The sequence below is a fragment of the Tachypleus tridentatus genome, chromosome 12 (genome assembly GCF_004210375.1).
Source record: "Tachypleus tridentatus isolate NWPU-2018 chromosome 12, ASM421037v1, whole genome shotgun sequence".
Lineage (NCBI taxonomy): Eukaryota > Metazoa > Arthropoda > Merostomata > Xiphosura > Limulidae > Tachypleus > Tachypleus tridentatus.
The window spans coordinates 114260500-114313979 of NC_134836.1; the positions used below are offsets into that span (position 1 = coordinate 114260500).

At 35.8% G+C, this 53480-nt stretch overlaps 1 protein-coding gene across 4 annotated transcripts; it reads left to right on the forward strand.

Moving 5' to 3' along the window:
• Window positions 1-1139: 1139 nt before the first annotated feature.
• LOC143234398 (uncharacterized) lies at window positions 1140-52863 on the forward strand. Of its 4 annotated transcripts, none has more exons than XM_076471749.1 (14): window positions 1140-1440; window positions 9410-9912; window positions 12713-12854; window positions 13638-13907; window positions 17733-17923; window positions 22615-22693; window positions 24144-24272; window positions 28581-28691; window positions 34417-34592; window positions 37294-37425; window positions 42061-42277; window positions 42937-43025; window positions 49489-49702; window positions 49874-52863. In XM_076471749.1, exons 2-14 carry the CDS (start codon window positions 9418-9420, stop codon window positions 50032-50034), a joined length of 2406 nt encoding a protein of 801 aa, XP_076327864.1. In that variant the 5' UTR covers window positions 1140-1440; window positions 9410-9417; the 3' UTR covers window positions 50035-52863. The 4 variants fall into 4 exon arrangements, with proteins under 4 accessions (XP_076327864.1, XP_076327862.1, XP_076327865.1 ...); XM_076471747.1 differs by having other exon boundaries at window positions 1142-1440; window positions 42928-43025; window positions 49874-50193; XM_076471750.1 differs by having other exon boundaries at window positions 1142-1440; window positions 42928-43025; window positions 49489-49706; window positions 49874-50057.
• Window positions 52864-53480: the final 617 nt, after the last annotated feature.

The window sequence follows — 53480 nt, forward strand, 5'->3', positions numbered from 1 at the left end:
CCGGGCTTATAACATTGAACCACCAAAGTGGTTCAATAAGAATCCATTTACTTCATAGTTCTCGAGTGAGTACTTCGTTTTATTTTATGTATGATTCATTAAGTTGTACTTACACACATACATATATAATCTCGACATTTATTTGTTCGACAATTGTACTGACAATATTTTGGATTTTCATAACGTCATTAAGCTCCGTTTACGTCTTCACGTAGTCATGTATCTTAATGACACCCCTCTGGTGCAGTTTCCATAACAAAAAAGCTACGTCATAAGTCTTTCGCGTCGAAACCAAAGACCTTCCTTTCTGTTTCTCCATGGACTTTGCATCCGAGATTTGACCAAAATGTCATCCTATGGAATATCATGCATAGAAGTTTCGTTTACCTTCTGCTTGAGGTATGCGACAGTAGAAAATTATATCGCGGTATCAATCTGTGTGCACGAGTCTTATGTCGATTTTCCAAAGGGAGATTCTTCTTGTTTATATTGCATACTGTAACCTGGGGCACGTGGAGGGCTTTCGTCTCTTGCCTTTGTGTTCGTGAATTTTTACCTATTACAAGATGTTGCATTTTGTTTATCACAACTGGAAACGACTTACTGCAAGTCTTTCATTAGATTATCCCGGTACCCCCAATCGATCCATATTTCTTTGTTTTCCAAAGTCATTAAATATAAGAAAAATCGCCGTGCTGGAAGTTCTAAATCACCGATCTCAATATATATTTTTGATTTTAACATCTTGGTGAAAGTGGATGGTAAAAAAGGATTACGTACTAGAACAAGTTGTGAAAAGAAGATACGATTTTGAATTAAGTGTTAATCAATATATAATTATATATATAGTGATAAAAACCAAAAACATAATATTTTATATAATGTGAGTGTGGAATCACTGGAAAAATATTGTGTGTTAACAGTCACAAGAAACAGATAAATTTATACTAAACATTGAGTTAAGGTTTGTATTTAAATAAGGCTTCACGAATTTCATATTTTCACCGAACGCAAAACAATAGAATTTTGTTTGTTGGCTTATTTTAAAGCGTCATTTCCTTTAAGAATCTACTCGTACTTTGGTCGGAAGTGGTCTCACCTTCAAAACTTTTCTATACAGCACGCCTCTGAACCAGGACGTAGCAGTATGAAGACTGTTAAAGCGAGGAAGACATGCTAAGAACACGTAATGCGGCAGCCATATTTGGTTAATAGTTTTTGTGACACATAATATTTCACTTGTCAGTTTGTTTAATTTCCTCCCACCTTCGACTGTTTTAGTGTGGAAACTCTTCGCTATATAACCTGAAATTATTATCGATATTAGTAGTGCACTGTTGTTACCATTAGAAACGTAGTACAACGAAATATAAAATACAAAAAGTGTAAACTGACCAGAGAAACGCTAACATAACGTTGTGTCTTTGAGTCGACATCAAGGTGAGTGTTGTTTGTTTACGAAAACAAAGTGTACATTTCTTTCATTTTTGTGTTAGTTTACTAATGCTCCATTATTTTATTGTATTTCTCTTCAAATACGAAGCTACACTGTGGGCTGTGCCCACTATGATTATTAAACCTTTTTTTTTTGCGTTATAAGTTTTCAGATTTAGTATTGAGCGACTGGGGAGGATATTTGAGTTAGAGGTCTGAACAGATACACTATACACGCGGTATATATTATTATGTCCACCGCTGGTAGAGCGGTATGTCCATGGACTTACAACACTAAACACAGGGAGTCGGCTTCCCTCTGTGGACTCAGCAGATAGCCCGATGTGACTTTGCTATAAGAATACACACACGCATATATAAATGTATTTTACCTTATTTCATGTTTTTATTTGTTTGAAAACTAAAAATAACCTTATGATTGTTCAATTAATGAACATTTACATGTATTCTAATGTTTCATACTACGGGCCGACGTAGGAAAATGAACTAGGCTTAACACTCCACTTTTCCTCTGTGGCTGAGGAAGGAGCTACACTTGCCTTTCTTATTTTCTTAATCAGTAAAATACATGCATCGTGCTAACTAAGCCTAACAATTCGCTTTCGTGATTAGATGTTTGTTTGTGAGATATCGTCGTTTCCTTGAACAAGACGTTTTGCTCCAGTTGATTTCATTTACTCAGATGCTGTATAATGGGTACCAGTGGGTATTTAGAGGTTAACCTCTGATGGCATGGCATCTTCTCAACCAGCAAGATGTGTCAGCCTTTTTTATCTTGGGTTGAACCTTGGATTTATGTCTTTCATGTGCGAAAAGGATTAACTTACTTTTTTAGAATTTTTAGAATAATGATATAAAATGATATTCTGGCAACCAGCCACTTCCTTGATAGGTTTGTAAGAAATAGTAATCACACTAAAAATTAAACAGGATAAACAATGAATGAGACATGTGTTATTCTTTTAATACTTCACGGTGTATTTTGAGAGGAAACTCGTTGTAACTTGTTTTACTATACAATAAAAGTGTCAACTGTCACTTATTTTAAACTGATAGACTATAGGGAAGGCAGCTAGTCAAAAACACCCTTTACCAATTCTTGGGACATTCCTATCTGAATGAATAGCGGGATTTGACTGTCGCTCTTATAATTCACGCTCTCACACGAAAAAGCGGAGGGTGATTTTGTTTGGGAGGGAGTAACGAAATACAAGTACTCAAACATGGAACCATCAAATTGCCTATAGTCTGACGTTAATCTCTGGGCTATGCTCGGCCCGGTCGACATAAAAATCACAGATGATAATGGAAATAATAAAAGTAACATAAATCTTAATCATAAACGCAAGGCTACACAGATCATCTAACTTGATAATTTATCAGGTTAATTGTTCTGCGGATATTATTATATTTCTATAATTAATTACAAATAAATTTTGTGTTTAATTAATAAAATTTATAACAGTACTTGGATACCGTCATGCAGTGATTTCCTCCCAATAGTTACAACAACAGCCAAAACAATCTCTTTGTAACAATCAAAACATAGTCATGCTCAGTGCTAATGAGGAAACAGAGCTTATTAATAATAAAAAACAACAAAAAACATAATAAATGAGCTAGGCCTAACACTCCACTTTTTATTATACAACAAATCAGACTCGTGCTAAGCGGCTGGTGAAACGACTAGGCTTACCACTCCTGTTTTTATTATATCAATAAAACACACAAATATTACTTACGAATTGATAATTGAGCTAATCCTAACATTCCGCTTTTATCAATTAACAAAATTCACATATAATTTCCAGTAGCTGATAAAAGAACTAGGCCTAACTGTTCAGATATTCTTAATCTGAGTGATGTTAAGTATCTCAGGGAAGATTCTTTAATGAATTAAACAACGGTCGAGCGCGGATCTTGTTAAGGCCTTGTTATAAATATATATATATATATAAATATTACCTGGTGAACATCAAGGTGCACATTAACATGAATCATTTTTAACAACACATAGTTGCTCTAAATGCTGCTAAGAAGAAATAACTAAATCAAAAGGTTGAAACGGGATTTGGATCATAGCCAGTTGAATGGTCTGAACTAGAAATGTGTGCTTTTTCCAGATAAATTCAAAATGTATTCAAAATTCTCAGCAACAATTAATGAAAGTTAGTGCGATGTTCAGGGGGTTAACGATATTGTCAACGTACACCATCTACAGTGAAGCACGATGGGAAATCGATACGAGTTTGTGGCTGCATCTCAGATAATCAGCATGACTAAGGATATAGTGAAACAATATCTTGAGGGTACAGAGGCCGTAGAACGCTTACAGCCAAGATGAAAATCCCGATATGAACGCTGTTGAGGTTGTAAGTGCTTATGCATAAAAATGGCTAAAATGAGACCAAACAACTTGGCTGAATTGTGGAAAGTAATGAAGAACAATATTCCAGTATCGTACATTGGTTGATAAACTCGTCTGGTTTGTTTTCAATTTCGCACAAAACTACACGAGGGTTACCTGCGCTAGCCATCCATAATTTTGCAACGTAAGACTAGAGGGAAGGCAGCTAGTCATCGCCACCCACCGTCAACTCTTGGGCTACCCTTTTACCAACGAATAGTGTGATTGACCGTCACATTATATCACCCCCACGCTAGCCTGTAGTAGTAGTAACATTTTTTGATACTAATAGCTCATCCCAGTATTTTAAAATAATGATATTTCTTTAAATACTACAGCTATAGACTGAAGCGATATTTTCACAGAAGTTTTAAATATAACACAAAGGGAAGGTCTTCTTCCTGCTAGTGTTAATTTTTCTTCTCTCGTCTCTTTATTTTCGAATGAATATTTAGCTAATACGTGACGTAAGTTAAGAGATGCCAGCCAATCAAAACCACGCAGAGCAGGAAGTAAGCTCGATTGTCTTGAATTCAAGGGAACTCCACCGACACAGTTCCTTCATGGCTTATATCGGAAATCTTAAACACAAACTTTTCAAAATCCCTAATTATTTTTGGTTGCATAGGAATTTAATGTTTTTCTCCCGCCGTTATCAGACGAGATTGTACTTGGTTTGGTGAAGCAAAAAGCTACGCAGTGAGCTATCTGTGTTCCTCTCACCATAAGTATTGAAGCCCCAGTTTTAGCGTCATAAGCCTGCAGACTTACCAGTGAGCGACAGGGAAGGGGCGACAAGCTCGAGGGAGTAGGGGGTAAAAAAATTTTAAGTTTGTCATTTGGTGTTAGGCTAGCGAAGTTTAAAGAAGGGTTATTGTTTCGTATTAGGGTGTTAATACTCATGTAAATGTTATTGTTTCAGATCAGGATATTATTTTTAAGAAAGATTATTATTGAGAGATATTTTAGTAGTGTCTAAGCAGAAGCCATAGTTACTGGTTAGGATAGGTATCTCTGAAGAAACACGACAGTGGAGGAAATTTTTAATATTTTACAAGAGTTTAGTGTTAAGAACGTGGAAAGTTTCAGTTGTTGGTGTGTGAAATTTATTTAGTTTAGTGTTTAGAACGTGGAAAGCTTCAGTTGTTGGTGTGTGATATTTATTTAGTTTAGTGTTTAGAACGTGGAAAGCTTCAGTTGTTGGTGTGTGAAATTTATTTAGTTTAGTGTTAAGAACGTGGAAAGTTTCAGTTTTATTTAGTTTAGTGTTAAGAGCGTGGAAAGTTTCAGTTGTTGATTTAGTTTAGTGTTTAGAACGTGGAAAGTGGTTGTTGGTGTGTGAATTTATTTAGTTTAGTGTTAAGAACGTGGAAAGTTTAGTGTTAGTTGTTGTTGGTGTGTGAAATTTATTTAGTTTAGTGTTTAGAACGTGGAAAGCTTCAGTTGTTGGTGTGTGAAATTTATTTAGTTTAGTGTTAAGAACGTGGAAAGTTTCAGTTGTTGGTGTGTGAAATTTATTTAGTTTAGTGTTTAGAGCGTGGAAAGTTTCAGTTGTCGGTGTGTGAAATTTATTTAGTTTATATTTAGAACGTGGAAAGCTTCAGTTGTTGGTGTGACAGCTAGTTTGGTGTTTAGAAAGTGGAAAGTTTCAGTTGTCGGTGTGACAGCTAGTTTGGTGTTTAGAACGTGGAACGTTTCAGTTGTCGGTGTATGACATTTAGTAGGTTTAATGTTGTGAGAAACGGATGTGCACATGATCATAGATAAATATAGAAACACACAACAGATATACATTCAAGAGACAATGAGTAATAACTAGTGTATGCTGGATATAGTTATAGTAGAAAATATTATCAAATAGAAATAAGAGCAAGTGAGTTGTACAATGTACTAATGTTCTATATGTGAGCTGTTCGCCTTACACGGATCATTTTGTTTTCATGTTGCCTTATAGTTTAACAATATGTGATTGTAAGATATTGTTTCAAGCACACACCCCACAATGTGGTCAAGATGTTTGGACACCACTTGCCCTCGAGTTTATACTCTGTGCCAAACCATGGTGGCAAGTATTCCATCAGCCTATTTAATGCCAAAATATCGTTTCATCAGTTTTGCTGTATGCTTGGGACATTGTTCTTTTGCTGAAAGACGAGTCACTGCGTGATGATTCGTGTTCCAGAGGGAATAGCATGATGGATCATATTCTTGATGTACCTGTTATCAGTCAAGGTGCCATCAGTTTTGTACAGATTAACGATACCACTGATGCAGACGAGGCCTCAAAGTTGCACTGATTTCCCATCATGCTTTACTGTAAACAATCAGATTGAGTATGACCCTGTTCTCCATTTTGAAATTTCACTTTTCTGTAAACACCTGGCTACGTGGTTAGGACGCTTTACTCGTAATTTGAGGGTTCGAATCCTTCCGTTAAGAACCACTAGAATGTGTTTGTGTATATTTAGGCTTTCTGTTGTGTCCGCAGTGGCAAATTGAGCCCCATATTTTAGGGTTATAAGTGTTAGGATTATAGGGCTCTGAGTGTTACGGGTTTAAATACTCCCATCAAACATACTCGTCCCTTTCTGCCATGGGGGCATTATATGTGACGGCCAATCCTACTATTCGTTGACAAAAGAATTGGCGGTGGGTGATGACAATTAACTGCCTTCCCTCTAGTCTTACACTATTAAATTAGGGACGGTTAGCTCAAATAGCTCTCGTATAGCCTTTACTTAAAGGACGAGCATGTTTCTTGTGAATGAGATTCGAACTCGCGACCTTCATATTGTGAGTCGAGTGCCCTAACCACCTGGCCATGCTGGACCCATTTGCTTTTGTAAGTTCGTGGATAATTTCTTTAACTTTTATCTTAGTTTTTGTCAGCGGAGTCATTGGTGAGAAGTTCAATTCATTTTCGTCTCGTAGGTGTTCAAATATTTTTTGTTCATAAATGTTTCTGCTAATAACTACAAAACTTTTATATTGTACCATTAAATGAATACGACACCCTTACATTGTACCATTAAATTGTTACAACACCTTTACGTTGTACCATTAAATAATGACAACATCTTTATACTGTGCCATTATATGAAATATTTATGAACGTTTTCTTTTACAACTGGAGTTTCGCTAACTACTGACGAATTCAAATACTAGTTGTATAACACGAAACATCTAACATGAACACTGCACTTGAAGCCACGTGCAATGAATAATAAATACAACCACGTGAAGAAGAAAAACGACCAGAATTCACAGAAAGCCACTGCAGGTGTCTAAAGTATTGAGTGACCAACGTTCACATATCATGAGAAAATGACACGTTGTTTTGAAACAGATGAAATCCTCACCGAAACTCGTGTAGGTACTTACGAACTGCTCATTAAAGACTTCCGCATGTGTTGTGGTTTGTTTAATAATATGATTCTATTTTTTTCTCTGTTATTGTCATTTTCATATATCAACCAAAAAATATATCTTTCTGAACGATTATGATTCTTATTAATTGTTGTTTCTTTCTCTCTTGCAAAGGCCAGTAAGTATTATATTTCTATTTATACTTCCATTAGGTTGTTTGAGCTCTTCTCCATGGTAACTGTTTCTCTTCATAAGATTCAGAGCTTTTAGCTATTCCGTTTGTTTAACAGATTTACAGAGGTTGATACGTTATACTAAAATAATTTTGAGTCCTCTCCACGTCATTATAGTCCATATTGTCATGTGTGGTCTATGTGACGATCTTGCATGTTGACATTAATCTAGAAGTGTTGGTTCCTTTGCAAAATAACCAAAGTAAGGTTATCATGTCCATACCATGTCATTCCTTCCTGCTAGTTTTAGTAATCCGTCCAGTGTACAAGTGAAACAGTTTTATAGTGCCCGCTTTAACAGTCCTGTTGCACAGAAATTCAGAGGTGCTGCATCCGCTACCTTGCCAGTGCATCATCATACTGAATAGCATGAATACCCGTTTCACTCTTCAGGTGTTTGAGATATGCGACTGTTGAACAGATACGTCGTAAAACCAGCTTCTGTACATGTGATTTGTGTTGTTTGTCCACCTGGAGATCGTTCATGATTAATTTGTCTAAGACATTTGTGTTACAAGATGTCGCAGTTTGCTTACAATAGCTGGAACACAACTTGTTGCAGGGTTCTTTCTGGATGGTCATGATTTCTCAAGTTGATACTGATTCCTGTATTTTTGTAATGCCAGTAAGTACAAGTGACATCACTGTCGTTGAAATTCTAAATGTCTGAACTCATATTATGATCTTACTATATAGATATTTTGAGTCAGTAAGAACTCTTATATATCTTTTTCAAAAGTGATATAATTTTTACTTATTATTTTTACGACACGTCAACAATGTTAAATTGTTGTTCTGATACATTCCGTTGCACCATGACTTTAAATCGTCTGTGGCTGTAACGTGACTTAACATTTTTTTACCTTGTTGTTAAATAGCCCACTAAATCCTCTATTTTGTTTATTACTTTTCTTCCTACTAATGAAACCTAAAGTTTAATACAGGTTTGAAATCTTCCACTTTTATCCTACTTCTCTAACCGTATTTGTGTTTTGCACCAATGGGAAGCCAGCTAAAGCTAGCTTCTGACGTCTCTCATTTTGAACTATTGACCAATGGGAAGGCAGCCACTCAGCAGCACTCTACCTCTTAGATTTGACTGTCACTTTTATAACGTATGAAAATCTTGAAGTGCAGAAATATTTTATGTATTGCGCGGATTCAAATTCAGTTCAACAGCTCCGGAATTCAGACCTCTAACAGGGAATCGACCCACGCCCTTTGTTTAAGAAACATATTTAATTGTCGGTAACTTTATGGTTGTTTAAGAAGTATCTTTGTAATCTGCTCTTTAGAGAAGGCTTTTTGTTAATATTATATACCTAACAAAATAGGCTTAGTAATGTTCTATATCAGTATAGTATTTATATATATAGAAAACTTTGTGGTTTTTCTAAGCACCAAAAAGAGTCCAACACTTTCTTCATCCCTCAGGCCGAGTGCTTCTAAATGGATCGCGCGACTGATTGTGGATCTGCAGGTTCAATGTTCGTGTCTCGATACTTTAATTTTTTTCTCCTTAATTTAGAAACGTAGGTACGTTATGAAAGAGACGATGAAGATTCTTTTTGTGGTCATAGAAAATAAGAAGAAACGTTGAAAGTGACTGTTGTTGAACAGTTGTACTTTTAGCAACAAACAATCTCACCCTTCAGCCTTGTTTGATGGACGATATTAAAAATATGTGTGTTCTTAGCGATAAGTTTTTTGTTTATTTAATTCAAAACATTGCAATGTTCATGTTGTCACAGTATGGAGATCCTCCATCTAGTATGATAAACGTTTAACATCTTTCCGAATTTAACAACGTACGTTGAATGGTGTTACGCGTTTACTTAAGAAAATCCGTTTAGAAATCACGTATCCCTCAAGCAAAACTACAAGGAATGTCAAGTATCACGAATATTAATAAGTATAATAATTTGAATTCATTTTTGGCTTTGTTTAGCTGTTGTCATGGAGCCTTCCGACGTAACCATCGTCTTCTGCAACGAAGTCCAAGAATGGGATGAATATTTATCGGAATGTTTTCTCCATATCTTGGGTCCGTCCCTTAAAATATCCCATTTGTGTATCGAGTCCCTGTTATTTCCGCTTCCCGAGTGTAGAGCGCAGAATGTAACATTGGCTGAGGTGGTATTAGTTATAATATCTCCCGCTTTCCTGGATTTCTTGGAAAGTAATTCCAGGTCATCCCAGTTGACGAACCTGCTACAACCTTCCAAGACTATTGCTTTGTTTTGCGGGATCAACGAATACGACATAACTTCTCAGCACCAGGTGGCGCTTGTGTCCTTTGATTCATGGATGCGAGTAGTGGTAAGAGAAGAAGACGAAAGATTCGTTCACGAACTTCTCGAAATCATTACTTGTACTTTGCAGCAACGAACAGAAGACAATGAACAATCACAACAGCTACATTTTGAGTTATGGCCTAATGTTGTTCACCAGGTAAGTGCAAGTTTTTTTGGTGAAATTACTTACATTTATACGTTGGTTTAAAACAGTATTTGTGGAACATTTAAGATTATTTTTTTATTTTTTCTTATACAAATACTTAAAATCCAGTAAATCTGTAAACGTTTTTAGTATTTGTATACGTTTTTACTCTGTTTAAATAAGTTTGATATTTTTTTCCCTTTCTTCAATAATATTCGTTTCCTCTGGAATAACACTCCAACTTTTCCAATATTATCCTCACTCTTACGATATCTGCTGCAGCAGCCAATTCATTACGGTGTTGTTGATGTGCTACTTTCAACAAATCGTTTATTTTTCAAGTGCTGTAACGATACCCTTTTGTCACTTTCCTTTCAAGAAAAGTTAAATATCGATTACATTAAAAAACAGTTTTATTTATTCATTTTTGAGTTTAGATTCATTAATAATTCACTTCTATAGTTCTTACACAAGAGAAAAACCAAATGAAGTTCGAATAATTCCATAAAAAATTACCTGAACACTGGACCAGTGAACTGTGTTTTGTTGTCGTTCCTGGTACATGATAAACTCTGTAACTCTTGAGATTTTCATACCCCTTTCTTTTGACTTTTAAGGAGAAGATTTTCTACAACCAGTTTTATCCTACTTCTTTAACTTTGTCGGCGTCTCTGTCTTTTAATGTTCCTTTTGTTAACTCTTTGTTTGGCTTGAATTTCGCCCAAAACTCACGAGGGCTATCTGTGCTAGCCGTCCCTAATTTAGCAGTGTAAGACTAGAGGGAAGGCAGCCAGTCATCACCACCCACCGCCAACTCTTGGATTACTCTTCTACCAACGAATAGTGAGATTGACCGTCACATTATAATGTTACCACAGCTGAAAGGGCGAGCATGTTTGGTGTAACGGGGATTCGAGCCCGCGACCCTCGGATTACGATTTTATATTTGAAGTGTTTGGATAGACTTTTAATTAAGCTATAATGGAACTTCATCTTTTAAATATGACCTGTACCAACTGGCTTAAATAAACTGACAAAATGCTATACACAATATTATTAGATCATCTCAGATTTCACTCACTCCTTTTTACGGATCCTATCTGCAAAACAACCATCAAAAGTGAAGTGCAGATGTTATTACAAAAAAATTCCTTTATTCGACATTACTAAGGGGTGATGTTCGAATTTCAGTGACATATGTGTGTAAAAAATTATAAAAATTAAAACAAGCTTTTTATCAGCAAAATTTCGAGTCATATAACATGCTATAATAGAATTATTTCAGTGAACTGTATGCAAAAAACACATTTTGACGGACAGGTAGCGCTGAAGGCTAACAAGACTTGATTTTCTGGTAACGCTGTTTCTCGCGTAGCATTAGATTGAGAAAAAGGGTGTTACGAACAGATAAAAATCACAATAAAAATATTTTGCGTATTTTCATAGTTCACGGAAGTTGGGTTTATTTAGATTATTAACACAATAAAAATACGAAAATCAATGCCATTTTCAATTTGATATTTGATATTTAAGGCGATGCAGTTGCACGTGCGAGCAGCATTAATGACATGTTTAATAACAGGTAATGTAAATGAAGACTTTACAAAATATAGATAGCATTGTGTTTGAGATATGTATTCTATTTACTGAAAGTTGTAATCTTTATCAGTTTAGAACAATAGTTTCTTGAGTGTAAAAGATATTTCATAATTAACAATTCTACAGGTCTGGAGATATTGTCCAATTAACATATATATGAGTCGAGACATATTTTTTTAATTAACAGTTTTATGGACCTATATGTATTGTTTAATTAACAGTTTTACGGGTATATATGTATTGTTTAATTAACAGTTTTACGGGTATATATGTATTGTTTAATTAACTGTTTTACGGATACATATGTATTGTTTAATTAACAGTTTTACGGGTATATATGTATTGTTTAATTAACAGTTTTACGGGTATATATGTATTGTTTAATTAACAGTTTTACGGGTATATATGTATTGTTTAATTAACAGTTTTATGGACCTATATGTATTGTTTAATTAACAGTTTTACGGGTATATATGTATTGTTTAATTAACAGTTTTATGGACCTATATGTATTGTTTAATTAACAGTTTTACGGGTATATATGTATTGTTTAATTAACAGTTTTACGGGTATATATGTATTGTTTACTTAACAGTTTTACGGGTATATATGTATTGTTTAATTAACAGTTTTACGGGTATACATGTATTGTTTAATTAACAGTTTTACGGGTATACATGTATTGTTTAATTAACTGTTTTACGGGTATATATGTATTGTTTAATTAACAGTTTTATGGACCTATATGTATTGTTTAATTAACAGTTTTACGGGTATATATGTATTGTTTAATGAACAGTTTTATGGACCTATATGTATTGTTTAATTAACAGTTTTACGGGTATATATGTATTGTTTAATTAACAGTTTTACGGGTATATATGTATTGTTTACTTAACAGTTTTACGGGTATATATGTATTGTTTAATTAACAGTTTTACGGGTATATATGTATTGTTTAATTAACAGTTTTACGGGTATATATGTATTGTTTAATGAACAGTTTTATGGACCTATATGTATTGTTTAATTAACTGTTTTACGGGTATACATGTATTGTTTAATTAACAGTTTTACAGGTCTATGTGTATTGTTTAATTAACAGTTTTACAGGTCTATGTGTATTGTTTAATTAACAATTCTAAGTTCTGTGGGTTTTAAGGTATTGTTGAACAGATTGAAAACATTGTTTAATTGACGAGTTTTTTTGTAGTGGTCTAGAAGAGTCCTGGTAATTTTAGACATTCCCACAGAAGATCATCAGAAGCTCCGAATTATTTTGGAGAAAGAAGAAGAACAAACAGAAGTGGAAACAACTCGTCAAAATCCTTTCACATTTCATTTTCTTGTTCCAGGTCAGAAACTGTAGTGAAAAGTATCATTATTGTAACCCTATAGTGTGATACAATTATAAATTTCATACGTAGTTAGCGTTACTTCCAATTCCTCCAATAATAAAATAAATTTTAATGGGTTACCTCTTTCCAATCATATTAGGGTTAACTTTAAAGTAAAACGATGGATATAGAAAAAACTAAAACCAAAATCTGAAAAACAAAATAAGTATGGTTATATTATTGCGTTTTTTAGTTTTTTCTACTTTATCACACATGTTTTCACAATCACTTGAATTACACAATTACAAAATCTGAGGACAAAATTCCATTCTATAATTTAAAAAAAATCTAACTTTAGAGCTTTCCGAATGTACATTTCAGTTTTCAGTGCTCACAGTTTCTATAGCATCGATTGTCTGAGTGAAAACTACTACAATTTGTGTGTCCTTAGGTAAGACGTACTCAATTCTTTCTTTAATGTTACATTTGTTAATAGCATTCGTTAGAATATCTGTTTGCTATAATTTTTAAATATTATATGTTTATTAGAGAGCTTATTTTGCAGTGTTAGCTTAGAATATAGGTTTAAGATTACCTTCAATATCCTAATCTGGCAGAATCTTGTGAGATGTCATTAGGATTACGGCCGAAAATGTTGCTAGTAGCGAACTTACTCACCTGAGGCATTCTAGTATTAGTAGGTAAGAAGAGTATATTTAAAAATTACTATGTAGAATTTTAAGTTATGATACAGGAAGGTAGAGGGCTCTGATCAGAGGTTAATTTTCAGTATCATTTCAGATTCATTCCTCGTCACGTCCGCAGAGATAACGGTGAGCATTTATTGCAGAGATTGCTATCTTAGTGAGAAAACTTTACAGTGCAAACCGCCTATGACTCAACTGCACGAGCTCTTACACAATGTAGTTTCACCCTATGAACTATTACGTCAAAGTCTTAGCGCCACTACGTCCGAAGAGGTTGACCACAGTTTGGCCCAAAGTTTCAAAGTGAACTTACCTTCAGAAAGATTTGACCTACTGAAACCCGCTATAGAGTCCAAGCTTAAAAGTAAGTCCTCACTTCAGTATTAAATGGGCCCGGCATGACCAAGTGGTTAGGGGCGCTCGACTCGTAACCTCAAGGTTGCGGATTCGAATCTCCATCATACCAAACATGCTCGCCCTTTCAATTATGGGAGCGTTTATAATATTACGCTCAGTCCCACTACTAGTTGGTAAAGGAGTAGTCCAAGAGTTGATGGTAAGTTGTTACGACTGGTTACTTTTCCTCTAGTCTTACGCTGCTAAATTAGGAACGGCTAGCGCGGATAACTTTGCGCGAAATTTAAAACCACCAAACAAACACTCTTAAATTTATCTTGTCGGCTGTTGGTTCCGGTTTAAACAAACTTCATTTTTGTGTAATGTTGATATTATATTTTCGCTTTATTACAAAAATAAAATAGTAATATTCAGATCAAGAAGTGAGTCTCATCATTTCTGAGATATTTTAAACTATTAATCAGCCACTCAGTATAGGAATGCAACATATCATGAGGGTGGGGATCCTCAAGCTATTATAATAATACTCAATTTTGTCTGCCCTAAAAGTGGGTGCACCCTCTACTATCTAAATACGCACATGCGTATACTTCAGTAGACATTTTGTATAACAACTTATTTTGTTAAGAGTTTATGAAAGTTTTTTAATAGGTTTAAAATTAGATTGTAGAATAACATCATAAATTTATTTATTGATAGTATTAATTACGGAAAAAATATCCATAATTAAACGAAAGCAAAAAACCTACACATGTTACAATGTCAATTTATCTCCTTATCAAACATAGGCCGTACTTAATAAAGGCTTACATAATCTTAGGCCTAAGACTAATGGACTTAAGAGATTTCAGGGTCTGCAATTACAATTCATTTGTGTTATTCTAAAAATACGGTATTTAGTACTAATTAAACTAAAACATGTACATATTACAATGTGAATTTATTTCCTTATCGAATATAGGCCGTATTTAATAAAGGATTAACTAATCTTAGGCCTATGACAAGTGATCTTATAGATTTCGGTGCCTGCGACTAGAATCCATTTGTATTATTCTAGAAATCTTGTATTTAAAAAGAAAGTGGTGTTGCAATAAGGATAGTAATTTTATTGCTTGTAATTTGGCCCTCTTGTGGCAGAGCGGTATGTCGTTTAAAACTGGGCTTCAATAGCCGTGGTGGGCAAAACACAGATAGCCCATTGTGTAGCTTTTGCTTAATTCAAAACAACAATTGCAGTATATGTTTTGCGGATCTCTGCTGGTTTTTAATACCATCGATGCTAATTACTATACGATAAGTTGCTTTTTACTTCGTAAAAACATTTACAATGTTCAAACCCAGTTGTGTGGTTATTGCATGTTGTTTGGTTTGTTCTGAATTTCGCGTAAGGCTATAGGCGGGCTATCTTCGCTAGCCGTCCCTAATTTAGCAGTTTAAGGCTAAAGAGAAGGCAGCTAGCCATCACTATCCATTACGAACTCTTGGGCTACTCTTTTACCAACAAATAGTGAAATTGAGCGTATCATTATTATGCCCCCACGACTGAATGGGCGAGCATGTTTGGTATGACGGGGATTCTAACCCAAGACTCTAAGATTACGAGTCGCGTGCCTTAGCCACTTGGCCATGCTAGGCCTACATGTTGTCGTAGTACGAAATATGGTGGCATTCTACGCTGTTCACGTTTTTACTAAAAAAAAAGATGCTTGAAATAAACGTATAAGAATGTTATTTCGTTGTAGATGGTTTTTAATAGCATTGTGTATTATCCATGTTTTTATCTGAAAATAATTTGTAAAACCTTACCTGCCAAACTGAGATAAAAACCTATCTGTCATTTGTTTCTGTTTAGACAGAAGGTTACTCGATATTTGTGCACCGACCAAATATTTTCATAAATGTTTTCAAAATGATAACAAAATCCACATTTTAACGGAAAATAGTTTTGGAAATTTCATTATTATTTCATTAATAATTCCAGTAATTTCAAAAAAATTCTGCAAATATTCCAAGTTTTATTTGTTTGTTGAATTTCTTACAAAGCTACTTGACGGTTACCCTTATGCTAGATCTCTCTAATTTAGAAGCAATAGATCGGAGGGATGACAGCTAGCCAACATCACCAATCATCAACGAATATTGGGATTAACCATCACGTTGTAATGTCCCCATGGCTGAAAGAGCGCGAATTCCCGGTGATAGGAATTGGAATCCACGCCTCATGTATAAGTTTCCTTAAACTACAGGGTGTTCGGAAAGTCACTGCGCACTTATATATTTATTAACAGACAAAACTGCACAGTGACTTTCCGAAGATCCTGTATTTCCCGTTAAAAGATGGTAATTTGTAAAATGTCCTTTAAAATGGACTGCTGGTACTTTCTTATATTTCTGCTTATGTTTCTTTTTTTTTAGCACTAGAAGGTTGTTGCTATTCTGTTATTAAGCATAAACGCAAACGCAAACTAACGTGGCAGGGGTTTAGTTTAGAGAGAGAGAAATCGTAAGAATTTTCTCTCCAACTGGGGTGTTCAGGAACGTTGTGGTTCTTCTTCGTCCCCTTTCGTGAAAGGTTATTAGGTTTAGTTTTTTTTATTAAATAATTTTTGACTGTTTTTTTGTGTGTGTGAAGGAGGTCACCCTTAATGTTATCCTAGACCGAGGCAAAGGCAGCATGGGAGAGAATGGCCAGGTCCCGTCCCGAAAGGCAGAAGTCAAAGTAAATATGAACATGAACTCAAACGACCCGAATCAGGGTCTGGCAATAAAATTGCTTGGGCTGGGATCTAAAAATCCAATGCCTAAGTTTTTGCTGGGGGGGGGGGGAAACGGGAGTGCCCCGAGAAAACCCACTTTCACAGGACAGGCGCCGAAAGTTTTGCCTGTCGTGTGCCCGATATCTGAAAAAGAGAATACATATTATTAACATGAGTTTAATTCTTTAGATACTTTGTTGTGTAATTTTGATTCTTGAAATATGTTGTAAGGTGAAATGTATTTTGTTGGTGCACTAGTTAATTTGTATAGTGATGCCGTTAGTTTGTTTCTGTTTTCTGCTTTTAGATAATATTTGTGTGATATTTCCGTTAGTCTATTTCTTAGTGTTGGTAAGTTACTGATTTGATGTACATAATTTACTGACGTGAATGATGGTAGACTGAATGCAGATCTTAGTTTTCTGTTCTGTTGAACTTGGATTTTCTGGAGTGTGTTGTTTGACATATTGTATGTTACTTGACATCCATACTCTATTAGTGGACGGATGTAAGCCTTGTATATTTGGATAATGGTGTTTGGTGAACATTTCGATTGTCTACTGGTTAGAGTCATTAGATGTGAAATCCGTTTTCTAATTGATGAGTGTATATTGTTAACATATTTTTTTCCATGTTAGTTTTGTGTCGAAAGTGATGCCAAGGAATGTGATGTTTATTATGCATAAAACTAAACAAAGGGCTATTTATGTTCTGCCCACAACAGGTATGGAAACCAGGTTTTCAGTAATACATGTCCGCAGATAATATCAGTATTTCACTGGAGGCCAGTAGACGATCCTATATATGCTCTGCCTACCATGTGTATCAAAACCCGGTTTCTGGGAGTTTAAGTTTCTAGACAATACCACTAGTTGAGCTTTGTCATGTACGTAGCATACATTTAACAAAAACCCTATAATCGTATTTCGATATATTTTGAAAATATATAATGTTTAGCTGATGAATGGCTGCCTTTGGTTCTAAATTTAAGGTGTGTGTGTGTTGTTTGTTTTTTAACAATTCATATTTAGATACACGTAAGTGAGATCCGCCATATTGTTTCTTTCCACTGAAAGGTGATGACGAACTTCCAACTTTGCTTCACTTTGCTGCTCGTTATGGATTGAAAGAGTTAACTTCGGTCCTTGTGGAATCTCCTGGAGCCGAGAAAGCTTGTTGCTTGTTTAACGGCCGAGGACTTCTTCCTGACCACATGGCTCGCCTGGAGGGACACAATGAGATCGCTGATATTTTGGAGTCGTTTAAAGTAAGTATTTCACGATACGTCCCACGTGTTTATGTGGAAATATTGTAGTTTAGAGGTATTTACTATTTAATTCTAAGCCACATTCAAAGAGTATTGGCGCAAGAAACAATACGTTTTATTGTGGGTTTTTATCAGTAACTTGTAGTGAAAATTAATTCCTGTTATCACTAATGGTAAGGCAGTCTCTATTATCGCTCTGCAATGATAATACCCCGTTATACGTCTACCCAAATATTGATTCATACTTTCGGGTCCAAATATTTCAGCCATTGAGATTGTGAGCAACCATTTGAGTCATTTAGCAAAAAATAAACAGTAACGAACTAAAATGTTATATTGATGATTAGTTATGAAAAATAATTAAGTATTTGGACAAAATCATGACAAACCTAAATACGAAGAATATCCCAATTGTTTCACATGTACGTATACATTTATTTTGTTGTTTTCCTCTGTGTTTTTATTTATTTATTCTAACGATTATCAGGTACAGTGTGTAGAAGATAATTCGTGGTAAATGGTCTAAAAGATCCAAACCATTTCAGTCATCTATTTCGATCTGTGAGACTTTGACAGATAATGTATTGTTACCATTAAGTTAATCCTATAAGATTTTTTACGAATTGAAGGATTTGATAGAGAATGTATCCTTGTGACTGAACCAATCGTATGTGATATTTACGAATTGAAGGACCTTGATAAACTGTGTACTGTTATCACTAAACTAATCCTATAAGATTTTTTACGAATTGAAGAACTTTGCACCAATCTTATATGATACTTACGAATTAAAAGACTGTGATGCACAGTGTATCTTTGTCTCTGAACCAGTCTTATGTGCTTTACAAACTGAAGGACTTTGATAGATAGTGTACTGTCATCACTAAACTAATCCTACGATTTAAAGGATTTTGATAGATAATGTATTCTTGTTTCTGAACTAATCCTAGGGCTCCCCAATGACTCAGCAGTAAGTTTGCAGGCTCATGATGCTAAAAACCTATTTAGTAAACTGCTATAACATTTATTAAGGTTGAACTTATTCGGTAAGATACTGTAACATTTATTAAGGTTGAACTTATTCAGTAAACTGCTGTAACATTTATTAAGGTTGAACTTATTCGGTAAGATACTGTAACATTTATTAAGGTTGAACTTATTCGAAGATAAACATTTATTAAGATACTGTAACATTTATTAAGGTTGAACTTATTCGATAAGATACTGTAACATTTATTAAGGTTGAACTTATTCAGTAAACTACTGTAACATTTATTAAGATTGAACTTATTCAGTAAACTGCTGTAACATTTATTAAGGTTGAACTTATTCGGTAAGATACTGTAACATTTATTAAGGTTGAACTTATTCGATAAGATACTGTAACATTTATTAAGGTTGAACTTATTCAGTAAACTACTGTAACATTTATTAAGATTGAACTTATTCAGTAAGCTACTGTAACATTTATTGAGGTTGAACTTATTTAGCAAACTACTGTAACGTTTATTAAGCCTGGACGTATTCAGAACGTACCACTTTATCCTACAAACCCTCGTTCTGTAAGCTACGTGAGGGTAATCTGTGCTTAACCTGTTCTCACTTTCGAATTAATGGAATAAACAGAAGGCAGCTCTGGCCAGTATTATCTCCAGCCAACTCTTGATCTATGTTTTACACCGAATAGTGTAGTTTGGCCATTGATTTTATGGTGCATGCATGGTTCCAAAGTATGGAGTGTTTTGTTTTTTCGGGCAATGGAAGGTAAACCATAAACCCACAGGCTTCATGGTCCGAAAAAGTTAATCACTAGACCACGATTGACCAATATTCTGATATGAACTTGTGAAACAGATACACACACATATATTAATTAGATGCGCTTTCCTGAGTCTTCGTGAGTGATCTATTTCAAGAGTTAATAAAGCCATAATCAAGGGTAATAAATATCTTTCCTTTTTGTTTTTCAAGTTCACGTGTCATGCTGTGTTGTAGCTTACAGAGAACAGAATTCTTCTCGTGATTCATGGCGTGCACGCCTTTGCTGACGTCACGAAAGCACAAATTACAACATTAAGCATCGCTTTTGTGATGTCATTTTATTGCTTACCGACTAACGTACAGATAACACACTACTGTATGTTAGTACAAGTGGTTGAAACAGATGTCCCCGAAAAGAAAAATAACACATAATACGACTTGAAATATAGGATACTGTAAATATAGATTATTATAAATATAGAATTTTGCAAATATTTCTTCGTTTTAATGCATGAACCTTTAGCACTTTTAACTATCATTACTTTATCAATTTCCCATTTTTATTGTATGAGCTTAAAAGTAAGTTTCCATGCTCAATGTATCAAGGCGCTGCTGTAAGAATTAGCAACGTCAAGGATAACGGAACTGGAACAATCCCTTTACTATTTAGATCAGTGTGAATTCAGATAAAAAAAGTATATTTTAATCTGTTCTAAAATAACTCGGTATGATAATAAAGTTAGAGAGAAACGGCGTTTTAACTTCAGGTAATTATAAGACAGCTTTTATTAAAACCGTCGTTTCGGTTTTGATGCTTCTTCGGGTCAAGTACTTGAAACAGTTTGCTTGATTTGTTTTGAATTTTGCGCAAAACTACACGAGGACTATCTGTGCTAGCCGTCCCTAATTTAGCAGTGTAGGACTAGAAGGAAGGCAGCTAGTCATTACCACCCACTGCCAACTCTTGGGCTACTCTTTTACCAATGAATAGTGGGATTGACTGTCACATTATAACACCCCCACAGCTGAAAGGGAGAGCATGTTTGTTGTGACGGGAATTCGAACCCGCGACCCTCAGGTTACGAGTCGAGTGCCTTGACCACGAGGCTATGCCAGGTCTAAAACAGTTTGTAGTTGAGCGCCAAGGTTCACAATAAGCTATCTGTTCTCTGCCCCTCTTGTGTTTCGAAACCCAATTTTTAACGTTATAAGCAAAGTGAATGAAGCGTGAGTGTGTATTTTCTTATAGCAAAACCACATTGGGCTATCTGCTGTATCCACCAAGGGGAATCGAACCGTTGATTCTAGTATTGTAAATCTAAAGAGTTCCCGCTGTCCCACCGAGGGAGGGGGAGATTGAAAAACAGACGTTTAATTTTACAAAAATAAAAACAACAAATACCCCCCCCCTACACCATTAAATTACAGTTTAGGCTTTCGAAACCTGCTATAAAAGTTTCTAGATTTAAAGTATATTCGTATAACATTGCTTTTAGGCACTTTCTATTTTGTACTTTCCGTAACGCCCTATGATATGTATCATGTGACTCGTGTATGATGTAAGGTCCCCTGTGTGTTATTTGGTTATTTTTCGCGTCATGCAATGTTTTCCACATTCGATCGCCTTCAAGTGGCGTTGGTTATATCTTTTGAAGACATTTATTTAGTAGAAACAGTTTTTGTTTGGTTAACATAAGAAAGTTTTTGATCTTAAACAGTTTTAATTTTTGTCTTTATACAGACTTTCTCTCCTTTTTTGTTCGTTCGTAAGGCTTATCTATACAGTGGGTTATCTAAATGCGTCTGGCGCTATTGAAGCACTACTTCTCAAGTTTATCACTGAACTGGGGGGAACTAGCCCTCCTAGAATTAATACTTCTGTGTGGTCTATGGTGAAACTACGAAGCTGACCATTTAAGTTCATCGTCCATATTAAAATATGTAAATAACTTCATCATCCGTACTATAATATGTAAATTCATAGACTATCATTTCTTAAACCAAATTTTTTCGAGTGTGAAATGGAAATTGTCACACTTACAGTTTTCACTACAACGTTTTCATCAAAATTTTGATACAATTTAGTCACAATCTATTACTATAATTCATGCTAATTTTTTTAGTGTTTTTAATGTCTTCAAAACGTGGCACATTTAGAATATAAATAACACTAATAGTATTTGTTTTTAGTGCGTGAAAGTTTCGTTGCATGATATAAACATGTGTTTTTGTTACTATTATCATAGCTAATGTTATTTCCATATCCTTAGTGTCTCATCCACCTATTACTAAAAAATCACCCAGAATAGCTAGTCAAGAAATGGGATTGTCCAAAAACTTGGCGATCTTTTAATCTTTCGTTTGTTTGTTGTTAAGCAAACAACAACACCATGGGCTATCTATGTTGTGCCCACTATGGGTATCGAAACATTGTTTTTGCGCTATAAGCCTTTAAACTTACCGCTAAGTCACTGAGGAGGGGAATTTTTAATCTCGGTAAAGTATGCGTTCGTATTACTATCGTATCCAAACACACCTGTTAAAATGTTGAATTTTAGGTATGCGCACATTACGACACACGTGTTAAATTGTTGGTTTTGAGGTATGTCGACATTTCAACACACATCGTATTGTTGCATTTGGGGTATTGTTGCATGCCAACACACGTCTCAAGTTGTTGGTTTTGAGGTACGGCTGCATTTCAACAAACGTCATATAGTTGGTTCTAAGATGTGATTGCATTTCAACACACATGTGAAATTGTTAGTTTTGAGGTATGACCGTATTTTTCTACACACATGTCACATTGTTGGTTTTAGGGTATGAATGTATTTCAACAGAGATGTCAGGTTGTTGATAATCATCAGATACATTTGTTTTAAAGTGAACTACTTAACCTTAGATCAAACCTGTTTTATTAAACTTTCTAGGAGAGTCTTGAACAAAAAGACCCAATGTCACCTGGTTGCAGTCGTGAGAAGGCACCGACCAAGAAACGGAATACTTATAGTAAGCGAAATCTTAATTGTATTCGTTTAACAGATAACAACATGCTTAGTAATGAGCTCACTGCTAAGTAATTATTATTATTAATGGTATTAATATACAATATTCTTATTGACGATTTGATACGTATCTTGTTCACTGTGTGAAATGAAACACCACCTGGTTTGTACTTTTTAAAATGGAGGTGTTATTATTGAACACTTGAGCAGTTTATGGAAGAGAAACTTCTCAATATGTTAAACTGTTCAGAAAGTCAGCTTTTAAGCAGTATTTATATTAAAGGACAGAGTATTTTAAAAAGGGAAGACTTCAGTATTTTCAGTGAAAGATGAAAACACTTTCTTAGCAAATCATTTCGGACAGTAGTTCGGGGTCACACCTCTTGGCGACTACTTTGTGCATGTCATGGTTACAGTAAGGAACAATTAATTGCACTAAAACTGCATATATCTAGCACTATCATTAACAAGGCAATAAAGAAATATTTATGTTTGACGAGTGCTTGCAAATAAAAGATTCACAAGACCATAGTTACCATAGTTACACGTTTGAAACCAACGTTTCTGTTCACCAAGAGCTCCTGATGCAGAACGTGGATGACCTAATGGTTAACTTGCTGGTCTTTACAATGCCAGCTGTGGGCGTATTATAATACTAACAGCTCATCCCACTATTCAACAGTCGATCCCTCTATTTGATAGCGGTAAGTTTACGTACTTACAACGCTGTGGAGGGCATTAAAGATGGCCGGCATGTCCAGGTGGTTAAGGCACTCAACTCGCAATATGAGGGTCGTGAGTTTGAAGCCCTGTCACACCAAACGTGCCCTTTCAGCCGTGGGGGCTTTATAATATGACGGTCAATATTAGTTGGTGAAAGAGTAGTCTAAGAGTTGGCAGTGGGTGACGATGACTATACTGCTAAATTAGGGACAACTAACGCAGATAGCCCTTATGTAGCTTTGGGCGAGTCACCCGCTAGTACAGCGGTACGTCTAGGTGTTTACAACGCTAAAATTAGGGGTTCGATTCCCCTCGGTGGGCTCAGCAGATAGCCTCATGTGACTTTGCTATAAGAAAACAGGCCCGGCATGGCCAAGCGTGTTAAGGCGTGCGACTCGTAATCCGAGAGTCGTAGGTTCGAATCCCGGTCTCATCAAACATAATCGCTTTTTCGCCCTATTATAATGTGACGGTCAATCCCACTATTCGTTGGTAAAAGAGTAGCCAAGTAGGCGGTGGGTGGTGATGACTAGCTGCTTTCCCTCTAGTGTTACACTGCTAAATTAGGGACGGCTAGCGCAGATAGCCCTCTAGTAGCTTTGTGCGAAATTCAAAAACAAACAAACAAAAGCTTTGGACGAAATTCAAAAACAAACAAATCATTTTTTAATCAATCATATCTTTCTTTTGCAGTTTCCTTAATTTTTTAAACAACTTTTTATTTTTTGCAGTGTCCATGCATAACTTTCCAGCTCACCTTAACAAACTTGACGTCACATCTTTACCAACAGCATCTGTCGTGGAAGAAAGCGACATCTATCTGGATATGTCAGGAGTTCGAAAGATTAGCGACGAATCAGGTATGCGTGTTTTAGGCCAGTATTGTTTGCAGAAATAACCAGTAAAGAAAAAGAATGAGCGAAATAAAAGAAATATATAACATTTATAGTTTAAAATATATGTAATTCCTTTAGAATAAAGGGTCATGCTTTAAACACACCATCTTTTAAATTTTATTTTAGACTTTGCTTACAAGTCTGTGCATAACAGCTTAGATTCTGTAGAAGTCTTTTAGGCTTACTCTTAGTGGCTCGAAAACTTTTAAATAAATACTTAGCCGGTTTGTTTTGAGTAGTATTGGGTTATTATAAATCGCTTTACAAACCTTTCAATTAGTTCTTATGGATATCGTAACAAATACTGTGGTTATGATGGATGGTTGCATTGTGCTATGTATATCATCCCTGTATCCGGTATGTTCACAGTCATATCAACATTGTGTTAGAGATTCATTTTTAGGCCTATAATCACGTACTCAAAATGCGTTTAGGACACTTGTCAGCCCCACAAAATTTATCATTAAATTTTTTTTATGAATATTCTTACGAATTATTGTTTCGAATTAAATCTGAATTAATTCCTGGTTGGATAATAAATAATTCCTGTTGTTTATTTTACGACATTGCTTTCAACCTACTGTTAAGGAGATACAAATGAAAAACGAACAGGAACATTTTGATCGGCTGGAGGTATATAGTACTGAAAGACCAGTAGAAAAGAATTACGTTTATTAGAGAAGTAATAAACTTCTATAAACTTAGTGGAACTGACACATGTTAGAGGGTTAGGCCTAGTTAGAAGCCGCATAAAAATCCGTCCTAGAAATGTTTACCGTTTGATTATACATCTGTTTGGTGAAGAGCCTAGTGTCGGAAAATAGAAAAAGATTAAAAAAAAAAAGGTTGGTTTAAAACTCGTATTCAAGTTTTGTAGCTATTTTAAGCACATATCATTCTACAAATGTAAACAAAGTCTACAGTCACTTGCTTTCTAGGTTACTTTAACAAACTTGAAATGTCATATTAAAGGTAATAAATAAATAATTACTGCAGTTGTTTAGACTTAAAGCGAACTTTACAGTTTGTTTGTTTTTTATATGTAGAGGAGATGTTATCTCTCTCTTAATATAATTATTTTAGGAAGCACCAATAAAGAAATAAGAAAACAGGATACTTTAAAATAAGAAGTTCACCTAATTTGTTGGTAATGATATTCTGCTTCGACGATACCTTCGTTGTAAATGACTTTAGACATTCCACCACATGAGTGACTGCTTTAAGTGAGTCACGATAAAACAACTTTAATCAATGTTTGTGACTGTAGACATTCCAACACATGAGCGACTGCTTTAAGTGAGTCACGATAAAACAACTTTAATCAATGTTTGTGACTGTAGACATTCCACCACATGAGCGACTGCTTTAAGTGAGTCACGATAAAACAACTTTAATCAATGTTTGTGACTGTAGACATTCCACCACATGAGCGACTGCTTTAAGTGAGTCACGATAAAACAACTTTAATCAATGTTTGTGACTGTAGACATTCCACCACATGAGCGACTGCTTTAAGTGAGTCACGATAAAACAACTTTAATCAATGTTTGTGACTGTAAACATTCCACCACATGAGCGACTGACTGCTTTAAGTGAGTCACGATAAAACAACTTTAATCAATGTTTGTGACTGTAGACATTCCACCGCATGAGCGACTACTTTAAGTGAGTCACGATAAAACAACTTTAATCAATGTTTTTGACTGTAGACATTCCACCACATGAGCGACTGCTTTAAGTGAGTCACGATAAAACAACTTTAATCAATGTTTGTGAGTGTAGACATTCCACCACATGAGCGACTGCTTTAAGTGAGTCACGATAAAACAACTTTAATCAATGTTTGTGACTGTAGACATTCCACCACATGAGCGACTGCTTTAAGTGAGTCACGATAAAACAACTTTAATCAATGTTTGTGACTGTAGACATTCCACCACATGAGCGACTGCTTTAAGTGAGTCACGATAAAACAACTTTAATCAATGTTTGTGACTGTAGACATTCCACCACATGAGCGACTGCTTTAAGTGAGTCACGATAAAACAACTTTAATCAATGTTTGTGACTGTAGACATTCCACCACATGAGCGACTGACTGCTTTAAGTGAGTCACGATAAAACAACTTTAATCAATGTTTGTGACTGTAGACATTCCACCGCATGAGCGACTACTTTAAGTGAGTCACGATAAAACAACTTTAATCAATGTTTGTGACTGTAGACATTCCACCACATGAGCGACTGCTTTAAGTGAGTCACGATAAAACAACTTTAATCAATGTTTGTGAGTGTAGACATTCCACCACATGAACGACTGCTTTAAGTGAGTCACGATAAAACAACTTTAATCAATGTTTGTGACTGTAGACATTCCAACACATGAACGACTGCTTTAAGTGAGTTACGATAAAACAACTTTAATCAATGTTTGTGACTGTAGACATTCCACCACATGAGCGACTGCTTTAAGTGAGTCACGATAAAACAACTTTAATCAATGTTTGTGACTGTAGACATTCCACCACATGAGCGACTGCTTTAAGTGAGTCACGATAAAACAACTTTAATCAATGTTTGTGACTGTAGACATTCCACCACATGAGCGACTGCTTTAAGTGAGTCACGATAAAACAACTTTAATCAATGTTTGTGACTGTAGACATTCCACCACATGAGCGACTGCTTTAAGTGAGTCACGATAAAACAACTTTAATCAATGTTTGTGACTGTAGACATTCCACCACATGAACGACTGCTTTAAGTGAGTCACGATAAAACAACTTTAATCAATGTTTGTGACTGTATACATTCCAACACAAGAACGACTGCTTTAAGTGAGTTACGATAAAACAACTTTAATCAATGTTTGTGACCGTAGACATTCCACCACATGAGCGACTGCTTTAAGTGAGTCACGATAAAACAACTTTAATCAATGTTTGTGACTGTAGACATTCCACCACATGAGCGACTGCTTTAAGTGAGTCACGATAAAACAACTTTAATCAATGTTTGTGACTGTAGACATTCCACCACATGAGCGACTGCTTTAAGTGAGTCACGATAAAACAACTTTAATCAATGTTTGTGACTGTAGACATTCCACCACATGAGCGACTGCTTTAAGTGAGTCACGATAAAACAACTTTAATCAATGTTTGTGACTGTAGACATTCCACCACATGAGCGACTGCTTTAAGTGAGTCACGATAAAACAACTTTAATCAATGTTTGTGACTGTAGACATTCCAACACATGAACGACTGCTTTAAGTGAGTCACGATAAAACAACTTTAATCAATGTTTGTGACCGTAGACATTCCACCACATGAGCGACTGCTTTAAGTGAGTCACGATAAAACAACTTTAATCAATGTTTGTGACTGTAGACATTCCACCACATGAGCGACTGCTTTAAGTGAGTCACGATAAAACAACTTTAATCAATGTTTGTGACTGTAGACATTCCACCACATGAGCGACTGCTTTAAGTGAGTCACGATAAAACAACTTTAATCAATGTTTGTGACTGTAGACATTCCACCACATGAACGACTGCTTTAAGTGAGTCACGATAAAACAACTTTAATCAATGTTTGTGACTGTAGACATTCCAACACATGAACGACTGCTTTAAGTGAGTTACGATAAAACAACTTTAATCAATGTTTGTGACCGTAGACATTCCACCACATGAGCGACTGCTTTAAGTGAGTCACGATAAAACAACTTTAATCAATGTTTGTGACTGTAGACATTCCAACACATGAGCGACTGCTTTAAGTGAGTCACGATAAAACAACTTTAATCAATGTTTGTGACTGTAGACATTCCACCACATGAGCGACTGACTGCTTTAAGTGAGTCACGATAAAACAACTTTAATCAATGTTTGTGACTGTAGACATTCCACCGCATGAGCGACTACTTTAAGTGAGTCACGATAAAACAACTTTAATCAATGTTTGTGACTGTAGACATTCCAACACATGAACGACTGCTTTAAGTGAGTTACGATAAAACAACTTTAATCAATGTTTGTGACCGTAGACATTCCACCACATGAGCGACTGCTTTAAGTGAGTCACGATAAAACAACTTTAATCAATGTTTGTGACTGTAGACATTCCAACACATGAGCGACTGCTTTAAGTGAGTCACGATAAAACAACTTTAATCAATGTTTGTGACTATAGACATTCCACCACATGAGTGACTGCTTTAAGTGAGTCACGATAAAACAACTTTAATCAATGTTTGTGACTGTAGACATTCCACCACATGAGCGACTGCTTTATGAAGGCCATGATAAAGCAGAAAACGAGGAGCCGAAAGAGACAGAAGAAAACCTCATCCAGAGTTCGTTAGACGACATTACAGGTAAGTCTTCCAAGGAGCTGTCTGAATGTTTACTCATACTCTGATTAATAATTCATTATTACAAATTAGAAATAATCTGTTTATGAAAATATGCGTATATGTAAAAGAGGAAGCTCACCTAAGTTCCACCCAAGGTAATACATAATAATAAAGATTACCAAGATTAGTTTAGATTGAATATTTAATATACCATTAAGAGTAAAGTTACACAGGGAGCGGCAGTACAGCGCATGAGTTTCAGTGTATTCAGTACGTTGCTATGGGACGCATGACACATACTTCCGTCTTAATGAGACGTTGAGTTCTACAAATTTATGTCTCTTTTATGTTAATTGTTAAGCAACAACGACGATTGTGTTTTCTATATTTTATGAATATATGTAGGAAAAAATATTGGGGGGAGCTGAGGAGGGCTTGGCTCATTTTTGAGGGGCTCAAGCTACCCCAAGCCCCCCCTTGGCGCCGCCATTGGCGTTATAGCCCTTTAGACCTATTGTTCTTCCCCTTCCCCCTCCTCCAGTGTGCCAGGATGTTTCAATGGGAGTTTGCATATTTACTGACAAATGTTTACCACATTCCAGAAATCAGATTTTTTCTTCTTTCTCACGAAAGGTGCTATTCCTCTGTCTAGTAACCGATACTGACTGTAAAGTTAAAATAACAATATAAAAGAACTTAAACAGATCATTGGTAGTGAGAGAAAAGTGCAGTAAAAAAAGAAAGTTGTCAAAACAAGCCTGATACTTAACATTCATAAGTAATAAATCAGTGTGACTGTATTTTACTGACATTCATTAAAATGTTATGGATAAACTAATGCTATTGTGAATCGTTTACATTGATGGATATCCGTTTATTAGATACCAGTATCCTGTTCTTGTTTTTTTGTGTGGTACTTAACCCTCTTACACACACAGGGTAAAAAGGTTACATGTGTTACTATAATGAAGTATAAAATAAAGAGAATGTACCGAAGGTACAAACCTTTACCTGGATAATCTCCCACTACTAATTTGATCCACTTTTCTCGAGACACGACCTCTGCAATTCTGGCCAGAATAATCATAATACTTAGATTTATTGGTCAGATTTAAAGTCATCTTAACTTTTTTTTTTGTAAAATGTATGTTAACCTTGACCATTGAACAGATATCCACGTTGATAAGGGTTATTTAAGAATAAAGTTAGTTTCCAGTAACTGACCAAACTAATAGGGTCAGTTAAAAGCTTTATAATCTGTTTTTCTTATTGGTTAGTTCTCAAATCAATTTATAAAAGCTTGTTACGTGGTTTTCGACATTCAATTATTTTCAAAGTACAGGTTGATAGGGACTCGGTATAGTTTCTGTTTAGTGACCTGGTCAAAAACTACGTCATTAATAAGTTTTATTATGAGACTGGGAGCAGTTGCTGACAACCGATCTCACCGAGAGTCAAGTTGCTAAAAACTGTAAAGAAATTACTGGTGGTCATTTTTAGATAATGAACTCTAAAGAAAAGCGTAATGTTTGTTGAAACACACGATATAATTTCCACGATGTTACTTATGACCTATAAATGTTTAATTTAGTTAAACGTATCTCAAGATTAAGGATAATTTATGGACAACAATTAGGACTAAAGTCAGGCTTGTAAAATTTTCTGAGGATGAAGAGCCTGTGTGGACATTGTATTGATTTAAAGGAAGTTTGGTATGATGTAAAGCTCGAGCTGATCATTTATGACCAATGATTTTTAGCAAAGGGAAAGGTGTGTGATTTGTTCAAATATTGTTACTAAACATTAACTTCATCCAAGACCAAGTTGATACAGGCTTAAATGGCCTACGTTCTAAATGATAAGGTTTATTATAACATTGAGGGTTATTTCAGCTAATTAGTCTAGTCTGAAGAAGATGAATAAGGTTTATTGTAAGATCTGGTCTAATTCCTAAATGATATTGTTCATTATAAGATTTAGGATTCTTTGTAATAACTGATCTAATACAAACAAGGCTGATAAGCTTCATTATAACGAGGGATAAACTCCACTATAAGTTTGTGGATCATTTCTTTCCTATATCTTAACACACGTGTATGTGAAAGGTAAATTTTGAGATGTCACCACAGGAAAAAAAAAAGATACTTTCACTCCACACCTGAGCCTCATTTTTAAAATATTTACATATTAAGAAAATGACTATGTAATTTGTTTGTTCGGTTGATTTGATTTTGAATTTCGCGCAAAACTACACGAGGGTTAGCTGCGCTAACCGCCTCTAATTTAGCAGTGTAAGACTAGAGGGAAATCAGCTAGTCATCACTACCCACTGCCAACTCTTTGACTACTCTCTTACCAACGAAAAGTGGGATTGACCGTCATATTATAATGCCCCCACGGCTGAAAGGGCGAGCATGTGTGATGCGACAGGGATTCGAACCTGTGACCCTCGTATTACGAGTCGAGACTATGTAGTGAAATTGTTAGTCAACTGTAATACAAAGATTTCAAAATTTTACCACAGAATAAAATTAAACATTTAAAAATTGTTTTACTTTTATATTAAAGGAGATAAATATAATTTTTAGAAACAACAATAACAATAAATTAAATTCATTCTAAATAACGAACTACGTCATTCTGACGGGTTTATTTTTTTTGTTGTTGTTGGGGGATGGGATTTTTTCAAAATTCAACTCTTCTCTAAAGCCATGTTTAAAACTTTAGCTTAGAAGTTCTAATTACTGATTTAGTTTCTTCCATTTGACACCGTTGTCGCTTAACCCATTTCGGATTCAAGAAGACTCTTTTCAGTTTGCCAGTTCTTCTAATAATGATAATTGATGTACTCGTTCAACGGGCAGTGAAGACATAGAGTAGCCAGAATCTATTTGCATATCTCGTAACACCAGTTTATCTTCTTTCCTTTATTTCTTCAGAATTATCACTTGACCATGTTAATTATATTGTTGCTGCTTCAGTTAGTCTAATTTTTGCTAGGATTTTTTTTTGTCTGTTATCCATCTACTTTTTTTTGTTGCGTAACGATATTTCCTCTCTTAAACTTAGTTTTATTAAAATGTCTAGTGCATATTTCACTTCATAGATGGTGCTAAAATGCTCCGTTAATTTTAAAAGTTGAGGCGGCTTTATGGTGTAAGTAGACTAAATTTTAATTCGAATGTTAACCAACATTACAAATCCCTATACTTGTGTTGAAGAAATTTACTGTAAACATGACATTTTATTAAAACATAAAATAACGTAAACTTCTGACTTAACTTGTATTTGAAGGCAAACTTTCCATACGACAGCTGAAGTCTATAACTACTGAATCTTTTAGCGTCAGTGTTAGAAGTCAGTGTTAACAAATATCACGCTATTCGTGATTTATTTGGACATTGAAAAACTTGCATTAAACATGATCAGTGACCAATAAAATAAATAAATAAAAATCCAAACTGTACTGCTATTTGAACACAACACTTCCCTTCCCCCTTGATATTTAGCCAATGAAACAACTTGTTTGTTTGTCTTTGAATTTCACGTAAAGCTATACGAGGACTATCTGCACTGGCTGTCCCTAATTTAGCAGTGTAAGACCAGAGGGACGGCATCTAGTCAACTCTTGGGCTACTCTTTTACCAACGAATAGTGAGATTGACCGTCCGTCACATTATAAAGACCCCACAGCTGAAAGGGCGAGCATGTTTGGTGTGACGGGGATTCGAACCCACGACCCTCAGATTATGAGTCGAGCACCCTAATGACCTGGCCATACATGCCGAGACAATGACAGCGGTAAATACTTAGTGTTAAAATCCTAAGTTTCATTCCTCGTGACGGTTTGTTTGTTTTTGAATTTCGCACAAAGCTACTTGAGGGCTATCTGTACTAGCCGTCCCTAATTTAGTAGTGTAAGACAAGAGGGGAGGCATATATATTATTAAGAGGGAAGGCAGCTAGTCATCACCACCCACCGCCAACTCTTGGGCTACTCTTTTACCAACGAATAGTGGGATTGACTGTCACATTATAACGCCCCCACGGCTGAAAGGGCGAGCATGTTTGGTGCGACCGGGATTCGAACCTGCGAACCTCGGATTACGAGTCGAACGCCTTAACACACTTGGCCATGCTGGGCCCTCCTCGTAACAGACCCAGCAAATAGCCTAATAGGCTTTGCTTTGAACCAGAGAGGTGAATCTAATAATAAGGAAACTAATTCAAGAAAGTAATAGTTACTAATATATGATGTTAAGATAATTAAAAAACATATTGTTAAAACGTCCTTACTCTAATTATAATCTATGCTGATTTAACTAAATAAAAATACTTGATTTCACCAACTTATTCTGTTCACACCAATTCGGTTTGTTGTTAAGCGCATAGCTACACGAGGGGCTATAAGTGTTCTGTCCACTGTGGATGTCGAAACTAGGTTGTAAGCTCCAAAATTCACCACTGAGTCATCAGGAGTAATTCATATATATCGAAACAATTGATGCTTGTCGAGTTTGTTAATATGTGTAGCTTTTAAACCACTCCCTTTTATCAATCAGCGTTAAGTTTATGAACTTATAAGGTTAAAATCAGTCGTTCGATTCCCTGCAATGAAGAGAATGTAGGTGGCAAATTGGTACCTTGCTGGTAAAACAACAATAACAGCAACATTGTTGTCAACCATTACTGTGTTTGTATATCCCAGCCAACCCGAAGAGACCTAATATTGGATATAACAGATATATTGTGGTTAACATACTATAACGAATCTTCGCTATAATCTCTCGCGATTTCTTGGTTATGGTTAGATAACTTCAAGATAAACATTAGTTGTTTATTTTCTGAATGTAAATAACAACTGTAACATTATTTGCTTACTTGTAACTTAGTGGTGCAGTTTCGTAAGTTCTATTTAAAAGTGAGTATTCAAAGTTTTAGTTAGTTTGTTTGTTTTTTGAATTTCGCACAAAGCTACACGAGGGCTATCTGCGCTAGCCATCCCTACTTTAGCAGTGTAAGACTAAAGGGAAGGCAGCTAGTAATCATCACCCATTGCCAACTGTTGGGCTACTCTTTTACCAACGAATAGTGGAATTGATCGTAACATTATAACGCCCCTACGGCTGAAAGGGCGAGCATGTTTGGTGCGACGGGGATTCGAACCCGTGACCCTCAGATTACGAGTCGAAGGTCTTAACCATCTGGTCATGTCGGGCCTAAATGGGGGGGGAGTCAAACAAAGTTGACAAAGTTTTAGTTTTAGCCTTGTTTGAAGACTGTTGAAGCTTTTGCGCTTTCAATAAACATTATATTATTAAACTACGAGGAAGATTTCTTTGATACTGAAACCAGAACGTTCCATTTAGATGTTATTTTGAAACTGTTAGTTTCGTCGCAGTTTGCTAAGTGTACAAAACGCCTTGCTATTTTCTATTCATACAGATTATTAATTTTTACTTTATATTTAGCGAACAAGTCCCCCCTAGTGGGAGAGCGATAAGTTTACGGATTTACAATATTAAAATCCAGGATTTCCTTCCACGCGGCGGGCACAGTAGAGAGCCCATTGTGACTTTGCCATAAGACAAACAAACAAAATCTAGAGACAAATATAAATGTATACTATAGCAGTAAGGCAGCATATAACCATGTGTTCCTGTATTAGAATTTTGTATATGTATCTATGTGTTTGAAGCACCTTATCATAAATGTGTGTTTCTTTATGTGGCGCTTTCTGTGGTAGAAGGATGGACGAAAACCCACACGACACCTTCTTCGCAGTTAACGGACATGCGACTGAGCGTCTCCCAGCAACAGTTGATATCGATATTAGAAACTTATAAACAGGGTTCGAGTATCATAGAAGTGGAGAAGAGATTCAGAGACTGGCAATCTCAATACAACATGTCAGTAGGCAAGGTAACTTAAGTTGTATAACGTCAGTAGATCACCATAACCACAACGTATTAGCAGGAACTAGTTATTTGTTACATATTTAGTAGACTTGCATACTCATCATTGGACGATATATTGTTTTTTGTAATTTTTATGGGATATTTATATGGGGTGTTGAAATATTAAAATAAATATAACCTTTAAAAGAGACGCATGAGATAAACGTATTTTTGAAACATTTGTTGACAAAACTGACATTTACAAGGTGTTGGATTCAGTGGATGTTATTAAAATCTAGGATTTTAAGTACGTTGAAAATCACGGTCTTAGCAATTTGTAAACCGCAATGCTCATAGAAGTGAATTGCAAATTGGCTATTTATTTCCTTGAGGTTGATATAGATGTCGCTAGTGCTGATACATAAGAGGGTATCTACATACAATGTTTGCAGGTTTGCCCTAAAATCACACACTTATTTAAGTTATCCCTTCATCGAATTGTTTGTAGACAGATTAATTTGTTACTTATAAGTATGTTAGCAACACATAATAATACAATAAATAAGTAAAAATACCATCAATATCGCAATTAATCGGAAAAAGTGAAGTCTGCCTTAAAGAATAGGACACGAACTATGGTTCTGTTGTTTGAAAATGATTATTAGGGATGGGAAAAAGTGAAGTCTGCTTGAAGAAATAGTATCATTAGTGTTATTTTGAAAGAAGCTAATAGTCTTATTAACGTAGAATCGATTCAAAAGGTAACTTGTTATATGACAAATCAATCAAATTTCCTAAGAACTCAGTAGGAAGGAAAAGAAAGCTCGGGGCAGCTTTGTCACAGTGGTTCGAGGCTTCATGGGCCGAAACTTATGTGGAACTGGTTGAGGCTCTGGTGAAGAACTACGGCAAAATGGGCTGCAAGATGTCCCTGAAAGTCCATATCCTTGACGCTCATCTTGATAAATTCAAAGAGAACATGGGAGCATACTCAGAGGAGCAAAGCGAGCGCTTCAACTGAGATATACTGGGCTTTGAACGCCGCTACCAAGGAGCGTATAACATGATGTTAGACTATATTTAGGGGCTGATACGTGAAAGTGATTTACATTACACTCGCAAATCTCGAAAAAAACTACTCCTAAACATTTCTGTATAATTTTGGTATAAATACATGTAAATCTTGATTCATATGTTGTTTTATTCAAACCTTATGTAAATGAAAATGTGCAAATTTGCCCGTTTTTACACAGAAAATAGGTTAATTTCAAATTTCAATATCCAGGTCACAAAAGCAAAGTTTGAAAGGAATAATGGCCATTTTCTGAATTTTACAACATAAGCAATTAAGAAATAACACATACTATCTAGGAACGAAATTTTTGTTACATAGTGTTATTTTATCAGTATGTTTATTTACACACGTAGTAATGTTTACTATTAATTAGGTAATGCAATATGCATATATATTAAACCGTATATCGTTCCAACATTATTGCTCAGTTTCTCACACATTTTGTAAACAATTGTAATTGTTATTATGTTTGAAAGAAATAACCATATATATAATTCAGATTCAAGATAGCCACATATATTTATTGAAATTTGATCGCTTTTTTAATGTTATGCCTTTGTAGTTTTGTAAAAAATAAATAAATAAATAAACGCTTAGCATTGTCATTACTAATTTCCGATCAAAGTAAGTTACCTGCGTTAGTAAACCCTGAAACTTAAAACATTAATAAATACAGTTAATTCAATGTAACCTTCTTACGTGTAAGAATTAAAATGTTTTGATTCACCAGTTAGTTACCCTAGTTGTTAGCGAAGCTTTTGGCCGCAATCCTAATGATAGCTCATGAAGGTCGCCCAGTTTAGGAGATTCAGGCTATCCTGAAATCCACATACATGGTGTTAGAAAAATTACGTAGGTTCAAGAAATCTTGATAAAAATGAATTAAATCCTGTAACCCGAACTTTCAATGGAGCTCGACTTAAATCCACATACTAAGCTAACAATGTTGAATAATCCTTATAATAAGATATATAAAATACAAATAAACCTATTATATATATTAAATATTATTACTAATATTGATATTAAAATTAAGTTAAAGAAACAATACGATATCACTTACTTATAAAGAATACAAAATTAGCTGTTTACTTTACAGACTGTTCAAATTTACATCACCGATGTCAAAAACAATGTGCTGTTATCATTAAAGTTGAATGCGATCCAGTACTGAGCAATGTGCTGTTATCATTAAAGTTGAATGCGATCCAATACTGAGCAATGTGCTGTTATCATTAAAGTTGAATGCGATCCAGTACTGAGCAATGTGCTGTTATCATTAAAGTTGAATGCGATCCAATACTGAGCAATGTGCTGTTATCATTAAAGTTGAATGCGATCCAATACTGAGCAATGTGCTGTTATCGTTAAAGTTGAATGCGATCCAGTACTGAGCAATGTGCTGTTATCATTAAAGTTGAATGCGATCCAACACTGAGCAATGTGCTGTTATCATTAAAATTGAATGCGATCTAATACTGTGCAGTGTGCTGTTATCATTAAAGTTGAATGCGATCCAATACTGTGCAGTGTGCTGTTATCATTAAAATTGAATGCGATCCAATAGTGAGTTTCGCACTTACAAATTAGCAATCAAAGTACGAAAGAGAAGTGCATTTAATGTATCGTGTATAATCTATCATTTCCGCAGGATAGAATACCGCAACTTCGAGAAGCTTACAGACAGATTCAGAACACCAAAAAACAACAGTCTGGAAGTAAGTTTGACTTTCTCAATATTTTCACTGGAAAACATGGACAGAAGGACGCTCCAGTTATTAAGGTATCTTTCTATTTGCACACAAATATTTCTGAAGATCTTAATCAGCTTGCTTTTAGAACAATTTATTTCGCTAAATGAGATTTGCTGTTAGTTAAATGGTGATTTGAAATAGGAGACCCAGGAGTAAGAATTAATACTGAGTGTGTGTTTTCTTATAGCAAAGCAACATCGGGCTATCTGCTGAGTCCATCGAGGGGAATTAATAATGAAGTGATAGGTTATAGTGAACATTCTCGTAACTAACGGTCATTTGACATTCAAATACATTTCATGATATATTATTTCTTTAGATTTTAATTTATTCTATATTTAGATATGTTTTGTGAGACATTAATGGCCCGACATGGCCACATGGTTAAGGCACTCGACTCGTAATCTGAGGTCGTGGGTTCAAATTCCCGTCACATCAAACAAACTCGCCTTTTCAGCCGTGGGGGCGTTATATGTGACGGTTAATCCCGTTATTGGTAAAAGAGCACCCAAAGAGTTGGCGGTCGGTGGTGATGACAAGCTGCCCTCTCTCTAGTCTTACGCTGGTAAAGTAGAAACGGCTAGTGCAGATAGCCCTCGCGTAGCTTTACGCGAATTTCAAAACAAACAAACATAGAAGATCGCTTAATCTGACTTTCCCCGAATTAAACAAACAAAATACAGTAATTATTCATGTCATACTGTATGGAAGTGTCTATTTACAAGATGTTGTACCTCATTGTATACTCAAGTATTTTACTTAACGTGTTAATGTTGACAGTGTTTCTTTTCTACAGCAAGATTATTATTTGTATTAAAAACGAGTCAGATTCGTCATACTCATTTTCAGAAATATATTAGGTTTTGCAGTTATGTTATAATCACATTTTTTCCACAATGTTGTTTGTGAGATTTCTGTACTCCATACCACATTGAGTCACTTTTAAATATAAGTTTGTCCTTCATTTGAGTTTCATTTTTGTAACTAATGCTCTCACAAGGCTTCATCTGAAAATATTCGGTCTAAAATTGATGCAACCACCTCTGAAGGCCATGAGCTATCCAGAAGTGAACATAAGGCCAAACTCAACTCTATTGCATTTACCTAAGAGTTAGTGGTATGTGCTATTGACTAACTGCTTTCCGTCTCTAGCTTGGTAGTGCTGGTGTACCTTTGCATTAATACCTTAAAAAAAAAAAACTAAGCTAATGAGCTAAAGGCTGTGTCCCTTATTTCATCCATATATATCTATGTTTATTTTACAAACTTACTGGTGCTAAGGAAATGTTTTATTACTTGTTTAGGTAAACTTCTCTAAAGTAATATGTTATCCTTTGTCTAAGGATCTTTCATAATGCATTGATTCTAATGTTAGGTTTCTTTCATAATGAGTCGACTCTTGGGGTTGTATATTATTCAACGCTCGTCCTGTGAAAATGTGTATTCTTGTTTCCTCCACTGTAAATTCAGAGCCATAAGAGTTATATATTTACGCCACCCTGAATAGGTGCCTCCTCCCTTTCCGCGGTCGGAATTTCAGCCATACCTCGATGTTTGGTAGCTCCAACTTCTCAACATTAGTTGCTTTCGCTTTGCCAACTTTTATCTCAACTTATCACTCATAATTCCGTTGTTTTTTTCACTCCCATACTAGTTCTTAAAGCAATTTTTCCGTTACGAAGTGAAGATGAATAAATATATTCTTGAACTCTCCATTTGGATAGAGTTCCAATTCGACGAAACTTTCCTTCAAACTAAATACCCGTTCCTTCCAAGTATATAACTACTATCCCCTGTACAAGGTTATTTTATAAACTGTTAAGTCTGCATTGTTTGAGTTCATACAAGATGATAAAGTATGGCATGACCAGGTGGTTCGGGCGCTTGACTTGCAATCTGAGGGTTGAAGGTTTTAATCCCCGTCACACCAAACATGCTCTCCCTTTTAACCGTGGGGTTTCTATAATGAGACGGTGAATCCCCCTACTCGTTGGTAAAAGAGGTGTAGCTCAAGAGTTGGCGGTGGGTGGTGAGTGTCTTGAATTTTGTTATTTCGTAATTTGAAAAATAATGGTGAACATTGTTGAAATTTAGGGACAGGCCCGGCACGGCCAGGTGGTTAAGGCGCTCGAATCGTAATCCGAGGGTCGCGGGTTCGAATCCTCGTCACTAATGTGACGGTCAATCCCACTATTCGTTGACAAAAGAGTAGCCCAAGAGTTGGTGGTGGGTGATGATGGCTAGCTGCCTTCCCTCTAGTCTTACAAATTTAGGGATAATTGTGTGTTTTCTTAGGGCCGTAAGTAAGCATTAGCATTCAAATACTGTAATTTACATTATAAAAAGCACGAAGAATTTAACCTTAAACCGTACATTTTAACAGGTTTTTAACAGATCCTTTGATATCATGGACGCCAGCTTCACAATCTGAGTAGATAAAAGGTATAAAAACCCATTGGAAACATTGAAGTTTGTTTGTTTTAAATTTTGCGCAAAGCTACACGAGGACTATGTGCGCTAGCTGTCCCTAATCTTGCAGTGTAAGACTAGAAGGAAGGCAGCTAGTCATCACCACCCACCACCAACTCTAGAGCTACTCTTTTATCAAAGAATAGTGGAATTGACCGTCACATAATAACACACCCACGACTGAAAGGGCTAGTATGTTTGGTGTGACGAGGATTCGAACCCGCGACTCTCGGATTACGAGTCGAACGCCTTAACCCACCTGGCCATGCCGGGCTTGGAGACATTAAAGGGGCACTGAATGTTTCGAAATGTATGTGTGTGTGGAATCTTGTATGTTAGTTTGCTAATGATGACACCAGGAGATCAGATCAGCTGTAGGAATATCCTTTGCAGGAGAAACTGATAATCCTCTAATTATAAGGTATCCTAGATAGTATTGAAATATTGGATGGTCGATAATTTGCTGAGAAACAAATATACACTGATATCCAAAATCTTAAGGCCAATGAGCATAAAGAAAAATATGAATTTTGCGTTGTTAGACTCAACCACTTATTTGAGCTTCGAAATAAGAAAAGTGAAAAAAAAAAAAAAACTTTTAGCATTTAATAGGGAAAATGTGAATACTATGAAATTAGCCTAAATACTAGTCGGTCAAAAGTTTAAGACCATACTGAAATGAAGCGTTAATCTGTAAACACGTAACGAAATTTACTCATTTGTATTCAAGCATTAGCGTTGTCAACATCTCCCACTGACATCTCCTGTGTTACATTGGGTAAAAACATGGCAAAGGCTAAAAATTTGACAGAGTTTGAACGTGGCAGAATTGTCAAGCTGCAAAAGCAAGGTCTCTCTCAACATGCCATCGCTGGTGAGATTGGGCGTAGTAAAACTGCTGTTACAAACATCTTAAAAGTCCCTGAAGGATACGGAACCAGAATTTCAAGTGGTTGGCCCAAGAAAATGTCGGCGTTGAGCAGGAGGATTCGACGGGTTGTCTGGCAAGACACCAGCCGATCGTCAAACCAGATTAAGGCCCTTACGGACGCAGAATGCAGCTCAAGAACAATAAGATGGCATATACGAGAGAAAGGCTTTAAAAACTGTAAATGCACTCAAAGGCCACGCCTCCTTCCACACCACGAAACAGCTCGGTTAAAATTTGCTGAGAAGCACCAAACATGGGACGTAGAAAAGTGGACGAAGGTTTTGTTCTCTGATGAGAAAACATTTAACCTGGATGGTCCAGATGGCTTCCAACGTTACTGGCGCGAAAAGGATATTCCACCGGAGACATTTTCTACACGACACAGTGAAGGAGGTTCCATCATGATCTATGGTGCTTTCTCCTTCCATGGAACAATGGAGCTTCAGATTATACAGGGGCGTCAAACAGCAGCTGGTTACATTAGCATGTTGGAGAGAGTATCCTTATTGACTGAAAACCCTCGTTTGTGTGGAAATCCTGGATCTTTCAGCAGGACAAAGGACTTTTTCATGGCGAATAACGTGATTCTTTTGGACCATCCAGCGTTTTCGCCCGAACTGAACCCCATTGAAAATGTTTGGGGGTGGATGGCAAGGGAAGTCTATAGAAATGAACGTCAATTCCAAACAGTGCATGATCTTTGTGAAACCATCTTCACCACTTGGAATAACATATCAGCCAGCCTTCTGCAAACGCTTATATCGACCATGCCAAAGCGAATGTTTGCAGTTATTCGCAATGATGGCCGTGCAACTCACTAATGAGACCTATTGTTGGGCATTTCCTACCCTGTTTAGGACTTCTTTTTGGTATGGTCTTAAACTTTTCACCAGCTAGTATATAGGCTAATTTCATAGTGTTCACATTTTCCCTATTAAATGCTAAAAAGTTTTTTTTTACTTTTATATTTCCTTTTATTATGTTAATCTTTTGAAGCTCTACTCAAGTAAGTGGTTGAGTCTAACAACGCAAAATGGATATTTTTTCTTTATGTTCATTGGTCTTAAGATTTTTGCCAGCAGTGTATGTATGTTTAATATGTTGTCTGTGACGCCGAGGCTCACATATCTAAGTCATTTTCACGTGGTGTGAAAAGATCTCATGTATGCTCTTTTACAATTCAAGTTATATGTATATATGTTTAATATGTTATATCGATACTTTAGCAAGCAACACTTTTCATAAATTTGTCCATGTTTCACAGAATCTGCCAGTGACAGAAGAAAAGCAACTTAGTGTACGTAACAATAACCAAAGTGACGTCATCCCTACACTCCAAGCCACAAAACATATAAGATCGCTGACCCCTACAAGTAAAGCTCCAGTGCAATACGATACAGTACAACCAAGTGTTATAGCCAAGGATAAATCAAACACTCTCACTGTACCAACCAGTGTTTGTCAAGTCAGTAATCTCTCTAGTAAGTTGTTCCTTTTTTTGATCTTTATATCCTGTCAAAAACGTAAATTCATCTTTAAGATATTTTGATTCAGATGTTTTTGTGATGTTATTCGTGTTTGTATTTCTGTCTATGCGCCCCCCCCACGAGCGGCACAACAATATGTCTGCGGACTCGCACCGCTAGAAACCGGTTTTTGATACCCGTGGTGGGCAAAGCACGGATATTCCATTGTGTAGCTTTGAGCTTAATTCCAAACAATGAATCAAACCTCTAATGTAACAGTTGAAATAAAATGAAGCTGCGTGTGTGTTCTTTTTATCTCATAGCAAAGCCGTATTGGGAAATCTGCTGTGTCCACCGAAAGGAATAAAATCCCTGATTTTAGCGTTGTAAATCCGAAGACTTACCATTGTACAAGCAGGGGATAACTTTGATGAACTCTTGAGACAATATTTGTATGTGAACCCTTAGACCAACAGCAGTGATTGTGGGGGTGATATCTCTAGGATGGCATTTCATATCTACAATTATGTGCATATAGACCATATAAAACTTTAACTAAACACGTGACAATGACGGCATAGATATATGTTTGTCTTAGACATTATACGGAAGAGTAAAATTCTAACATTTCTACTAGGGTATTCTAATCTGTATTCTCACTTTTGGTCCCACAGGTTCGGGTCGTCTCAGTGGAACCAATATCAACAGTAGAGGAGACAGTGGCATTTTTTCTGATATCGGTGAAGAAAAAGAGGAGTCGAAAGTAGGAGTTGTCACTTTACTTGTCTGTCTGTCCGTTATGTTTTCAACTGAGAAATTACGATTAGATAAATTGTTTGTTTTTTATCCTAGTCTCGACCACTACCAACACCCACCCCAGCGCCACCTTTAATGGCCTGTAAGTCCCTACCAATCCATATGTTATCATGTTATATTCAATTACGCATGTATTATAAAAAGTTTTCTTTTTTCTTCAGAGAAATATGGCCGATTTCAGTCCATTTACACTTGAAAATGTCTCACAGAACATGGCGTCGCATAATATGATGCAGCGAGAATGAGGGACAGCACACAGATACACTGGATACATAAGATATGTGGATGAGTAGGGACTTACGGCCCTCCCTGTAATGCAAAAACAACAACAACTGTTTAAAATTTGCGTTAATTTTAATCTGCGGGAAGGGGGTTGATTCCTTTATTGTTGGCGTTCACTTTTCATGAGCTTGTTACACTAATGAACATTGTACCTGAAACAGGGACTTTGTATCATTTTGACTTCTGAGAATGTATTATTATTCCTATAAAGTGTGTTACTTAGAAAAACACATTTACTATCAACGTTTTATGGATGTGGTTTTCTGTTAGCAGTGACGACTATGAAGCTAATTCTTCGTTTGTTTCAGGTCATCCACACCTGTCAATTTATTCTGGGTTAATTTAAACATCAACTACTGCCAACATATTCTGGGTTAATTTAAACATTAACTACTGCTAAGTTATTCTGGGTTAATTTAAACAATGACTACTGCCAACTTATTCTGGGTTAATTTAAACATCAACTACTGCCAACATATTCTGGGTTAATTTAAACATCAACTACTACCAACTTATTCTGGGATAATTTAAACATCAACTACTGCCAACTTATTCTGGGTTAATTTAAACATCAACTACTGCCAACTCATTCTGGGTTAATTTAAACATCAACTACTGCCACCATATTCTGGGTTAATTTAAACATTAACTACTGCTAAGTTATTCTGGGTTAATTTAAACAATGACTACTGCCAACTTATTCTGGGTTAATTTAAACATCAACTACTGCCACCATATTCTGGGTTAATTTAAACATTAACTACTGCTAAGTTATTCTGGGTTAATTTAAACATCGACACCTGCCAACTTACTCTGGGTTAATTTAAACATTAACTACTGCCAACTTATTCTGGGTTAATTTAAACATTAACTACTGTCAACTTATTCTGGGTTAATTTAAACATCAACTACTGCCAACTTATTCTGGGTCAGTTTAAACATTGACTACTGCCAACTTATTCTGGGTTAATTTAAACATCTACTACTGCCAACATATTCTGGGTTAATTTAAACATCAACTACTGCCAACTTATTCTGGGATAATTTAAACATCAACTACTGCCAACTTATTCTGGGTTAATTTAGACATTAACTGCTGCCAACTTATTCTGGTTCAGTTTAAACATTAACTACTGCCAACTTATTCTGGGTCAGTTTAAACATTAACTACTGCCAACTTATTCTGGGTTAATTTAAACATCAACTACTGCCAACTTATTCTGGGTCAGTTTAAACATCAACTACTGCCAACTTACTCTGGGTTAATTTAAACATTAACTACTGCCAACTTATTCTGGGTTAATTTAAACATCAACTACTGCCAACTTATTCTGGGTCAGTTTAAACAATGACTACTGCCAACTTATTCTGGGTCAATTTAAACATCAACTACTGCCAACTTATTCTGGGTTAATTTAAACATCAACTACTGCCAACTTATTCTGGGTCAATTTAAACATCAACTACTGCCAACTTATTCTGGGTTAATTTAAACATCAACTACTGCCAACTTATTCTGGGTCAATTTAAACATCAACTACTGCCAACTTATTCTGGGTTAATTTAAACATCAACTACTGTCAACTTATTCTGGGTTAATTTAAACATCGACAACTGCCAACTTACTCTGGGTTAATTTAAACATTAACTACTGCTAACTTATTCTGGGTTAATTTAAACATCAACTACTGCCAACTTATTCTGGGTCAGTTTAAACATTGACTACTGCCAACTTATTCTGGGTCAATTTAAACATCAACTACTGCCAAGTTATTCTGGGTTAATTTAAACATTAACTACTTCTAACTTATTCTGGGTTAATTTAGACATTAACTGCTGCCAACTTATTCTGGGTTAATTTAAACATCAACTACTGCCAACTTATTCTGGGTCAGTTTAAACATCAACTACTGCCAACTTATTCTGGGTCAATTTAAACATCAACTACTGCCAACTTATTCTGGGTTAATTTAAACATTAACTACTTCTAACTTATTCTGGGTTAATTTAAACATTAACTACTTCTAACTTATTCTGGGTTAATTTAAACATCGACACCTGCCAACTTATTCTGGGATAATTTAAACATCAACTACTGCCAAATTATTCTGGGTTAATTTAAACATCAACTACTGCCAACTTATTCTGGGTTAATTTAAACATCAACTACTGTCAACTTATTCTGGGTTAATTTAAACATCGACAACTGCCAACTTACTCTGGGTTAATTTAAACATTAACTACTGCTAACTTATTCTGGGTTAATTTAAACATCAACTACTGCCAACTTATTCTGGGTCAGTTTAAACATTGACTACTGCCAACTTATTCTGGGTCAATTTAAACATCAACTACTGCCAAGTTATTCTGGGTTAATTTAAACATTAACTACTTCTAACTTATTCTGGGTTAATTTAGACATTAACTGCTGCCAACTTATTCTGGTTCGGTTTAAACATTAACTACTGCCAACTTATTCTGCGTCAGTTTAAACATTAACTTCTGCCAACTTATTCTGGGTCAATTTTTATATCAACTACTGCCAACTTATTCTGGGTTAATTTAGACATCAACTACTGCCAACTTATTCTGGGTTAATTTAAACATCAACTACTGCCAACTTATTCTGGGTCAGTTTAAACATTAACTACTGCCAACTTATTCTGGGTTAATTTAAACATTAACTACTGCTAACTTATTCTGGGTTAATTTAAACATTAACTACTGCCAACTTATTCTGGGTCAGTTTAAACATTAACTACTGCCAACTTATTCTGGGTCAATTTAAACATTGATAGCTGTCAGCTTATACTGGGTCCGTTTAAACATTGACAGCTGCTAGCTTATACTGAGTCAATTTAAACTACACTCATATTGTAATGTTCATCACACTTACTGTACTAATAATGTGTTTATTTATTTCTTATTTTTGAGGATATCGTTAAAAGATGTGATGTTATTTTGGATTGTAAATATTAGTTGATTATTATTGTATGTGCTGTGAGTCTTGGAGATAAATGAGAACACGTGCTTATGGTTAATTTACTGTTGATTAGACTAAGTTATCCTGCCAGGTTATTTTAGATTTATGTGTTGTTCAGTGCAAACCTGTACGATGAGATATTTGATCGAAATAAAGTGCCAAACATACATAATTATATTAGGCTTGTTTGTTGTTAAATGCAAAAACTGTGCAATGAGTTATCTGTGGTACTTCGTTCATCACAGGGATCGATCCCCAGGCTTTAGCTAAAAGCCCTCAAGATTACTGCTTGAGAAGGCAATTTCATCTCAACAATTTGTTTTATTATATCGTCTTCACTAACAAAATAAAAAAAATAATATTTTATATAAGTAAACTTTTAACTAAAGAACAGGTATGGATGTCTAAATAGAAGGTAAAATGTAGTGAATTAGCTAATTTTTTCATGCTAGGTTCAGCTACATGTATTCAAACAGAATACTAAGCGTACTTTAGAAGTATAATCGGGTTAGAATACATGTTGCTAACATCGAGTAAAAGATGAAAGGTAATGCTAATGACCTGAATATGTTTAGCTTAGAACCTAATTTTCCTAAAGGGGCCAAAGGCAGCCTTGAGGGTTCACCTATACAACCACTTGCGCTAGTAGACAGTAATATGTTGTCTGTCTGTCAGTCAGTAGACACTAAAATAACGTCACATAAGGTACGTTTAATGATGCAGTTTGTACTGTCATAAGGTCAGTAAAATGTGCGCTTGCCATGAATCACGAGAAGAATTATGCACTCTGACATGTGAACTTAAAAAGCAAGAGACGAAAATTTCTTGCTCTTAATTTTGGTTTTATTTACTCCTGAAACAGAAATAATTCGGGGATCCTACAAAAACAGATCCGGTATACGATGAGTAAACAGCATTTCAGTTGATTGAGTTTGTTTACATAATTCATGAATTTTGGTTTCTGTAACAAGAGTCACATGACAGTCGTACAAGAATTAAAATAAATTATCCCATCTTGATACAACTGTAAAAGCCTGTATTTCGACAACTCTGGAAACGTACGTTATTAATTAAAATGATTTTTACTTTTGTTGCTCTTTTACTTCTAACACGATATCCGTGATCACTACCATTCTCAACAATTAAGAAAGATCTTTTTACACTTCTAAAGATGCATGATTCTTAATCAAAGAACTAAGAGAGCTTGTTTTTGAAACACATTATAACTACAAATGTCACAGGAAATAAATACTTCCAGTTTTTAGGAGACAGAAAAGTGGCATTTATAAATTCCAAAAGTGGGCCCACTTTGAACAAAGATGCGTTTCTTAGTCCATTAAATATATATTAAATATCGTAATGTACATGAAACTGTATCCTTTAAAGTTAAAAAATGTTTTCTTAGTCGCTGGGACTAGTATACCTGAATAATAAGTTGAATGTAGTGGGATATTGTTAGTGTTAAAGAAGAACGTACTTTTTCGATCTTCGTGATATATATGTTAAACAGTAACACAAAATTTACGGGAAGTTTAGGTGTTTTGGAATTGTTTACAAAATGTTAAGTAATTTTTTATATTAAACACTTTTTATTAAGAAGTTTAAGAATTTTAGGTCTTAACTTATTTAAAGGAAATCCCTGATAGCTCATTGGTAAGTTGGTTGGTTTATAACGCTAAAAATGAGGTTTCAAAATACAAGGTAGGCAGAGCACAGATAGCCCATTGTGTAGCTACGCGTTTAACAACAACTTAATTGGTTTTTCAATAAAGAAGCAAACAAATATATTTAAAGGAATTTTGTGTAGGATTTCAATTATTATATTCGCGAGCTCAGGAAAGTTTGTAACAAATTTCCAGAGGTTTTAATGAGAGTTTAAGAGATTTTAAGATACAAATTTGACCCCAATAATGACATCGATAAATCTCGCTCCGTTATTTTTCATTAGTTGTTCTACGTCATTTAATGTAGTCATTATTACTGTTTATCTGTAGTATTATTTACCTAGTTCTGTTGTACTAGCCACGTTTTTTTATTTGATTTGTTTTTTTCTTCTAGCTGATTGATAAACTCATTAAAAGATTATGACGTTAACAAATTTGGTTCGATCTTTGTTATGGGTACAAGTCAAATAGTTCATCACTTTAGGTGATAAGTTTTTTTTTTCTCAGCAACTTTTTTCATGGGGGAAATATAGTTACAGTATATTAGTATTTTGTTGTTTGCACCATCCTTTCACGTCCGGCATGACCAAGTGGTTAAGATACTCAGCTCGTAATCTGAGAGTCGTGGGTTCGAATCCCTGTCGCACCAAACATGCTCGCCCTTTCAGCCGTGGGGGCGTTATAATGTGACGCTCAATCCCACTATTCGTTGGTAAAAAGAGTAGCCCAAGAGTTGGCGGTGGGTGGTGATAACTAGCTGCCTTTTCTCTAGTCTTACACTACTAAATTAGGGACGGCTAGCGCAGATAGCTTTGCGCGAAATTGAAAAACAAAACTTTGCTCAAAATTCAAAACCCCTTTAACTAGAACTTATACATTTATTGAAATAAATCAGTCAATTAGTATTCTACTGTTCGTTCTTTTTGTTTAACGAATGCTTCTAAAGCTACGAACTGGACATGTCTGACGGTTAGCTTGCCGAACTGTAAATGTGAGGGTCCATGGTTCGTATCCCGTTGCTGCAAAATAGCACTCCGTTTGTTTGTTATTTTATTTATGAGAAAGCTCCTAACCTTCTAGCAACGCCCATCGCTTACTTTGGGCTACTTTTACTGACAGATGCTAAGTTTGAACATCACTTTATAACGTCGTCACTTCTTAAAGAAGCGATAATGTTTGGGAACGGATTTCGATCCCATGACCCAAAGGTTGCGAGTCTAGCGCACTAATCGCAAGGTCATGATAGGTCTCGTCACGCCCTACATATAGTTAAGCAGTGGATGAGCTATTAGATTAACATCATTTTTCGATTAGAGTAGCCCAAGAGTTGTGGGGGTGGTCTGCTTTTAACTAGCTGCCTTTCCTTTAGTCTGTCAGTTCAAAATCGGGGACAGCTAGTGTAGTTTTAAGCAAATATCCCAAACAAACGAATTCCAAGATAACAAGACTACTCTTTTTTTTTTTTACTTTAATGACTGAAGGACGATACGAAGGTAAACACCAGCTATCTAACTTCTCCTATACGTAAAAGTGAAATCACTGCAGACACTATCGTATTACCACAAAAATTTATGATGTCAGCCGAGAGCAGTTCGCAGCGAGCACTGATGTCATCACGGGTCCTCACGGCCAAAACCGTGGAAACAGCGGGACAACAGCTGTTCAACAGTAGTTCTAAGCAGTTAAAAAACACAAGTAGGTAACTACTGTTTTAATCTAAATTCAAAGTGTATACAAAAGAGCACGAATCATAATCTAAACCTAACTTAATTATTTATCTACTTCATTTTTCTTACTGAAGACCTGTAATCAAAGCTCATTCTGGAAGACCTTAAAACTGATAGCATTACTTATACTTTCCACTAGGAACTCTGTTGGAACCGACAGTCGTGTCATCCAATGACGGAAGACTGGACTTTCGACGTCGTAAAATCAGTAGCGAAGGTCGGGCACCGACGACAACATTTGGGACAACTCTTGCTGGTCCACCAGTTTCAAGACCGAAGAAATGTGAACCCAGAGACTAATTCCCAAAACGTACTTGAAAGTTCGTACGAAACACGATGCGGTTTTTCAGCACAGCTTCTGAGGAGTCAGTAACACTAGGAGTCAATAAGTCAATAACACTATCTTTTGTTGAGTCTTCCGTCCACAGTTGGTGCGTTAGAAAGGTTTCGAAGTTCTTGCTGACCAGGGCTGGGGGGGAAAGAGGTATTGTACATGAGTCGGTTTCTGTAGAGAGAACGGAGGGGGGACGGAGAGTTGTAAATATACAGGTAAACCCCGCTTTACGCGATTAATTCGTCCAAATTTTTCCTCGCATAACACGAATTCGCGTTAAGCGATTAAAGGAATCAATGGGAAGAATTACAATGAATCATCCATCGTCCTTTCAGATCGTCCTTTTTCTCGAATTATGGCATGGAGTTCTTACGTTCACCATCTCTGGTTTTTACTGTTTGTTAATCTGCCATGTTGATACTAATTTTTCTTCACATAATAATAACTTTACTAAACTAGTATTTCTCATCTATAATAAAGAAACGCTTCCATTCTCAACCCAGAATTACCATGTTATAGATTCCCGTTGCAATTTTTTTTTCCACTTTTCGTGGTCGTCTAATGGTTAATACGTCGAGCTAAGAATTGATTTATAGCTCAGGGTTCGAGACGTGATATCGCTGAGTAGGTCCAACTCTTTCAGTTGTGGGAGCGTTATAAAAGTAGCAGTCAATGCAGATAGTCGGTGCAAATATCCAGACAAAATGTCTGTTGTGGAAAGTGCTTCCTGTTGTTCTTCTTCTGGTGGTAAAGTGTCCCTTAACAAGTACAAGAAAATTAACTGTGACAGTAAACTGTTTTTCCTTTAACGTTCTTACACGCATGTTTTGCACAGTTCACTGTAGTTAAAAAAAAGCCATGTTACACACTTTAAAAAAGTTATTTAAGAGTGGACCGAAATTATTCAAGGAACGTATTCTCTCCTAATACATCTAAGGATTATGTTGCTTAATGTCATTTGAGACATCTGTCCCAATTTCCTGGGAAACATCACGACGTGTAACGGGGGATCCCATGTCTTATAAATGAACACGTGACTCTAAACTTCTTATTTTGGGGCTCTCGGCGAGACAGTGACAAGTCTATGGATTCACAACGCTAAAACCAGGGACTCTGTTCAACAATGTAGTTGTGATATGATAAAACACTCACACACGTTCTTATTGAGGAAAAATACATCCTGGTTCATACAGTTTTTCTATTCTCAAATAAGTTGGCCTGCCATGGCCAAGCGCGTAAGGCGTGCGACTCGTAATCCGAGGGTCGAGGGTTCGCGCCAGCGCCCGCGTCACGCTAAACATGTTCGCCCTCCCAGCCGTGGGGGCGTATAATGTTACGGTCAATCCCACTATTCGTTGGTAAAAGAGTAGCCCAAGAGTTGGCGGTGGGTGGTGATGACTAGCTGCCTTCCCTCTAGTCTTACACTGCTAAATTAGGGACGGCTAGCACAGATAGCCCTCGAGTAGCTTTGTGCGAAATTCCAAAACAAACAAACAAAAATCAAATAAGTTATTTATTGAGAAAAATGAATAATCGTTTCAATATTTTATTATTTTGTTAGCAAGACAAAAACTATATTTTTCTTTAAAAAAACGTATAAAAAGTTTCATCTGTCATAATCAAATAACTAGGAAAATTGTTTTTGAAGCGCATGCTGACTACCTATGTCTTAGGAAACATAGTTTTTATTTTAAACGTCCAATTTTTAGGGTGGGTAGGTGTGGATGTTTTCTTATAGCAAAGCCACATCAGGCTATCTGCTGAGTCCATCGAGGGGAATCGAACCCCTGATTTTAGAGTTGGAAGTCCATAGATTTACCGCTGTACTAGCGGGGGACTAATTTTTAGGAGACAAAAGAAGGGATTTGTTTGTTTATTAATTTCGCGCAAAGCTATACGAAGGCTATCTGCACTAGCCGTCCCTAATTTAGCAGTGTAAGATTAGAGGGAAGGCAGCTAGTCATCACCACCCACCGCCAACTCTTGGGCTACTCTTTTTACCAACGAATAATGGTATGGATCGTAACATTATAATGCCCCCACGGCTGAAAGGGCGACCATGTTTGGTGTGACGGGGATACGAACACGCAACCCTCAGATTACGAGTCGAACGCCTTAACCCTCCTGGCCGGGCCTTAGAAGAAAGGCATTTATAAACGTAAAAGTTGTTTCACAACAGGTGAATCTATTCTAAGAAACTGTTGAATTGCATTTTTAGTCCAAAACAACATCGGGTACGTAACATTATTCAACAGAAGATACATACATGGACAAGTGTTTGAATCATTCTTTTTATGCCTTGTTTTGTGTTTTTGTCAGTTCTTATTAGTCCAGTGTACACATTTCTTGCCGTACGCATTAGATTACCTTTAGGCCAGGGAGTTATTTCACAAAGGTTTAAGGATGGTTCTCGAGTAGACCCAACAATTCAACTTAGAGGAAGGGGAGAGAGAATAATTTAAACCGTAATTTTTTGTCTAAAATATCTTACAACAATTTCAATTTTTGGACACTTTCGACCAAGCTTGAAGGAGTGATCGTCCCTACTGGATCCCCAAATGACGCCCCTGATTTAGGTGTTACTAATCAAAATAACAAATGTTGCATATTCTAAATATTTTTACTTTTGACTTTGTATAATTAGATGATTTATTTTTCATAACAGTTATTAGTATATATTTAAATGTTTTTTGTATTCTTAATAATATGAACAGTTTCTTTAACTATGCACTGCATATTTTTCGTGATGTTTTAATAATTCTTTATTTTCGTTAAGGAATAAAAGATTACGAAAACAACTGTTTTTTTTTTGGCATTTAAACTGCTCGATAAATAACTGTTAAGCGATGTTTTTTAACCCTAAAAATAGAGTAGCTATGGTTAACATTTCCCTTATCCGAATAGTTTAAATCTGTAGAGTTAAACCAAGACTAATAATTCTTTGTGTTGCTCTCGGTTAATCGTTAACTGACGATAACTAAAATAAGATAATAAAAAATATCCTCAAATATTTGCCGATGAAGAAGTCAGTGCACACACTATTGACAACGGCGTAGATTTTTTACATCCGATGGGGGAATGATTTTTGCAACCACTTATGTGGACTGTTCAATTTGCAAATTGGTAATCTATGATTACGTAAACCTGAAAGCTGTAAACATGCAGTCACAGAGTAATCTTGTTGCCACGACACTTGCATGTATACTTAGGCCTACTGACTGATACTTACGAACTATGGCTTAGATCGAAAAGCTTAGAAGCACGCCTATATTAAAGATGTACATTTCGGCTACTGAAAAAGCCTACATCTAGGCCTAATTATGTAATTCGATTGGTAAGAACACGAGAATCATAAGAACAAACACATAATTTGTCGGCCTGTGATGCAATAAAACAATTCAACAGACAAAAC

Coding starts and splice junctions, on each gene's coding strand:
- LOC143234398 (XM_076471747.1), top strand. CDS start 9,418: ATGGAGCCTTCCGACGTAACCATCGTCTTCTGCAACGAAGTCCAAGAA. Junction 22,694..24,143: donor CAAGAAACGGAATACTTATA/GTAAGCGAAATC, acceptor TATTTTTTGCAG/TGTCCATGCATAACTTTCCA. Junction 43,026..49,488: donor AAGAAAAAGAGGAGTCGAAA/GTAGGAGTTGTC, acceptor TAATGACTGAAG/GACGATACGAAGGTAAACAC.